This window comes from Quercus suber, unplaced genomic scaffold (assembly GCF_002906115.3).
Source record: "Quercus suber isolate HL8 unplaced genomic scaffold, Cork oak 2.0 scaffold_41, whole genome shotgun sequence".
Taxonomy (NCBI): Eukaryota; Viridiplantae; Streptophyta; class Magnoliopsida; order Fagales; family Fagaceae; genus Quercus; species Quercus suber.
In genome coordinates, this window is record NW_027069506.1 from 2,053,613 (window position 1) to 2,125,701 (window position 72,089).

The 72,089-nt window shown below is 35.0% G+C and overlaps 4 protein-coding genes across 4 annotated transcripts; 2 read left to right on the plus strand and 2 right to left on the minus strand.

The window, feature by feature from the left end:
• Window positions 1-550: 550 nt before the first annotated feature.
• On the minus strand, window positions 551-1,882 carry LOC136066629 (uncharacterized). Its single transcript, XM_065771280.1, has 3 exons — window positions 1,543-1,882; window positions 1,031-1,455; window positions 551-961 (listed from the first exon to the last, which is right to left on the minus strand). The coding sequence occupies exons 1-3, from the start codon at window positions 1,880-1,882 to the stop codon at window positions 551-553; spliced, it is 1,176 nt and encodes a 391-aa protein (XP_065627352.1).
• Window positions 1,883-3,897: 2,015 nt separating this feature from the next.
• On the minus strand, window positions 3,898-4,467 carry LOC136066630 (uncharacterized). The gene has a single exon (XM_065771281.1). The coding sequence runs from the start codon at window positions 4,465-4,467 to the stop codon at window positions 3,898-3,900; it is 570 nt and encodes a 189-aa protein (XP_065627353.1).
• A 6,106-nt stretch (window positions 4,468-10,573) lies between these two features.
• On the plus strand, window positions 10,574-18,404 carry LOC112025250 (glutamate receptor 2.8). The gene is made up of 5 exons (XM_024057909.1): window positions 10,574-10,832; window positions 14,948-16,266; window positions 16,515-16,827; window positions 16,961-17,370; window positions 17,901-18,404. Exons 1-5 carry the CDS (start codon window positions 10,574-10,576, stop codon window positions 18,402-18,404), a joined length of 2,805 nt encoding a protein of 934 aa, XP_023913677.1.
• A 19,905-nt stretch (window positions 18,405-38,309) lies between these two features.
• LOC112025251 (glutamate receptor 2.5) lies at window positions 38,310-58,752 on the plus strand. Its single transcript, XM_024057910.2, has 5 exons — window positions 38,310-38,565; window positions 49,423-50,732; window positions 51,025-51,337; window positions 51,741-52,150; window positions 58,252-58,752. The coding sequence occupies exons 1-5, from the start codon at window positions 38,310-38,312 to the stop codon at window positions 58,750-58,752; spliced, it is 2,790 nt and encodes a 929-aa protein (XP_023913678.2).
• Window positions 58,753-72,089: the final 13,337 nt, after the last annotated feature.

Genomic DNA, 72,089 nt, shown 5'->3' on the forward strand with positions numbered 1-72,089 from the left:
ATGGCAATTCATCTACCCATTTACCCTTTGCGTCATCTAATCTCTTTTTCAAGCCATTCACAATGACCTTGTTGACAGCTTCGGCCTGGCCATTACCCTGGGGATAAGCTGGGGTGGAGTACCTATTTATGATCCCCAGCTCGCTACAATAGCTCCTAAATGCTTTGCTATCAAATTGCAGACCATTGTCCGAGATGAGAACACATGGGACTCCAAATCGAGTAACTATACTCTTCCACACAAACTTTTGCACGTCTACGTCTCGGATGTTTGCAAGAGGTTCTGCTTCGACCCACTTGGTGAAGTAGTCAGTGCCGACCAGCAGATATTTCTTGTTTCCTGCAGCCTTAGGGAATGGTCCCACGATATCCAAGCCCCATTGGGCGAAAAGCCACGGGCTGGATAGCGAGTTGAGAGTCCCCCCTGGCTGATGAATGTGTGGGGCAAATCGCTGACACTGATCACATTTTTTAACATAATCCAGGGCTTCCTTTTGCATGTTTGGCCACCAATAACCTTGAGTGATGGCTCGGTGAGCCAAGGATCTTCCTCAAGTGTGGCTTCCACAGATTCCTTCATGCAGTTCCTCTAATAACAGCTCAACCTTTTCAGGATGCATGCACAACAAGTGCGGCTCTGAATAGGAACGCTTGTATAGTTTCTGATCTTCAGACAACCAGAACCTGGCTACTTTCCTCCGAATTTTATCGGCTTCTCCTTTCTCTCCAGGCAAGATATCTTCCTTTAGAAACTTAACTAAAGGGTCCATCCAACTGGGTTCAACCCTGACCTGATGTACTTGAATTACTTCTTTTCCTGCTTCGGTAGGTTTATGCAAGTCCTCGACGAGGATAACTCTCGGCAAATCTTGTGCCGAAGAGGTGGCTAAAGTGGCCAAGGAGTCCGCGTGTGAGTTACCATTCCTAGGAATATGCAACAAGCTGAAAGATTCGAACCCTGACTACAGATGTTTAACTCGACTCAAGTATCCCTGCATTCTTTCATCCTTTGCCTCAAACTCCCCCTGTACCTGACCCACAATCAGCCTTGAATCCGAGAATAACTTTACTGCTTTTCCCCCCATCTTCTGGACCATACTCATCCCCATCAATAGGGCTTCGTATTCCGCCTCATTATTTGTTGCTGAGAAGCCCAACCTTAATGCTTTTTCAATAATTATCCCCTCGGGGGATATCAGCACTAGCCCTACTCCAGAGCCTCTCTGGTTTGCAGCACCATCCACGTACGCCTCCCAATGGGAAGGGCCTTGTTGAGAAATCATGCCAACCGATTTTTCATCCATGTCTGATGTCAGCTTTACTTCTTCTAGTCGGGGCTCTGTGAACTCGGCTACCAAATCAGTAAGCACCTGGCCATTGACCGAGATGCGTGGCATATACTTGATATCAAAAGCCCCTAGGATCGTCCCCCATTTTGTAATTCTTCCAGTGTAGTCTGCACTTCAGAGTATAGCCCTGAGCGGAAGCTGGGTGAGAACGACGACTGTATGGGCTTGGAAATAATGTGGGAGCTTTCATGTACCGAGCACCACTGCTAAAATGGCCTTTTCCAAAGGTAAATAACAGACCTCGGCTTCATGCAGCGACTTGCTTACACAATACACGGGTTTCTGCACATCGCCATCTGCTCGGATCAGTACCAAGCTTACAGCATGGGTAGCTACAGCGATATACGCAAACAAGACCTCGTCGGGCTCAGGGCTGGACATGATTGGTGGTCGAGCTAGATAATCTTTCAACTGTTGGAAGGCCACAGCGCACTCTTTTGTCCACTCGAACCCTTTCCACTTGTTAATCAGGGAAAAGAAGGGCCGACACCTATCCGCTGATCGAGAGATAAATCGATTTAGGGCTGCCGTCATCCCTGTCAGTTTCTGAACCTCCTTGGGATTTCGAGGAGCTTACAACTCATTGATGGCCCTTATCTGATCAGGGTTGACCTCAATTCCCCTGTGAGTCACCATATATCCCAGAAACTTGCCTGACCCCACACCAAACGAGCACTTAGCAGCGTTCAAGCGTAGCTTGTACTTCCTGAGAACTTCAAAGGTGCTTTCTAGGTCCTTCACATGCTCGGCCACCACTTTGCCCTTCACCACCATGTCATCTATGTAAATCTCAATATTTCTTCCCAGCTGTGGTTCAAACATCCTCATCATCATCCTTTGGTAAGTAGAACCCGCATTTTTTAAACCGAACGACATCACCTTATAATGGTAGTTACCCGTGGGAGTCACAAAAGCAGTCTTCTCCTGGTCTTCCAAGGCTAAGGGTATCTGATGATAGCCTTGGAACGCGTCCAAAAAGCTCATTCGGGGGTGTCCGACGGTGGCATCTACTAGCCGATCGATTTTAGGTATAGGGAATGGATCCTTAGGGCATGCCTTATTTAAGTCGGTGAAGTCCACACATACTCGCCATTTCCCACTCTTCTTCTTCACCACCACAGTATTTGCCAACCATTCTGGGTAGAAAACCTCTTTAATAGCCCCAGCTTGTTTGAGCTTTGCTACTTCTTCTCTGACTGCTTCAGCGTGTTCCTTAGATGGACGCCAAAGAGGCTGCTTCTTAGGGGTGATCATGGGGTTTACTTTCAAATGGTGGCATATAAATTCCAGATCCACCCCAAGGGCTTCATAAGCGTTCCAAGCGAATACATCGAGGTTTTTCTTAAGAAGTTGCACTAACTCCTCTTTTTCCTGCAACGGCAATTGGGATCCGAGTTAAAAGAATTTTTTGAGGTTATCCCCAATAATGACTTTTGTCAAATCTTCGCACCCTGCACCCTTGTCCGGATCTTCAGTGGGCGGTGACTGGTGCTTTGGTTGCTATAAGCCCCTGGTTGACGACCCGGCTTCTGGCTCATGTTGAATGGTAGCCACTAAGCATTGTCTAGCTATGGATTGATCCTCCCGGATTTTGCAAACCCGGCCTTCGGATGGGTATTTGATTTTCTGATGCAAGGTGGAAGAAACCGCCCCCAGCGCATGAAGCCAAGGTCTGGCTACAATTGCCGTATAGGGTGAAAAGACATCCACAACTATGAAATCCACCTCCACCACCTCTGAGCCAGTCTGCACAGGTAGTCGTATTTAGCCCTTCGGGGTAACAACTCTTCCTTCGAAACTGATCAGCGAAGAAGTATATGGTATCAAGTCACTAAGTTTGAGGTTCAGCCCCTGTAGAGATCAGGGTACATTATTTCTGCAGCGCTACCTTGGTCAACCATCACCCGTTTCACATCATACCCCCCAATTCTGAGGGTGACGACCAACGCATCATCATGAGGCTGGACAGTGCCCACCTTGTCTGTGTCTGAGAAACCTAAAACTAGTTGATCATCCAATTTGCACCTCTTCGGACCCTGGCCAAATTCCCCCGCAGGTAACCGATCCACCGACATGACCTTGGATGGCCAGGATCCTGTTCTTCCTGGGGCTGCAAAGATAACGTTGATAGTTCCCAGAGGGGGTTTCAGAGGATCGTCCCTCCGGGACTCCGCACTCATCAGACCTCCTCGGCCACTGGTGTAATGTAGGAGATGTCGCAGTTTCCCTTCGCAGACCAGTTGTTCCAAATGAACCCACAAGTTCCTGCAGTCCTCAGTCGTGTGCCCATGATCCTGGTGGTATTGGCAGTAGAGATTGTGATTACGTCTGTCAGGATTCCCTGCCATCTTGTTCGACCACTTGAAGAACGGCTTGTTCTTGACTTTTTCTAAAACTTGATGGATTGGGTCTCTGAATACGGTGTTGACAGTCTGGGGATTGGCTGCTCCTGACTGCGCAGGAAAATCTCTCCTCGGTTTGCTATTGGTGTATCGATCCGACCTGAAATCCCTCCTCTCCTGGGGGATAACCTTCTCCTTGCCTTTTCCTTATTGTTGGTCTTCTTCAACTCTCTTATACTTCTCAATGCGGTCCATTAGCTGACGCATGCAAGTAACGGGTTTACCAGACAAGGATGTCCTTAAACCATGGTCAGTAGGGAGGCCGAGCTTAAACGTTTCTAAGGCCATTGCATCAAAATTGCCCTCCATGTCATTAAACATCTCCCAATATCTGTCCGAATACACCTTCAGTGTCTCTCCTTCCTGCATGCTCAAAGATAATAGAGAAGACAAAGGTCGGGGCACTCTTCGACAGGTGACAAATCGTGAACCAAAAGCTTGGGTGAGCTCTTTGAAAGAGCTGATGGAATTTGGGTTCAGCCCATCGAACCACCTCATGGCAACTGGCCCAAGACTGGAAGGGAAGACCTTACACATCAGCGCTTCGTCTCTGGAGTAGACAGCCATCCTCTGGTTAAAATGACTCACATGTTCCACAGGGTCTGTTTTACCGTTGTAGATGGTGAACGTTGGTTGATTAAAACGCCGAGGGAGTCTCGCCTCTTCAATCCTGTGCGTGAAGGGTGACCTAGAAATTTGGTTTAGAGCCCTGCTCATGGCGTCGTTTCTCACGACTCCATGTGGTGGACTTCTACGTTGCCCCTTGCAATGAGATTTATGTTGATAAGTGACGTCTGGCTCGTCATCAGGGTCCTCATCAGAGTACGAGGGAGCCCGTTTCCTCTTTGCATGGCGTAACTCCCTTTTTAGCTTTTCAATCTCCCGCTGCAAATCTCAGTTCTTCTCTGCATGGGACATGTGACTCCTCCCATGTGATTGGCTCTGACCAGGGGGCACGGTGTGCACGCTACCCTCACGGTCCTGTCTTCGCTCCAGGTTAAGAAAAGGGTCCACATGTTGAGATGCCCTAGACTCCGCTTCTTATTGACTGTGTCTAACCATCACCTACTGTTGTCTCCACCCCTGCACAAGCTCTTCCCATAGACGGCGCCAATTGTAGGGTCAATTTTTGCAGCCCAAGCCCAAAAGATATGGGTTGAAGGTCCAACGAACCCGGGACAATAAATTTGTAGAGAGTTGGCGAAAGAGCTAGGCTGGTTATGAAGTAAACAATGGTTGGCTAGGTTAATTGCAGTGATGATAACATGAAATGATGCCTGAACAACTCCATGAATGAATGTCCGAAGAGATGTTTTATCAAGTGAACAGTGATTACAACATCCAGAGCTACAGTAAAACTTTTCTTTCTCTTTTTCTCTCTCTCCTCCGTCCTCTATTATCAGGGACCCTTCTTCTTTATATAGCATCCTCTCCTATCATCTCCATCGTCCACCTGTTCTTCTTCTGCGTATCTACTCAAGTGCATGTCACGTAATGTGTCTACTTTAGTTCTTTGTGAGTGGCGGTAGCCGAGGTTACACTGTTCAAGGATCTTCTCCACATAAATGCGGCCAGAAAAGCTGTTGCAGTGCATTAAATGCGGTGGTAGTAGCTTTTCCTTTAGATATTTTTTAGTTTTGATCATCTCCGGATCCGCCCAAGACTTATCATTATCGTTGGATTGTTAGGAAGATTATTCGGACCTTCCACACGTTTGTTTGATCAAGGCTATTTGTGGCCGAGGAGTAAGACGTCTTCGGACCAGCGATGACCTCTTCGGACGGTACTCCCCCTTTACTTCTGGGCTTCCTGCTTCAGATGGGCCGCCCCAATCACCTATTGCTCCTCGGAAATACAATAATCCTTAACAGGGTATCCCGAACCCATTAAGTAGCTCTGGGCCTTTTTCCCCCACAAAATGTATTTGGTCGTTTGACTTCATCATTTGAAATTGTATTTTTGATGGCAAATCAAGTATTTATGATGACTTTTAGTCATAAAAAAAAATACATTATCGATGGTCTTAGTTTGTCGCAAAATATATTTGGTTGTCCGACTTTCTCGTACAAAGTTGTATTTTTGACAACAAAACAAGTATTTATGATGACTTTTAGTCATCGAAAAAATACAAAGTATTTTCGACAAAAAAAATAAATTGCTTACGAACGGCTTTTTACGGTCGAAAATGAGTGTTAGCGATGACCTTGTTGGTATTATAGTATTACCGACAAGGCTTTTGCCGATGGATGTCGGCGGCCTTTTGCTGTTGGCACTACGAATCTGCGATGGCTTTTTGTGTTGTTGCGGTGAACTCTAGCTGTCACTAATAGCAAATTTTTTTTTGTGTGTGTGTGTGTGTGTGTGTGTGTGTGTGTGTAGTGGCTTATTAAAAGAGAGTCTCAGGATTTTCTTTATTCCAAACCAACAACTTTGTTTTGTGTTGTCTTTATTATCTTATCTGTTTGAATAGAAATGAGTGTATCGACTTTAATGGATGATATCCATTTCAGATGTGAGGTGCTTCGAACCATAGAATAACACTTTGAAATGAGTCCATACTCCATACTCCATAATGGTACTACAGCCCGAAACAAGTGAATCTCAACATATGCAGGTTTTGACGTTAGAGTTGAGCAGGTTTTGTGATATGGATCACTTTCTTGTTATCCTTGCCAATGTTTCTGATATATTTTTTTTTTGGATTCGCCAATGTTTCTGATATTCAATAAAAGGGTAATCTCTTTTCCTTGGTTTATTGTGATTCATTGATGTCATAGTTTCATAAACATTAATCATCCTATTAGCTATATATGTACTCTATATTCCACTACATAAGTGCATCCAATTTTTAATGTATTTCAGTTATAATGGTTCGTGATCTCTTCATCTTTTCTCCACAGCTAGCCCGGTCAAACATATCTATTTCATATTCTTGAAAGCGAAGGATCAGTGCACAAACACGTGTTTGTTTCTCCACCTACAATTCCATTGATTAAGTTGACCGGTTGACAATAACATTTCACCAAACAATTTTGAAAGGTTAAGAGCCTTATAATTTAGTGGTATTATTTGATTTCTTTTGTAATGAGTTTAAATTTCTCATTTATTGTAACAATTAAATAATATTAAAAGTATATAAGTTTGAACCAAAAAAAAAAAAGGGGGGGGGGGGGGGGTGGTGGGGGCAGCCCTACAGCTAGCCCAAGCGGTTCAAATGAACCCCCTAGCCTAGCCCCCCCCAATATATATATATATATAATTTTATTTTTTTATTATTATTTTTCGTTTTGATCCCTAAAATAAAATTCTAAACACTCTGACCCTAAATTTTGTTTAAACCCAATTGAAAGGAACTTGAAATATGATTATCTTAGTGTTATTTTCACAATATTTATGCAATAAAAGTTAAGTGACAAATTGTAATTGGCTTTTTATTTAAACTCATAAGTGACATCACTTTTTTACGTACCTTTAATAACTTGTCATCTAGATTTTATTGTGTAAATGTTGTGTCAGTAGTACTACTCATAAAATTGCTCATTTGTTAAAAAATAAATAAATAAACATTCTTTCTGGACTTTGGCTTACTTTACCATTGATGGTAAAATGAAACAGTTTTTTCTTGCACTTTCTTCTTCATCAGCAAAAAATTTACACTACTTGTACAATCAACTGATCTGTATTTACATCTATGATTCTTTTCTCATTCTCACTTCTATGTTTTCTTTCTGTCTAATCAAGTAGTTTGATAAGTGTTCTACTATTTTTTGAGTCCAAAAAGTCTTAGTGCTTGCTCTAATTCCAAGAGAATGACCACGTGTGTGGTTAATCTTATATAAGTTACTATTTTTATTTCCTTAGTACCACATTTACTCCCAGACCTACTCTTAGGTGTGTTGCTATTCTTCTTTATCATATATTTTTATTTAATTGATAATACATATGATTATAATAAATTATAATTAATTTGACAAATATTAGTTATTTATTTTTATTTATTTATGCATTCAATTGTTGTTTTCTTGCCGATCTTTAAACTATTAATAATTTTTTAAGACTATTGTATAGTATAGTTGTATTGTATACTATTTAAAATACTATGTTAGATTATTGTATGCAATATGACAATTGTATATAAAAAAAAAAAAAAATTAACCATTTTATTTTTTTAATCCTTCATCCTTACAACAAAATTCTAGCTTAAGACACTATTGACTCCCCCCAGAAAAAAATCCTAGAGCCACCACTATAAGAAAGAAAGGAAGAAACCTAACTTCCATTTGGAATATAATGATATTATATACTATTTGTTCCAATATATAGTTCTACTACGTACTATGGCAAATGGCAATGTAATATCAATAATGTAAGTGGGTTCTAGTTAGCTTAACTAGTAAAGTTTTTAATAGTTGAATAAGAGATCTGGGGTTCAATCCTAATAAAGAACTATCACCAGGGGCAAACGTCATAGATTGAAATTCTCTCAAAACAAAAAATTAGTAATATACATGATTATATGTTATTGAATGCTTAATTTTTTGGGATAACTAATAATTTATTAAGATATCCTAATTAAATCCATGTGAAATGATAGAAATAACAAATAAGTCAAAAAGAATTGGAAAGTGAAGCAATGGGAGGTAGTTTTTTAGTCATTAGTGGACTAGCTGGGGTCATAACTTATAAAGTGAAAGGAATTTTATATATTTACATTATATTTGCACTAAAATGTTGGTTGTTGGCTCGTAAAAAAAAAATGTTGCTTGACTCTTGGTAAGGACTTTGGCCAACATACCTCATAATATGGGTTTAAGTTTCTCTACTAGCCGCGTATTGTGGTCCAAGTGGAGAATATTGGGGTCAAGAGGAAGGAAAACCACACTATCACATACAAAATGTAAAAGAATAATTTCCCAAAGTGGAAGGAAAATCTAACTTAATTGAGAAAAAAAAAAAAAAAAAGAATGAATGTCTACATGGCGTTAAAATAATGAATAAGTCCTGTAGCACAACAAATGTCACAACTCACCACATTGGTGAGTTGTGGTTGGTGGAGAGGTGGTGGTGGGTTCATGTGGGGACACCCTTCCATCAACCACAATAATAATGCTTACATTCCTATCTTGAGGCTGGCCATTATTGCAAGAAAGAATGGTCAGCTTATTTTAGTAATTAACGGCTTCTTTTTTTATTTTTTTTCCTGTCCCCTTCCCCTGATTCGTTAGAAAGGAATAGTTGACAAGATTATTCAAGCATCTCACTTAGCAAGACTATTCTTATTGGCCTATATAAATGTTAACGTTATCACAACAAGTTATATTAGCAATTATAAAACATATTATGTCCTTATAATATTATTTATTTATTTATTGATATTGTGTCTTTATATTTCTCTTATAATTAAACATGTTTAGTGATACAACAGAATTTTGCTATGACAAAATGGTGTGGTCAAGAAAGAATTATTTCCACAAATGTTGATAACACATACTTAGACCGTCAAAGTTCATAAAACGTGTACCATAATCCACTCAGGTAAAAAGGTTACAATGTTGCCGAAAGATAAGCTATGAGATGAATTTAGATAGTGATGGCAAACATGCTTGTCCCACATGATTTGTCTGTCTCATTTTGTGTAGAGTATTCACATTAGTTGTGCTAAAATAGCATAAACTCTCAAATTTGTCTAATAAACTCTAAAATACACCCACATTAGTTTTATGTATTCAATATGCAAAAAAAAAAAAAAAAAATAGTCTTTTTTAAAATTTACAAGACACTATAACTCATGCAAATGATTTTTAATTTTATTTGTCTCTTTTTGTTGGTTTTTGTGCAAATGATTTGAGGAAATAATAATAATAATAAAATAAGAAAAAATATTTCAATAAAATAAGATAATATAGAATAGATAATCAAATATGAGTGCTTTAAAAAGTGGTTAGCTTAAATAGAAAATCTAGGTTCTTGTTATATAATAGAAAGAAAATTTTAAATAAACTGATGTCAAATGTTTATAGATTTTTTCTACCATTACAGGAGATATTGTATTCGTCATCATAACCTTGTCTTATTTCGTCATTTTCTGAGTATCTTGTTATTCGCCACCACCCATTGCATTTTTCTCGTGTTCATATCTCACTGTGTCGAGACCAACTTATTAAATATGACAAAATATCTCCACCCAGTCTTGCCCCAGCTGCGCTGTCTTGTCTTTTTGGTGGTTTTCCTACCCGACATTTTTATCATCCTTAGACTTGGAGCACTTATATTCTTAGTTAAAATGTAAAATATAGTGAAGTGAAGTTATGTCTCATCCCAGTCAGATGTAAAGTCTTAAATAAATAAAAATATATAATATTTAAAAAAAAATTTCTAGAATTCATTGAAAAATTAAAAATATATATTAACTTTATTAAATTTCATTTTACATAGGTTTATAAAATTTGACAAATTTTTTTTTATATAAAAATATTTTCAGATCCTAACAATTCCAAAAGTTAAATAACAATATTTATTATAAAAAAAAAAAAAAGTAACCATTGAGTCTACAAATAGGGATGAGCCAAAACAAGATCCCATACATGCTTTCTCCAACCCTTTCATTCCTTCTCTACTTGACTTGTCCCACTTCTTCTACCAGTTATATTCACCACTCTTGAACTTTGATAACTCATCATCTATCACTCAAGCTATTACAACAAACAATTCCACACACATTTACCAATTCTATTACCCAAAACCTACATTTGGCAAAGTAATCTAATTGCTACTTAGGTCTAAGTCATTATTGCATGGCCCTTCAAACCAATTAAGAATGACAATGGCAAACCTGAATCATCTTTTATTTTTAATCCTCTTTCTCTTGCTCAGCCTCTTGGGTAAACAGTCAATGCAGGCAGATGATGCAGTAGCACGAGTGGGTATTGTTCTTGATTTGAACTCCACAAAGGGAGAAATGGCAAAGAGCTATATATTGATGGCGGTCTCTGATTTCTACGCTGTGAATTCTAATTATCGAACTAGACTCCATCTATTTATCAGGGACTCTAAGGGTGATGTTATTGGTGCTGCATGTGCAGGTAATTAACACTGCCACTCACATCATTTTATTTTTATTTTTTGGTACGTAGAAGTAATAAAACTGGCATATCTTTTCTGTCAGAAAAGGCATGGAAAACACACATGCATACATGCACAAATAGGAGAATATCTTCTTTTTTTTGGCCCCCTAATATGGGATATCATACATTAAATTATGGTCTATCATAAAAGCTTTATATTTTGAATCCTCCCACTTGCAATAATTCATTTTGCATTTAAGGTGGGTCTCAAATGTTGCTCTTGACATTGCTGGATCAAGTATTCAATTTATTAATTAATCTCTGTTGAGAGGTTTGAGAGAACATCCAAAGTCTTCTCCTAGTTTCAGAAATAATACTCCACTTCCTGAGTTTTTTTTTTTCTTTTTTTTTTCTTCTAAATTCACATAAGACATGCATACATCATTGATCATTAACATGTCTTTATCTACATGAACAGAATATTTTGATTATTCAAAATATATTGCTATAAACTAGCCAAATGAGTGAATAAATTAAGTAGTCCCTATTCAAATAAAATTATTTGTTGTGGAAAATTGACCCTAGCTCTCAAGGGATAGAGTACTAATTTTTGAAACTATAAGGGTTAAGTCTGAGATAATTCCTTGATAGCTTGTTTGGATGGGAGAGTAGAGAAGAGTAGAGTAGAGGGAATGTGAATAAGTTAAATTATCTTGTTTTAATGTTTTTTAAGGGATGAGAAGGAGGGATTTGAAGGGGTTCTAACTACTTTTAACCCCTCATTTTTAATTCCCCCAAATTTGAAAGATTTCCCCCAAATTTGAAAGATTTGGAAGGAGAGTAGAGTATAGAAATACTTGATCAAATGAATTATCAAATTTACTCTTACCATATTAACATAATTATAAACTATGAAAAAATTAATTATTCTCCTTCCCCTTACTTAATTTTAAAAACATTCAAACAAGGTGGAGGATAACCATTCTCCTCTACTCTCCTCTCCTCTACCCCTCTCTATTCTCCTATCCATCCGAACTTCCAAACATAGCATAAAACTATACAATAATATGTAAACCAGAAGATAATTAATACTGCTGAGCCAGTTTCTTTCTTTTTCAAAACAAAAACAAAAATTCCAAAAGTAATTTTGAGTTCATCTTCACTATTCCTAGCTATTTGCTACCCTAGCTTCCCTTTTAAAACAAGCCGCTTCATCAAGTAGTTTTCATATTATACATAAATTTAAGTTTTTTGTTTTTTTTTTTTGGGTAGGACATAAATTTAAGCTTTGTTATGGATCATTTGCCCCACTATTTAGCTCACTTGTGAGTTGTGACTAGGTCCGGCAGAAATTATTAACAATCTGTCGAGCCTTGACTAATGACTAGTGGTTTAGTAAAAAGAGGATTCACATATATAACTAATGATTGGGCAAAATTGTTTATGTACATGGTGAGTGAAAGAGAGAGAGAGAGATATCCAGATCTTCAAAAGAATTTTTTTTTTTTTTTTAATCCAAACTGAAGAGCACTTTATTCACAAATCACCAAAAAATAAAACTGTTTTGGAAAATCATGTACAAATTTTTGGGGCTTAAAACGTTTATGGAGATCATAACTGTGTTTTCCAGGTCAACTGAAAATATGTATTATCTTTCTTATCAAGATTTTACAACACTAGTAAGTACAAAAAACATTATCTGAAAAATATTTTACAACAAAACAACAGTGGCTTTTACTTTAAATTTGGCTAAAGTTTGTAGAGTTGGATGTGAATGCTCTACTTATGCTTGCTTGGCCTTCGGCCAGATCTTTTCAGTACTTAAAAACCTCAATCCATAAATTTAACTGTTGGAACATGTCTTAAATACTTTTTTTTTTCATGAGGAAGCTAGGAAAGTATATATATTCCAATTTGATATTTCTTGGCCACATAAGAAAAATATTCCTTGTCAACCAATGAATATATATTGAGGTATTATATATATAGAGGCAAACGTTGCAAAATGTTTGACAACTTTGACTTGATCAAGAAATGGGAGAAAGGAGAAGACTTTTAAGAGAATATGGAGTTTGCTTTCTTAAAAAAAAATAGGTTGGTAGTTCTTTTGAAATTAACGGATACATGTGCATTGTGTTTTAGGAGGTTGTCTATTGTTTAAGTGAGAGAGCACCAATAGGTGTATTGGGATTTTGAATTGTGATCATGTAATTTATGAGCGTCTAGTTTTTGAGTTGGTATTGAGAGTTTGTCTTAGGAATAATCAAATTTAGTAAAGTTTGTATATGCAAAAGTGAGAGGTTGAGTTTCTTTGTTTTTTGTGAGGTTTGTTTGAGCGTATGTAAGTTTTTATTCATCTATATATAATATATTAATATCTAAAAGTTAAAACTTAGTATTTATTGTTGCTACACTCCTATTGAGACACATCAGGGTAGCATTTTGGTCCATTCAATCCTATTCGGTCCACTATGGTCCATTCATTCAATTTCAGTCCAATTTGGTCCATTTTTGTCTGATTCAGTCTACTTTGGTCTATTTGTTCCATTTCAGTCCTTTTTTTGTCTATTTGATCCATGTCAGTCCACTTCGATTCATTCAATCCACTTCGATGATGCATTGTGAGGAAATGTTTATGTAGAAAGAAGAGTTGTTTGATAGACAATTATGTCACATTCTCAGTGTAATGTTGGAAGATTTTTTATTTGATCCATTTGATCAACTTCAATTTATTTAGTCCACTTTGGTGATGTATTGTGAGGAGAGGTTTGTGTAGAAAGATGAGTTACTTCATTAAAAATTATGTCACATTCTCAATGTAATGTTGGTAAATTCTTGATAAAATTAAAATTTTCTTATGTTATTAATCTATTGTACTTTTTTCAAATACAAATGATGGATTTACTATATCAACTTTCTATTTAGGTCATTCAAGATGTATAAATAGAGAATGAACTATTTGTAAGGAGTATCATAACCAAATTACAACCACATATATTATTTATAAAATATCTCACTGTATATAATAATTGAATGTAAAATGCATTATGTTTCCTTTAGGAAAAAAAAAAACTTACAAAATGTACACTTTCAAATAACAAATATAAATAACTTAATTTAGAAAATCTAATATATTGTATCAACTATATTTTGTTAGAAAGTAATCAAATTATTTTTAAAAAAAAATTGGGACTAACAATAATAAGTCTCATCTACTATTTTCATTCTTCACTTAACAAAAAAATCAAATCGTCAAATTTTGGTATGCGACTAGTATCACTGATAGTAGATTTTGATTGGCGTCGCTCATAAATATAAGCATCATATTGGCCAAATCACGTTAAATATTGTTGCATATATTAACAATAGATTTCTTGTTTATGTGAATGGACCTTCACAAAGTCCTAAATTTTAACAGTAAGACATCTCAAAATATGCTTCTACATAGGCAAACATATCGTTATATAGAAAAATAATTCAACCACTAGTTTAATTTATATTGCAGAATCGCACATCTTCCTGTCTATTTACAAGCCTTTAGGCATTCCATTCCTCCAATGATCTTTCTTGTCGTTTGTTTATTTGGATACATTTAATACCTGACAATGTTATTTCCATAAGCGTTGTGCAAATTCACGCTGAGAATGTGCTATGCTAAAGAGGGACAATACAAAACCAACAATGGGCCACCCAACAGTGCTAATTTGTAAACACAAGTTTATCTTAATTTACGCTGAGAATGTGTCATAATTGTTTGCATCCCATTGTTTATATATTATTGATTCTTCAAATTTCACATTTTTGGAAAATTTTCTTGCATTTCTAAGAAAAACCTAAATTGGTAAGTGTATCAAGTAGTTTCACACAAGTATACAATTAAACAAACGTCTAGTTCAGCAGGGTTCTCTTCATTTCACTTAAAATAGATAAAGTATATTTCATGGTTAAAACTTCATTTCATAGACTTGAAAGTGTATAGACTAGAAAGTACTACGTCATTTAAAACTTTTTATAACTTGATACTAGATATACCTTTAGATTTGTAATATTTAATTTAAAACATAAAATGAGTCCATTTCAAACGAAAATATCTACTGGACATGGATTTCCTGACTCATTCGTGTGAAATGCAGCTCTAGATTTGATGAAGAACGAAAATGTGCATGCCATCATCGGACCTCAAAGGTCAACACAAGCTAAGTTTGTCGCAAAACTTGGTGAAAAGGCTCATGTTCCTATACTTTCTTTCTCAGCCACAAGTCCCTTTCTTTCCCCAAACCATAACCCATTTTTCATCCAGACAACCCAAGATGATTCAGCTCAAGTGAAAGCCTTAGCCACCTTAATTCAAGCTTATGGTTGGCGAGAAGTCATTAGACTCATTACTATCAATGAAGACACAGATTATGGCAATGACTTAATTCTATGTTTGATAGATGCTTTCCAAGAGGTTGATGTCCGATTGCCATACAGAAGTGTCATTTCTCCATCTCCAAAAGATAGTGATATTTTAAAGGAGCTTAACAAATTAAAGGCAATGCAAACAAGAATATTCCTTGTACACATGTGTGCTTCTCTTGCCTCAAAGTTTTTTGTACTTGTAAAGAATTCCGGAATGATGAGTGAAGGGTATGCGTGGATAATGACACAAGGGCTATCAAGTTCGTTAGATACTATTGACTCAAAGGTCTTGGATTCAATGCAAGGTGTTTTAGGAATTAGGCCTTATACACAAATTTCAAAAGGTCTAGAAGATTTTGAAAGAAGATGGAAAACAAATCTCACCTCAGGAAAAACAAACTATAAGACTTTTGGGTTAAACCTCTTTGGATTACAAGCATATGATTCAATTTGGGCATTAGCTATGGCAGTGGAGAAGGCCAATATAGAGAATTCTAGCTTTTTAAAGCAAAATGCTAGTGAAAGTAAAGTAGACCTTGCAGCCATAGGAGTTTCTGAAATTGGACTAAGGCTTCTCAACACAATTGCAAGCACTAGATTTCAAGGCCTAAGTGGGGACTTTTATTTGGTTAAAGGACAGTTGAAAGCTTCAACCTTTGAAATCTTCAATGTGATAGGACAAACCCAGAGGATTATTGGGTATTGGAACACCAAGAAAGGGCTTTCAAAAGAAGTAGATGACATTTGTACTATAGCATACTCAATACCAAAGGACAATCTTAAGCAACCAGTCTGGCCTGGAGACACAACAAACCAACCAAAAAAGTTAAGGATTGGGGTTCCAGCAAGAGATGGTTTTAATGAGTTTATAAAGGTTAAATGGTGTCCTCGTACCAATAAACCAAATATATCCGGGTTTTCAATTGATGTGTTCCTTGCTGTGTTGGATATGTTACCCTTCCCCCTTCCACATGAATTTGTGCCCTATGTGACTAAGAATGGACAGAGTGCAGGAACTTATGATGAACTTCTTTACCAAATCAAACTTAAGGTAAATTTTTAGTTTACAATACTTGGTTATTATATGAACATGACACAATTTTTTCACAACTGTTGAGGTAGTAATTTGTGATTGCTATACAATAAAAGTAATTTTAACAATGGTTCCATACAAAAGTGATGTTGTATTAATTACAATCCATTATCTCAACAAGTTGTTAAATTTATTGCATTTGCCAAATTGTCGATCATATGTGACTTCGTAATATGATATTCCTCACATCTTTCTCTCAAATGCAGAAGCTTGATGCTGTGGTTGGAGACACAACAATTGTGGCTAATCGCTCCTTGTATGTTGATTTTACATTACCTTACTCTGAATCAGGTGTGTCAATGGTGGTTTTGATGAAAGATAATGAAAAGAAAAACATATGGATTTTTTTAAAGCCGCTAAGCTGGGAACTTTGGTTAGCAATCGGTGCAGCCTCCATTTTTACAGGTTTGGTAACATGGGTTCTTGAACACCATGTAAATACTAACTTTAGAGGGCCCCCTGATCAACAGATTGGCACAATTTTCTTGTTCTCCTTTGCAACGCTCACCTCTAGTTATAGTAAATTCTCTTTACCCTGACAAATGAAATTTTATTTCATTTCTTTTTTTCCTAGGCACTTCCTTTATTTATAAGGAAACAATTCAAACATGTGTAACACTTTGTATATGCTCAAATATTGATGATGTTTTAGGGGAGAAGGTAGTCAACAATTTGTCAAGATTTGTGCTGATAATATGGGCCTTCATGGTACTCATCCTAACACAGAGTTACACGGCCAGCTTAGCTTCAATGTTGACGGTACAACAATTGAAACCTGAATTTGTTGATGTAAAAGAGATCAAAAGGAATGGTTACTTTGTAGGATATCATAATGATTCCTTCGTTAGAGAGCTTCTCATAAAACAGTTCAATATCGATGAGTCCAAGTTGAAGCCTTATAGAACCCCTGAGGAGTATGATGAAGCTCTGTCGAATGGAACTCATAATGGCGGTGTAGCTGCTATTTTTGATGAGATCCCTTACATTAAGCTTTTCCTCTCAAAGTATGGCTCTAGGTATGCAATGGTTGGACCAATCTACAAAACTGATGGATTTGGCTTTGTGAGTATCTATCTCTCAACCTATCCTATCAACATAATATGGGAAAAAAGAATGCAGATATATTTTTGTTTAGATATTTCTTATACATATGTTGCATTCACTTTGTAGAACATTCTATTGATCCAGATACTTTTATGGTCAATGTTTCTGTAGGTCATAAGTGAGCAAGGTAAATGCAACAATTTTATGGTATCCATGTCTTAGACCAGTCATCCATGTCTTATACACACACACACACACACACCACTCACAATGATAGAGAAATTGGAGAGGGAAGAGGAGCAGAAGCACTTTTTTCCCCTTTTTGTTATCTCTCTTCTGCCAAGTTTGGTTACAAATGAATTCATACATGGCTTTATATGGTCATCAAGCACTATCCTAGTCTTGTTCATATTACATTACATGACTTCATTTAAGTATGCTTTTCTTAGTTAATAAAAAACAAGTTTATCCATTAAAAAAAAAATCATATTTATATTTTAATAAAGATTTATCAATATAATTAAATATTTTTTGCTTTCTTTCTTCAGGCCTTCCCACGTGGATCCCCTCTAGTCTCTTACATTTCAAGAGCAGTCTTGAATGTCACTGAAGATACAGATAAGATGGCAGGAATTATGAGGAAATATTTTGAAACTCAAACTACATGTGTAGATGGAAGTGCTAAAATCTCTACAGATTCTCCTAGTCTTGGTGTGTATAGCTTTGGGGGCCTTTTCATCATAGCTGGAGTGGCTTCCATGTTTTCCCTATTGATATATGCGGTGAAGTTCCTTCACTTTCATTGGCCAACCTCAAACATTGTCCCTCCCGAAGGATCCTTTTGGTTGAAACTCATTGAGTTGGTAAAGCATTTCGACCAAAAAGATCTATGTTCATATCCGTTTAGGAAAAATGAATCTCCACTATATCCTAAAATAAGTCCTGATGGCTTTGGAGCTTCACCTAGCATAGATGATAAGCAAAAACATTCAAGGACAAGCAGTGAAGGAGCAGACAATGTTGCTACAGATGATGATGACGAAATTTTGTGATGCATCTGTGGATGTGGCTAGCTTATTACAGATTTATCTTTTCCTTTTTCTTGCTAATTAGAGAGAGAGAAGTAGATGAAGGTTTTATAAGGGTGAATCCAAGTACTCTAAAAATATTCCAATTCCTAAGGTTGCGTGGGCACGTGATCCAACTCGCCCATTTGACAATGTTTATCATAGACATAAAATCACTGTTATGTTTAAGTAGTTTAAATAGACCATGGCTTCATCATTACATTGACCATTTGGGCTATCTCTGACCCTAAATGGGACAATGTAGTGCTATTTTCATTTTCAACAATTTCCTATTAGCATTAAAACACTACTTAGTCTGAAAAGATTGTGGGAAACATTATTATGACTTCTCCTTCTTATAAATTATTAGTTTAGTGGACTTCTAGCAAGTCATTGATCCAACGAACCACTCACATTGCTGTGATCCAAACACTTAACCAAACTATTCAATCGATAAGAGCGATGGGCGGTGTCTACAAAGGGCATGGATGTAGTCAAGTGCGAGCTAATGACTCATGCAGTGTGCTTAGAATTCCTCATTAATTGACCATAAACGATATTGGAACTTTGATTTCAAGCTCTCAGTAAGTGATTTGGCTTTAAGAAGTTCAAACTACTAGTTGAGGACATAAAGAGGAATACAAACCTGCATTACAAGTCAAGCAAAACAAGTTGAGACGGTTATGGTACTATATACAAGTACTTCTGTTTAATTACAGTTCCAATAACATGTTCCTTTCCGCACTAAACTGAAAAGGCACTTCCTCTAGTGTTCCTTTCAACACTACAATCAAATTGAAAAGAAATTATGCTTAGAATAATAAATTGTCCATTCGCTTTGGGACAAGTTAACAAGCAGAGACAACCATCAAAATAAATATAATCAATTCTAGTAGGGAAATATCAAATATCTGGCCTTAAACTTGGATCGCTCGAGCAAGGAGTGATGAACCAACCTTGGGAGCAGCTGTAACCAGAGTAGATCAGCTGTAATAACAGATGGATTAGTAGCAATCATGTATTAGTAAGACATAATATATAACCATAAAAGAGTTTCTAACCATCGGGAGAAAAAATGTTATATTTCATCAAGATATAATTACATTATGACTCTGATGCTTTATATATATCAGAGCAGAGCACGAAGTGGAAGAGAAAGATTAGGCGGGAAAACAGAAAATCAGTTACAACAAACTTCCCAAACTATTCTCTACCTATAAACAATTGACACGTGGAATTCCACTAACATAAGCTCACTTAAACACTTAGGACGCTATATTGTCGTTTAGTAAAAGTATATAAGCTACAGTCGTATAGCAGTAGAATCAATTCTTTCTTCTTTTGCTTCTTGCTGTGCTTGTATGCTTTCATTGAGCAGGTTTCGTGATATGGATCACTTTCTTGTTGTCCCTGCCAATGTGTTTGATATTCAAAAAGGTAATCTCTTTACCTTTTTGAATATCAAACACATTAAGTGCATCCAATTTTTAATGTATTTTGGTTATAATGGTGATCTCTTCATCTTTTCAACACAGCTAGTCCGGTCAAACATTTCCATTCCATGTTCCTGAAAGCGAAGGATCGATCAGTGCACAACATATGCGCTTGTGTCTTCTGTTTCGTTCTTGGTCAAGCCACTTGCAATTCCATTAATTAGCTTGACCAATTGACAATAACACCTCACCAAACACATTTGAAAGGTTAAGAGCCGGCTAACAAAGAGAAAAGAAAGTTTAAGAGCCTATAATTTACACTAGTTTATTTCGTAGTAAAATATTTACATATAAAACATTTATTTTTAGGTGTTTTGTATGATGTGTAAAATTTTTTAGTACAAATTATCAAAACTAGCGGCTCAGCCACCAGTGTTGGGAGTACTGATGACCTAATCACCTGCACCGGCCATCAGACCGGCCATTTCAGCTGCTAGAGCGCTGACTCCAGCGACAGAGACCTAACCATTGATGTGGAGTGGCAGCTCCATTGACCAAACTGCCAGCACTAGTTGCCCAGACTACCGAACCGGCGACTTAGCTGCCAAATAGTGGATGAAAGGACTACCTTGTGTTTTTGTAAAATGTTTTACCAAATTTTTAAAAGTAAAACATTTTACAACTTTTTACAAAAGATTTAATGGTCAAAAGAAAATATTTTACAAGTTTGACCATATTTTATATACAAACAAGCACTTGAAAATGAAAAAATATTGTATAGAATATATTTTACTTCAAAACAAGAGGAGTGTTTTAGAGGTATTATTTGGTTTCTTTTACAATTAGAATTAAGGTTTAATTTTTTTTTTTTTTTTTTTTTTTACAATCAAACTATATTTAAAAAACATAAGTTTCGAAGAAAGAAAAACATATGAAGTAAATAAATAAATGTAACTTCCATTTGGAATATAATAATATAGCGATACTACTATGGCAATGTTGTTGGGTTATAGATTGACCCTAGTTAATTAATTCAATTACCCAAGTTGATTAATTAAGTCAAATTATATGCAAATCATGGAGGCACACACAAATTACCAAATAAACTAAAGTGGAGCGAAAATTATATTGACACGGTGATTTATTGACTAATGGGGAAAACCTTTTTCAAGACAAAAACCTCCACTTTGTGATTTTCAGGCCACCACTCTCAAGAATCCACTAATCAATAATCAAGAGATTACAAGTATAAGGAATCTTACTACTACCCTGGAATATTCCAAAATACCAACCTACAGTTGAACCTTCACTCCAATACCCAATTTGACTTAATCTTGTAGAGACTTCTTCCTACATACACAGATCCCAGTACGTGTCTGACTTCCTAGCAACTGATGTTTGTTGTTGGATGTAAAGTTTTTCACTTCAAAGAATGTTGAAGATCTAAAAGCACTTGATTACAAAACCTTAAGATGTAAGCTTCTCTAAAAGAATATGAGTTCTCTAATCTGAGTCTCTGTGTCTTTGATGACTTTAAGATAAAGCTTTTACACCCTCTAGGAGTTTAGTGAACGAAACCCTAGTAATCTAAGTTATCATGGGCTGAAAATCTGATCGGAGAATTCTGGATTTGCATAGTTCGATAGATCGAAAGGTGTTTTTTAAGCAATAATGTTTATTTTCCCTCTCTTATTTTTTTTCCTTGATTAGTGAGAAAGGAGGTACTTGAGTGGACAATTTATCATAAAGTGAAAAATCTATCTTGAAAAACTATAAATAATCACTAAAAGAATGCTTTTGTTCCTATCTTAAAGCTGCCGTGTAGAAAAAGAACGGTCATTAGGAAAAAGGTTTTGTCCCACCTTTTTAATTTTTTTTTAATATATTCATAAGCATGGACAAAGGACATGGGTGGTGGGAGTTCATTAACCTCTCTCTCTCATCATTTTAGACTCTCTCACTTTATTACTCTCATCTCAATTTTTTATTAGTTTCTCTTTTTCTATTTATCTTTGTTAGTAGAAGAAAATTGTAAGACTTTATGTATTTGTGTGTGTGTGTGTGTTTTTTTTTTTTGTGACATTGATATAATCAAGTTAAATCTTTATTAGATTTATATCAATTATGTTTTCTAATGACCATTCTAGAAAAAATTATCCTAGATCCCTCACCAATTCTTTGTCACCTTGTTTGTTTCGTTCTATTCTAGTGTGTGTATATATATTATTTTTTTAAACATATTTTATTATCATTCTTTCAAAATACCATTATCTTTTTGTTTCTCTCATTATTCACTCCACCTATGACCTTTTTTCTCTCATGTTTTGTCTCACAATGTCCAAACCATCTCATTGGAATATAGGTTATATCTTATAAAACGTTACATGTTATGTTCATATATAACATAACTCCACCTACCAAAAAAATTAAATATTTGGGATAACTAAAAAAGTATCATACTATCATAAATAAATCCATGTGAAATGATAGAAATAACAAATAAGTCAAAAAGAATTGGAAAGTGCAGTGGTAGGTGGTAGTTAAGTGAACTATATATGCATCATAATGTGGAAAATCTAACTTATTTGAGAAAAACTATAAATAATCACTAAAAGAAATGCTTACATTCTTATCTACAAATTGGCATGTATTTCGAGAAAGATTGGCCCCTTGTCTTCTTTAAGGATAAAGGTTTTCTCCCCACCCCCACTTTTTTTTCTTTTTCTTTCTTTTTTGAGAAACCCCACTTTTTTTCTTGATTCATAAGAAATGAGGCACTTGAGTGGACCATACATGGGTCACAAAGTGGAAATTTTAATTTTATTAAGAAAAACTAAAAAATCATTAAAAGAATACTTTTATGTTCCTATCTTCAAGCTGACATATGACGCGGAATAATGGTCACTTGTCTTTTCTTAAGATATGGTCTTTTTTTACTTTTTTTTTTTTAAAAAAAATTTGTGTAAGAAATGAGGTGCTTGAGTGGACTACATATGGGTCATAACGTGGAAAATCTAACTTAATGGAGGAAAACTAGAAATAATAACTAAAAGAATGCTAATGCTCCTATCTTCTAGAAGCTGTCATACGACGAAAAAGAATGGCCATTTGTCTTCTCATAGGAATAAGGTTTTTTCTCCTCTGTTTTTTCTCCTTCTTCTTTTTTGATTTATTTATTTTTTATGCAAGTTGTTTTTTGTTGAGTTTTTTTTATATTGATTTGTAAGCTTATACTAGGGGAGGTGCGAGATAAATTTTACTCCTATAGGAGAAGTTTTCCCTCCCCTCACGGCAGGAATGAACCTACCTTAAAAGAGGGGTGAGGGGAGATATTTTTTACCCCTACTAGAGGAGTCCTTCTCCCAAAAGCCATGGCCTCCTAATAACTCCTTTATAATAGGAGTTCATATTAGTTTGGCCCCCTCTACCTGGAATTTTAGATTAGATTTTCCCCTATTCCAAGAGATAAGAATAACTTCAAATTTCTAAGTCACCTATTCAAGTTTTGGTTTTTTGATTCCTAAAGATCCATAAAAATTGAGTCACGTCACTCAAGAAATTTGATTTTCCCCCATTACAATATTTTTTAGCTCAAAAAATATTCACCTTTCTCACTATACACTTCAACTCAAAATAGCTGATCCCATAATATAATTATAATTATAATTATAATTATAATTATATATATATATATATAATACTACACTAAATCCTTAATGCTTCTTCCCTTGACTAATCTTTGTTAGGACATATGTGTTTCACATGGTAGGAACATATGTCACTAGTTTATGTAATTGATTAATCTTTTGACAAAACGCACTTTACTTGTATTTAGGTAGATCTAGGATGTGTTTGATACTTTAAGAAACCTTGTTTCAAGTTCAAGTGTTAAAGTCATGCAAATCTGTCCAAGATTTAAGTGCAAAAAGTGCTCTTCATTAAAGCTCAACAGCTAACTATCTATCGCGACTTGAAGAGCTGTTCTAGCCCGTGGCTCAACAGTAGCTCGACAGATAGGGTATCTATCGAGGTTTATGAAAAATAGAGTTTCAGTTCTGTTTTGACACCTATCCGTGATTGTATGTTTGGACTTTCTTTTCTCAATACCTTAGACATATAAAATGATTATTTTAAAAGCCATCAAAGGAGACACAAGTTGCACAAGTGTTGAGCAAAGTTTTATTCAAGCAAATTGTGACTGGAGATAGAATTTTCCCTAGTTCATTTTTTTTGTGAAGAAGCTGCTGTGTTTGTACACCATAGGGTTTTGTGAACAAGGAGCTTCTCGATCTTCATCGTGTGATGAACTGAAGAACTTTGCAGTCGACAACCTTCTCTAGTTGGTGATTGAAGTTGCGTACTGAGATCTGCACAATTGGTTAGTCACGTACTAGGAGCCGTGCATTACAAGGAGAGAGTGTCACTATAGAACAAGTCTAATTGGGTATTGGGGTAAGGGTTCAACTATAAGTTAGTATAAGGTAATGGGATTCCTTTACTTATAACCGCTTGTTGTAATAATAGTGGATTTTTAGGAATAATGACCTTAAAATCACTCGGTGGGGTTTTTGCCGTGTAGGTTTTCCCTATTCGTAAACAAATCACCGTGTCAATTTATTTTCCACTGCACATTTTAGTTATTGGTGACTTGTTTGTGCTACCACGTGTTTGCATGTTAATTTGATTAATTAATAAACTTGGCTAATTAATTAATTAATTCATCACAAGGGGTCAATACGTTTTTGACCTATCAAGTGGTATCAAACCATGCACACTCTGATTAGGATTAATCTTTACTGTATGATCCATTAACCCCTGTTTGTCATGGATAGATGATAGTCCCTTATTATACCTCCTTTATTTGATGGCATTAACTATGCATACTGGAAAGTACGCATGAGAGTTTTTTTGCAGTCTCTAAATGAGAAGGTATGACAAGCTATAGAAATTGGCTAGACCAAGCCAAAGGAAGCACCGGTCGACTGGGATGATGCTAAGATTAAGGCGACAAACTTCAATAGCAGAGCATTGAATACTCTATTCAGTGCAGTTACAAATGAGGAATTCAAGAAGGTATCCTCCACTAAAACTACGAAGGAAGCATGGACCATTCTCCAGACAATCTATGAAGGAACAAAGACTGTCGAGGACTCGAAATTTCAAAGGCTCACTACTAGCTTCGAAGAGATTAAGATGGAGGAGGATGAGTCATTTGATGAGTTCTATGCCAAGTTCAAGGACATAGTGAACTCAACTTTTAATCTTGGGGAAACCATTCCTGAACCCAAGATTGTGAGAAAGGTGCTCAGATCTCTACCCAAGAGATTCCATGCCAAGATCACCACAATCGAGGAATCAAAGGACATTGACAAGATTCCTTTGACAGAGCTGGTTGGTAATCTGCAGACCTATGAGTTAGGTTTAACAAGAATTAGTAAGTCGAGTAAGGGCAAGAGCATGGCATTGAAAGCCAAAAGCAGTGATATTAATGAGTCTTCAGATGATGAAGATTCTAAGATGAAGTCCTACATCACAAGGCAATTCAAGAAGTTCATGAAGAATGCCAATGGGAAGGGCTTTGACAAGGATCGTAGGTAATCTAGTTCCTCTTAGTTCAAGAGCCAAGACAAGGGGAAGAAGGATGCTAGGGATGGCGGTCAGTACACTGTTCCCTCAAGACCAAAGTGCTTTGGATGTCAAGGTTTCAGTCACATGAAACAAGAGTGCCCCACATATCTCAAGACCATTGGGAAGAGTAAGGCACTTGCTGCTACATTGAGCGACACTAAACCTGAAGATGATTCTGACAATGAGGATGACGGAATCTTGAATGCCTTCACTGCCATTGTCAATCCTACTGAGGGGATTGTTGAAGATGTGGATGAAGAAGAGGAATTGATGGAGTCCAAGTTTGAGAAGATGGATGAACAAGATGACATCAACATAGCCTATGCAAAGTTATACAAGGTCTTAGAAAAGCATGAGAAGTTGTATAGGTTGACCACCAAGAAGCTTAGTGATGTGGAGCTTGAACGTGAAGAGTTTTCCACAAAGTTTGATGAAGCCAATTAGACTATTGGAGCATTGAGGTTTGAAAATAACTTCTTGGCTAAGAAGTTCAAGAAGCATGAGGCAGAATTACTCCAAGTTAGAGCTTAACTGGAAAGGACCTCAAGTGCTAAGCTCGATGAAATGCTCAGTCTTCAGAAATCTGCTTCCGATCGAATCGGTTTAGGATATGATTTCTCTTCTCCTAATATTGCTTCTATTAGTACTAATATTTTTGTTCCTCCTGCTAATAATGTTGAAACTGAGAACAATGAAGTTAAAAATGAATTAACTAGTAAGAACATAGATAAGGGTAAGTCTATATTAGGAGCACCCCCTAAAATTGCTAAGAATGAAACTAAAAATCCTAGGGCTAAGAAGGCTAACTCTCAAAAGCCAAAATAGAAAAAGCAGCATTTCTGTCATCATTGTGGAGCAACTGGATATACTCGACCAAATTGCTACAAGTGGTTAGCCACTTAAAAGAGCAATAGCATGATCACGTCGGGAGTTCAAAATCAGCTTCCATTCTCTTTTACTCCTCTTGGAGATTTTCTCAAAGCCCTCATGTTCCTTTCGAACTTGAACGGTTTTAATTATTCCCCCTCACCGTCGAATCAAGGATTTACTAGATGGAAATGTTCTTCCAAGGTGTGAAAGGAAAATGGCTCCAAGTGATTCTGTCACTTCTTCTCTCTCTCCCTTTCTTGTTTTTGTTTTGCATTACTTGTGTATTTTGCTTTATTGTTTTGAGTCAGTCTAGTTTTATGTTTTGCTTTGTTTTGTTTAACATGTTTTTGTTTGATTTTGTTTTTAGTTTTTGCTTTGTTTTGTTTTTCATATAAAAATTTTTTAAAAAAATTGAAAAATTGAAAAATACAAAAATAATGTGTGTTTGTGTACATTGGTACTTGTGTACCTTAAATGACCATTGAAACAAAGTTTTCTAAACTTTGTATCTCTTATAACTTAGATGAGCATCTCTATGCACAACTAAGTAAGTAAGCTTTATGGCTCGTGTTTGTGATGAGTAAGATTAAGTAATTTCTTGTACTTAACACTCGTATCAATCTTTTTGACGGGAAGGACTAGAAAACCTTAAGAGAAAGGCATAAATAACCATCCCACCACTGTTATCCGCCAATCATGAAAATGACATCTGTATGCTTCGGCATAGCAAAAATGTAATGTCAATGACATTTGTGTGTTTCGGCATAGCAAAATTGGAATGTCAAATGCTTAACATTATTGGGTATTTCTTTTCTTTCTCTTATATGCTCATGCATGATTTGCTTAAAAAATATATATATATATATATATGAAAAGAAAAATAAAAAGAAAAAAGATCAAAATGTTTTATATATGATTACAAGGGTGTATTCTAGGAGATGTGGGAGTTATAGGATGTACCTCGAAGGTGATAGTCTCTATCAAACAGTTATGATTATGTGTGAGTTAAAGTGATTTTCTCATATCTCAAATTGTCATAACATGTATACATTTATGCAATTTTGCGATATTTTTCACAAACAACATGCAATATTCTTTGCTACTTTTGAAACATATGCAGGTACAATGTGATTTGGCCATCACAAGGTTTACATGTGTTAATGTATGCTCACAAACTGTCTTGACTTGTTTTTTATATATAAAATTGGTTAGACTTGTTTTGTGTGTGTGTGTGTGTGTGTGTGTGTGTGTGTGTTTTGGGATCTATGTGTGTGTTTTGGGATCTAAATGCTTATTAATTTTATTGATGAGAGATGATTTTGAGAGCCTAAAATGTTGATTGGATCCTTAGTTGAGTTTCATGTATGATTGCATTCATATCTGTGTTTTTCTATTCTTGAAAAACTGTTTTTAAGCAATCTCGACACCTTTTTGACACCTCTCGATACCTGGCTCATCTATTGAACTCTTCAGTTGCTTTTTATCGCAATCTTGACACCTCTTGATAGCTAGGTGGATCAATCGAAAAAGTTTCTGTCCCTTCGATAGCTCCTTGATTCATCAAGTTTATTTTGCTGTGGACACCTCTAGACACCTTCTCGATAGCTGTATCTGTCGAAACTTTTAAACCTCGACACCTCTCGACACCTGCTATCTGTTGAGAATTACTGAACCTCTATATATATAAGGTCAGCATGATCCATTCTTCATTTTCCTTGATCTCTCTCGATCTGTCTATGTCTTTTCACCTCCCAAACTTCTCTCTCACACCAAACTTCATCCTAAGTTGATTTTCGGCCTAGATCAAATGTTTATTCACTGGTAAGGTTCCTAAATCCTTCATTATTCATGTCATTCATGCATTAGACCTAGGTTTTTGGGTTTTGAAAATTTTTTGGGGTTTTTTCAAAGTTGATGAAGTTATTGTGAAATTTTTGGGTTGGTTTTTGTGAAAATGTTTTGAAATCTTCATGCATTGCATCCCATGTGCATTATAACTATATTTTCATGTATTTAGATGTGTGTTATATATGTTAATCTGATTGTGTGCTGGTAGGATTGGATTGGGTTAAGCCCATGATGCAATTACCTTTGCACGTTACATGTTCATGCATTTTCATGAATACGTTTCTTACATTCACTATATTCTTTTATTCTAAACTATTTTGGGACTTTTCTAATTGTTTCTTTCTTCCCCCTTCTCTCTCTAGCTTACATTAGTGTGTCATGGCACCAAAACGTAAGTCTGCTCTGTCCTGGAACCCTCTTCATTCCGGGGCATCCACTTCCTCTGATCCTACTATTTCTTCTATTCGGTTCCGTGATGAGCAATCCCGAAAGGACTTCTTGGAGAACGTTTCTCGACGAGGTGTTCATTTGGAACACCAAGTCATTTTGTTGGACTTCTCCAACACTAACCTACCCACTATCATCTATAGTAGGGGTTTGAAGTCACTATGTGACATCCCGGCCACATGTCCATCCGTGCTGATCTAGAAGTTTTACTAAAACATGCATGGCTTCAATTATTCAGTACCTCTTTTTGTTACTCGCGTTTGAGGTATACGCATTGTTTTCACACCAGATATTGTATCCGATGTGCTTCATGTCCCGAGGTCAGAGCATCCTGACTACCCCGATTATGACCGTCTGAGGATTGTGTCCAAAGACGAGCTTATGTCCGCTTTTTGTGAGCGGCCCCCTGATTGGGGCAAACGTCAATTTACTCCATGTTCGACCTTTGCTAAAGGTCCTAGATTCACGAACATGGTGATGACTTTTGTTTTACACCCTTTTTCTCACTATAACTCTATCACAGAGCCCTGTGCTCGATTTTTGCTATCTCTTTTAGAGCATTTCACTATTGATTTTCTCTCTCATTTCATTATTTTCATTATAGATGTGTATAGGAAACAGCGACCCGTGATAAACTCATCTTCCCTTTTGCTATCACGTGGATTTTACGCCATTTTTCTGTTTCCTTTCCTGCTTTTGACTACTTCGTCGTTATGAGTGCCATAGATGCCGATACTGTTAAATGGAGCGAGGTGCAACTGCGTTCAAGGCGGTCCGGTACGGCAGCTCCTCCCACTCCTTCAGCTCCATCCACCTCTGCACCCTCTTCTTTTGCGGGTGATGTGACTCTGGATGCGATCATGGCGCAACTTCAGTGCATGAATGCTCATCTTGACACTTTCACGGATGAGTTGTATCAAGTGAACACCTATATCAGCCGTATTGCTAGAAGGCAGGCTTGCCTTGGTGGCTTTGTAAAGTCTCCCTCTCCTCCTCTCGAGGCATCCGAGGACGATGATGACTTCGGCAATGATGATGATAATGAGGATGGTGATGCTAGCTCTTCCAACACTGATGAGATGTCTACTTCACACTCTTACCCTTTGTCACTTGTGACAAAAATGGGGAGTAGTTTTGGTTATGAGAGTAGTCATACTTAGGGGGAGGGTTAGTATAGGAGGCATTTTTGTTAGAGAGAGTGTGTACATTAAAGGATGTAGTGAGGACTTGATGTATTTTTTTTCTTTTCTTTCTATGTTAGATACATCATATCTTGTATATTGGTCTTGTGACCGTTTTGACATAAATTGTACTTATATTCCTTTTATATTGATGTATGTTTTCTTCACCCACCCTTGTATTTGTTGTTTCTTTTCTTTCTTTATACACATGATTCTTATATCTTATATGCAATCTATTATTTCTGTTTCACACAAAGATGTCTTGATGAGTTTTGTTTAAAGTGTTTCAAAAATACAAGTTGTCAAAGTCTTCTTGCCATGAACTCTCTTCTTGCAAAATTTTTCAAGAGTTTGTGTTAGGATAGATTTTATTGTATGTAACAAGTGAATATGAGTTGAATGATTTATGACTTCTTTCATATGTTCATTTGTTTGTTGTGGTTTTTTCACAAATTGCCAAAATGGAAAATTGTTAGGACATATGTGTTTCACATGTTAGGAACATATGTTACTATTTTATGTAATTGGCTAATCCTTTGAAAAAATGCACTTTACTTGTATTTGGGTAGATCTAAGATGTGTTTGATACTTCAAGAATCTTTGTTTCAAGTTCAAGTGTTAAAACCATGCAAATTCGTCCAAGATTCAAGTGCAGAAAGTGTTGTTCATTAAAACTCGACAGCTAACTCAACAGCTAGCCATCTATCGAGACTTGAAGAGCTGTTCCAGCCTGTGGCCCAATAGCAACTCAACAGATAGGGTATCTGTCGAGGTTTTTGAAAAACGGAGTTTCAGTTCTGTTTTGACTTCAATACGTGATTGTGTGTTTGGACTTTCTTTTCTTATAACCCTAAACATATAAAATGATTATTTTAAGAGCCGTCAAAGGAGACATAAGTTGCACAATTGTTGAGCAAAGTTTTGTTCAAGCAAATTGTGCCCGGAGATAGAATTTGCCCAAGTTCATATTTCTTGTGAAGAAGCTGCTGTATTTGTACACCGTAGGGTTTTGTGACCAAGGAGCTTCTTGTTCTTCATCGTGTGATGAACTAAAGAATTTTGCAGCCAACAACCTTCTCTAGTTGGTGATTGAAATTGCGTACTAGGATTCGCACAATTGGTTAGTCACATACTGAGAGCCATGCATTACAAGGAGAAATTGTCACTACAAAACAAGTCCAATTGGGTATTAAGGTAAGGGTTCAACTGTAAATTGGTATAAGGTATTGAGATTCCTTTACTTGTAAATGCGTGTTATGATAATAGTGGATTCTAGGGAGTGGTGACCTTAAAATCACCCGATAGGGTTTTTGCCATATAGGTTTTCCCCATTCGTAAACAAATCACTGTGTCAATTTTTTTTCCGCTGCATACTTTAGTTATTGGTGATTTGTTTGTACTACCACGTGTTTTCATGTTAATTTGATTAATTAATAAACTTGACTAATTAATCAATTAATTCATTACAAGGGGTTAATATGTTTTTGGCCTATCAATCTTCTTCTTTTTTTTTTTTTCCCTTTGATCTATACACTTTTGCACAATTTTAAACTCTGGATTTTTGCTATAATCTCAACTTTTAAATACTTAGAAGAACATAAAAAGAAATTTGAATTATATATAACTTTTTTAAAAGCAATCGATTGCAACAACTACTGCTGAAAATGCCTTTTCATCAATGACCATTTTTAGAAATCAATTACCCAATTGAATAGTAGATCAATAGATGATTAAAGATTGCTTGGTTACATAAAATGTGAAAATTTTATTTGAAACTTCTGGTAATGAATAAATCATGAAACAGTTTCAAAATATCTCGAGGCAACTTAGTAAGTTGACATGGGAATGAGAAATAAATTGTTGGGTTTTAATACTTTAGGTTTAAATGTATTAAAACTTCAATTTGTAATGTTGGCAAATCATGATCAAAACGTTTAGTCTTGTTTTAGATTTGCTCAAAGTATGTTTAAAGTATAAAGTTGGAATCGAGTGTATTGCAGAATTTACTGTGAAAATCTGTCTAGCTTGATTGATCAAGAATTAGACTCGATCGATCAAAGCTTGTGTAGATTGTTTTTCTGTAGAATTTTCCAATTCAGCCCAAGCACGTTTGACGTGTAGAGTTTTATGTTTCGCCTTAACTATAAAAGGGAAAACCCTAGCCACGTTTTGAGGTTGCTCTTTATGCTGTTTGTGTGAATCTCTTATGAGATCTAAAGGTGTTTGCCTTCATACACACTTAGGGTTTCCAATCTCAAGATTGATATTAAGAGCTTGGTGATCAATTCAATTGCAGTTTCAAGAGCTTAAAGATACACAAGCGGGACTGCTTGTAGTTGCTGTGAATCCAAGAAAGAAATAGTCCGTGGATTCAGAGCTGTCACATGATCGTGGTAGTAAGTTTTCTACTTAAGGTAGTAATAGGATGTTAGTGGTCTAAGTCACTATTGTGTAAACTTCAATTCTTTCATAGTAGATTTGTTTTACCTTGAGTATAGCTAGGTTAAATCCTCCACAGGTTTTTTACCGGTTTGATTTTCCTGGATTATCATAACGTTGTGTTATTTATTTTCTGCACTTTACAATGATATGATATATTTGTGTTAACTTAGATTTGATAATTTGACTAAGTAATCACTTGGCTAATTAACTAGGTTAATCTGGTTGTGTTTTAAGGGGTCTAAAAACGTACATAAATTATATTTTACATTTATATTGCATTTTGTAAGATGATCATAATTATATAATTGCATATTTATTTATATTGATTTTTATTAATATCCTTTGAATTAATTTTGGTTTATGATAAGGATAATATTTTTACCTCTTAAATGAATTTCCTACTACACTACAATAAACTTGCCAACATGTCCACCAAGTCAGCCTTCCATCATCACCATCCAAAGTGAGTTGTCCAAACACATGAACGACCACGGCACCTTTTATCTGAAAAAGGAAACTCTCTTAAATGACCTTGTCCAACAAATGCTATCCCTTCCAGAGGAGAGACTCTTTCAAATGAGGCTCTTTCAAAGGAGACTAAGGCTCTACTTGGGAGTTCATAAGAGAATGAAATTGAATGATTATAAGGGAATGGAAAAGAATGGAATGGAATGAAATGGAATGTATTTAAGTAAGGGAAAAGAATGGAAAAGAATGAAATGGAATGAAATTAAGTAACCTTGATTGGATGTTTTAAAATAAAGGAATGGAAAGAAATGAAAATGAATGGAATGTAAGTAATCTTGTTTGGGAGCAACATGGAGGGAATGAAATGGAATCATTTTATGACAATATTACTATTAGACCCCTATTTTAAAATAAAAAGTTGCATATATAGGGGTATTTTGGGAGTTTTAGTAAAAAAAAAAATCATTAAATCTAATTTCATTCCCTCACATTCCTTCCAATTTCTGGAGAAATGAAAATTTGAGATTTTAAAGGAATAGAGAAGAATGAGTGTTTCCTCCTACCCATTCCATTCCCTCATACTTAAACACCCAAACAAGGGAATGAAAAAATATTCTAAAATGATTCTTTTCATTCCTTTCCATTTCATTCCGTTCCCTCCTCCCAAGCAAGGCCTAATAGGGATGACATCTCTACTTAACGACTAAGACTCTTCCAATGAGCGACCTCCTCATCCTACATAAATAAGAGTAGTTCAACAAGTGCCCTAAGCCACCCAACATAGGTGATCCACCACCTGGGTCATCCAACTCTGATGAAAGCACCTCATGAAAACCTATTCGACACACTGGCGATAAATGTACACACATCCAACATACAATATTAGTCGTCTAACACTTATCACACTTTGTAGCTGATGTGAAATAAAATAAAAATCTCACCCAAATTGTCATCCAACGTGTGTTTGTCCGTCCATATGGAGAACGTCACCTACTTGCATAGAAGACCATAATAGTCTTCCATGTTATAAGGCTCATCCACATCATAGTCATCCATAGTGATGGCCATTCTACACAGACTAATTCAATCACATTAGGTATCATGAGCAGAATTTACTCCATAAGTCCACTACTTTAAAACATAAGAGCAATCTCCTAATAATTCGCTCCCACGAACCCCATTTAGCCAACACACCTCCCATGAGAAGAGTGACACAAAATAAGGAGAGCCACTCAAGATCCCTTATATAAAGGCCAGACCTCATTCAATTCGAGGTACATGAGACCATAAACTACTACCTTTGAGTTTTATTGGGTTCATATGAGTCTCTAACTTAAGCATCAGAGAAGCTTAGGTCAACACCCCATTGGTGCCCTCCAGTAACATTCTTCCTTCTTACAAGTCTTCCAGCACCTCTAGATGGATGAGTGGCTCACTGTTTTTTCATGCATCATCGCTTTAAATCCTAATTCTTCCACTATTCATAAGAAACGAATAACTGTCAAGATTATTGTAGTATTTCTCTTTTGTGAGTGTACTGTGATTGCTACGTAATAACTTAATAAGTGATATCATTGTTACATCAAAGTCAAAGTGATTTTATTTCAATCAACAGTTATAAATATATTGTGTTCTTAGATTATGAACGAAATTATATTTTATCCCCCTAAACTTTACCTACTTTTACATTTACCTTCTTAAATTATGAGAATATACACTTACCCTCCAAACTATTATTACCCGTGTAAACACTGTTCACTCTATCGCATGGGTAATTATTTAGGAAAATAAGTATACATTCTCATAATTTAGAGAATTAAGTGTAAAATATGGTATAGTTTAGGAAGGGTAAGTTTGCATTCTCATAGTTTCTGAGGAATAAGTGGAATTTCCTTTAGATTATGCTTATCAACGAGTCTAGGAATATAACTTTTGTCATAACTCGTTAAAGTTGTCAACTATAAATGAAGGATAATCATTTTTTCAATGATGGACCTTTTTTTCCACCACTCACAATTTACCTATTTATAACAAAAATTGTGTGCTTGTATTCTTATTGATATCTGTTAGGTTCTAAATGTTTAGAACAATTGGTAAATCGTGAACATAAACTTGTCTAGATATAGATCTTAGAGTCTATAGGTATTATTAGACAATGCTCAAAGTGATTCAAGTCAAGATTCAAGAACATACAAGCTATAGGAAGAAGATTTCATAATCGGCCTGGTTCGATCAATCAAAGAATAGGCTCGATCGATTAAGATTCGTATCTACAGAATTTTAATTAAGCCCAAACAGCAGTTCAAGCCCATTAATGATTAGAGTTTCAGATCTACTTCTCCTAGTATATAAAGGAAACCCTAAACACATTTTTATAAGGTTTTAGAGAGAGAAGAGTGTGTCTCTTTTGTAGATCTAGGGTTTTGTACCCAAAAGCTCTTTGAGGTCTTTGTTGCTCTTTATGTTGTGTGTGTGAATTTTTTGTGAGATCTAAAGGTATTTGCCTTCACACATACTTAGAGTTATCAAGAATCAAGAATATGTCAAGAACTTGGTGATCGTTTCAGTTGCAGATTCAAGAGCTTAAAGATATACAAGTGGGAGTGCTTGTGCTTGTTGGAAATCCAAGAAAGAAGTAATTCGTGGACTCGAAGCTGTCACGTGGTCATTGTAGTAAATTTCCTACTCGAGGTAGCAATAAGATGTTAGTGGTCTAAGTCACTATTGTGTAAACTTCAATTCTTTTATAGTAAATTCGTCTTACCTTGAGGATAGTTAGGTTAAATCCTCCTCAGATTTTTTACCGGTTTGGTTTTCCTGGGTCATCATATCTTTGTATTCTTTATTTTTCGCACTTTACATTGATATAATATATTTGTGTTAATCTAGATCTGTTTAATTTGACTAAGTAATTACTTGGCTAATTAATTAGGTCAATCTGGTTGTGTTTTAAGAGATCTAAAAAATTACAATAACGTCCAAAGAAGTAACTGTCTAAAACACTACATTTTTCCACATGTGTTGAGAACGCGTAGCTGAGTCGCTACTTTTTTTTTTTTTTTTTTTTTTTTTTTTAAATTATACAAGAAGAACGCGTAGCTGAGTCGCTATTTTTTTTTTTTTTTTTTTTTTTTTTTAAATTATACAAGATAGAATATTGTATTGATATGAAAACAGAGTATAATAAAGAGTTCCTGGACCCGACCAAGCCAACGCAGTAGCTATGAAATTACAACAGCATGCACCCAACAAAAAGAAAGGCATAATTTCAGTTGCTATCGTGTATCGTGACGTTAAAGTTCATAAAAGGTGTACCTAATCCACTCAGATTAACGAATATGTGAAAATAAAAAATCCATGAGAGACTTGGGAGTGACTTTAAAAGTATATAGTGTCAAAAATGCTTGACCCGCCCGATTTGTCATTGTCATTCTGTTTATTATAGATTTTTTATACCTTGAGGAGAAAATTTATTCTTCCTCACCTTGTATTGCTTCGTCCTGTCCTAGTATATATGTATTTTATTTTTTAAAAACATATTTTATTATCATTCTTTCTTAAAACAATTTTTTTTTTTTTAAGAATTTCAACCTATTATGTTCGCTTCTAATGATGACTCTTTATCATCAGATCAAGACACTAATCAATATTTGGTATAGGCAGAAATTAAACTCCAGATTTCTTATACAATTTACAAAGACTTTACTAGATCTCTCATTATTCACCCCACTCATGACCTTTTTCCTCTCACAATGTCGAAACCATCTCATTAAAGATAACAAAATGCTTCCACCCAGTTTTGTCTTGACTTGCCTACCATGCTCTATGCAAGTCTTTTCTACCCTATTTCGTTGTCATTCCTAGACTTAGAACACTTTTTCGTAGATAAGATGAAAAACATAGTGCAGTTCTGTTTCATCCTTGTCAGATGTAAATTCTTAAATAATTAAAAATATAAAAGTTATATACAAATTAGTTTTATAATTCATTAAAAAAGAAAATATTAATTAAAATAAAATTTGTATCGCTATGTTCATTTTACATCAGGGCCAGCCAATAACAAAAACTTTTTACCCTAGTATGAAAGGCCTTGTCCTCCACTGTAAAAGGCCTAAAATTTTATTATAATAAATATTTTTAAATGATTGTGATTTTTTTTTTCATAAGTGATGCTTGGAATAACAAATTTAATTCTTACAAACTAACATGTCATCAATCACCCAAAAAAAAAAAAAGTCATTCAAATATTCATTAATTAGGTTGTTGAAATTCATCAATTATGATCATATATCATATTGTGAACATTTTATAGTACCTTTAACATTTTCCTTTTTCATTATAACAAGGCCTCCAAAATACAAGATCAATAGAAACCTAACCCAAATTGAGACCCTAAACTAATTAAAAAAAAAATGTTACAAATATGTTAGATCATCAGTGATGATTAATCTCCCATAATAGTTTAAGACTTTTATTTTTGCAAAGTAGTCTCCTACAAAACCACGTACCTCTTAAAAACAAGATATAAAATTAAAAATTAGATTTACTTTTTTCTCACAAAGACAATTACAATATATTGTTAACCTCACAGCTCAAACCCTTTACCTCTCCTAGACCCTCAGTTAGCTCAATTGGTAAAGTCTATAATAGTTTAATTAAAAATCTAGGGTTCAATTCCTGCCTACATCAAAAACTGATTAGTGTCTTTATTTGATGATAAAGAGCACATTATTAGAAGCAGACATCATAGGTTGAAACTCTATAAAAATTTAAGATATATTTTAGAAAATATTTTATTCAAAAATTAGCTTTACTTAACTATTCATCATCTTATATCGAATAAAGTAAGCTTATTTTTTTATTTCTTTTTTCTTCTTTATAAAATTTATGCTTCAACTATGTTATTCAATTCTTTATATTAAATTAACCTTAGTTTAGTTAGTATTATTTCACCTAACTAAACTTAGTATGAAATTGACCCTTTTTTTTGGGAACAATTAACCTTGAGTATTAAATAACTTTATTTAATAAATATTTACATATGTGAGTTTCAGTTAGTTTAACTGGTAAAATCTCTGATGGTTGTATAAGAATCTAGGGTTCATTCCCCGCCTACACCAAAAACTGATTGGTGTCTTAGTCTGATAATAAAGAGTTATTATCAAGAGCGAACATCATAAGTTGAAACTCTCTCCAAAAAAAATATTTACATATAAAAGACTTTACATAAAATTTATTGCCTTAGGACCCAAATTGTGTTGGGCCAGCCCTGTTTCAAAATAACTTTGACATAACTCTTTTAATATAAAATTATTTTTGGATTCCAAAAATTCCGAAAGCTAACCAAATATTAAATCTTGTACATGAGTTAGTTGTTGGGAAACAGAAGAATGAGTCTACAAATAGGGTGAGCCAAATCAAGAACCCAGACATGCTTTCTCCAACCCTAAGCATATCAATTATTGCTTCTCTATTTGTCCTACTTCTTCTTCCAATTATATTTACTCTTGGACTTAATTTCCTATTCTATTACCCCTAAACCTACATTTGGCAACGTGAATGCTTTTATGTCAATGGCAAACCTGAAGCACCTCTTCTCTTTCATCATTCTCCTCTTACTCAGCCTTGAGGGTAATAAACAGTCAATGGCAGATGATGTGATAAGAGTGGGCGTAGTTCTTGATTTGAACTCCACAGTGGCAAAAGTGGCAGAGAGTTACATATTGATGGCGGTCTCTGATTTCTATGCTGTGAATGCTAATTATCGAACTAGACTCAGTCTTTTTACCAGGGATTCTAAGGATGATGTTGTCGGTGCAGCATGTGCAGGTAACTAACATTCTCACACATCCTAGAAGTGCAGATTTTTAATATTTCGGTAGAACTAAAAGTCTAAAACTGATATCTCTCTTGCAATGGGAAAGGAATCAAAAACACACATGCATGCGTGCACAAAGAAGACTAGCGTTCCAATGAGAAGAGTTTTTTTGTTAATTCAAATTAAGTGAACAAAAGAATGTAAAGGAATATAAAAAATTAAATTAGTAGAAACAATAAAAAATGACATAGCAACTAAAGAAGTAACAGAAAATGACATCAATCTATCAATTATCAAACAATATATCAATATATATATATATATATCTAAAAGTTGAAGTGTAGTAATTAATTCTGCTAATTTCTTAACTTATTGTTGTACTTTCTCTAACATTTTCCCCTCTCTATTACCTTTTCAACTCCTCACTACTCTCTACATTAATGTCACTCTTCCTCTATCTTTTTATTTTTGTTATTCTTATTCTCATTCTCTTATAATAAATTTGTCACTCTCTCATTTTATGCATAGTTTTCATTTTTTGGTGGATTTTTCTTTTCTTACAACTCTACTTTAGGTTGATGAACTATTGTGTTCTTTAGAAGTATACTTTGGGTTGATGCGATTTAATTTTGTGTTTTTAAGTTGTTGTCTTTTTTCTTTTCTTTAATAGTTAGATGTTATCATATTATGTTATTCTCTCTTATTTAATACATATTTTTCCCACACAAAAATGTTATTTATATATATATATAAATATATCTTAATTTTTCATTTTTTTGGTGGATTTGTTTTCTTGTATATCTACTTTAGGTTGATAAACTATTGTGTTCTTTAGACGTCTACTTTGGGTTGATACGATTTAGTTGTGTTTTCAAGTTGTTGTCTTTTTTTTTCTTTTCTTTAATTGTTAGATGATATCATATTCCATCATAAAAATAGTATATAAAAATTAATGTTATTCTATTTACATAGCATAACATGGATAATTTGATGCTTATTACCATAGTTTTCAGACTCGGACCATTCATTGAACCGTAAAAATGAGAGATTCAAGGTTTTTAAGGTAATCGTGATGACGTCATAATTAATTTAATAATAATTTAAATATAAATAAATATATTAAATTAGTATAAATAGAAAAATTAAATTAAATGACCCAATTAAATATAGAAATCTATCTTTCAAATGTATTTTTCATATCATAACTTTCACAGGACACATAAGAAATATCATATCCTAAGCATACATAGATATAATATTTCTTTATTTATTTATATGTTGATTAGTTAACCTCGTGATAGTAATATTGTAATTATATAGGAATTAGAAGGACACTTAATAATTTTAAATTAAAATAATTATTTAATAATTATTATATACTTAATTGTATTTGTTGACTCATTATTTTTCCTCTACCATTCAAACTTTGCTACATCATAATTGTGACAAAAAAAAAATGTGATATATTTTGTAACACTAGATTTTCTCATTTTAAAAAATTGTAAATATTAATTAAAAGTACTTAAAATATTTTATTTGTTACATATCAATTTATCAATAGTCACATCACGGGCTCAAAGCTACAAAAATTTAATGGCTGAAACATTTTGCCATCTTTAATTCAAAAATCAAAAGTTTTCTTTTTTCCCAATGCAAGTCACGTGAAGGGGCTTTGGAAACATAAAAAAGAATTCAAAACAAACACAAACAAAGAGAAGGTGAGAAACCACAGCAGTGGAGACAGAAAGAAGAAAGAGAAGAAGGAGAAAAAGAAGAAAGAAGAAGAAATATAAGCAGAAGACGAAGATGAAGACCGTGACTGGCGATCTGAGCTGGGTTGCTAGCTTGCTGCTTCAACTTCTCATGCCCCTACTTTGTCATCTTCTTCTTCTCAACTTGTTTTTTTTTTTTTTTTCCCCCTCACAAATCTTTTGGTTCTAGATCTGAAAAAAGTCCAAAATGCATGCCGGTCAAATCTTTAATTTTAGTCGGTATTTGCTATAAAAAAAAAAAAGAAAAAAAAAAAAGGAACCATGAGAACCGCGAGAACCGTTCACGGTTTTAAGAACCATGCGGTTCAACCGTGGTTCGCACGGATCCATGCTTTTCTTGCATAGAGAGGTTTTTAAGGTTAAAAGAACCGCAAAGAAGAGGAGTTCACGGTTAACCGATTGGACCGTACGGTCTAGTCCGGATTTCAAAACCATGCTTATTATTATATAGTTATTTAATTTTACTCTTTTTATTTACATCTAATTTTATATGAAGTTGTTATATTCTCTCTCGTTCTCTCATGAAAAAAATAATTATTCTCTCTCTCTTATTTTTTATTCTTTCTTGCAACTCTAATTTAAATTGATAAATAATTATCTATTCTCACACATCACATTGGTCTGCAACTAGTATATCTAAAATTTAAAGCATAGCATTTATTATTACTTTGCTTTTATTAAACCACATCAGCGACATGTCATCATTTCTTTAAAAAATATTTATATCAATATTAATGTGTGCAATAATACATTGTGCATTTACTCATTCTCAAAACTAATTATAACTTATCAATCATGATATAACAATCACTTTTCACTACTATGACTTTACACGTTCTTGATAACCATGTCATTTTCCCCAAACAAATGGGCTTTTCTTTTTCCTTTATTTTTCTTTGTGTAGAAGATATTACATGCAAGTGATTTTCCTAATATGCTTGTCATCATTTTCTTTCCATTATTTTCTTTAAAATATTTATATAAATATTAATGTGTGCAATAATATGTTGAGCCCTTATTCATTTTCAAAATTAATTATAGCTTATCAATCATGATATAACAGTCACTTTTCACTACTTTTATTTTACATATTCTTAAGAACCATATGTCATTTTCATCAACTTAAAGAGATAGTGATTATAAAGCGTGATTTTTCCTCTTCTTATTTCCGTTCTTTTTCTTTTTATATAAGATATTACATGCAAATGGTTTTTCTGATATGCATTTTTGTGGTGTACTAACTTTCCCTACATGGTATCAAGTTCAACTTGAATAAAATCTTTAGCAGGCATATAGAATCATAGATGCATGCATAATAATTTAGTTAAAAATATTAATGTGATAACAAACCTGACTAATGTTACTTAGGCCTTGTTTGTTTCGAGTGAAAAACCATTACAGAAAATATTTTACACCCCAACAGGGTTTTTGGGTGGACCGAAAAATACGGTCAAACTGAAATCAATTTCGGTTTGACTGTAAAATTTTGACCATTTAGGGTAAAATCATTTACACTTCTATTTTACCTTCAATCGAATTACTCGCCTATTTTTTGGCCTTTACTTGAGAGAGAGAGAGAGAGAGAGTGTGTGTGTGTGTGTGTGTGTAGCGTATTTTTTGACGTATATACATATTTTTTGTTAATAATTTTACGTGTAAACCAAACATTGAAAACCATTTTCTGATGTATTTTTCAAAACACAACCAAACAATTGAAAATATTTTCCTTTCCAAAAAATATTTTACATCGAGCCAAACACAACCTTAAACTACAAACCATTTCTATCACATTGGAATACATTACTTATCACAAATTATGGTTTTACATCACTTTATAATTATAATTATAATTAATTTTTTTAGTTATGTTTACTAATTATGGTTTTTTATTCAATCCATTTCAGTCCACTTCGGTTCATTTTGTCCATTTCAATCCAATTTGGTCTACTTTGGTTCACTTCAATCCATTTGGTCCATTTCAATTCATTTGGTCAACTTCCGTCAAATTGGTCCACTTGTGTCCATTCAGTTCATTTTAGTCCACTTCGGTCCATTCAGTTTAGGTTAAGAGTACTATCGATTATTTGAATAATATCAATTGTACTTATATGATAAATTTTGATTATCATGAAAGTCTCCTTAAGAGAATGAAAATTTTGATTAATAAATTTGAAATTTAAAAAGTTTTCTAGTACCAAAATAAATTAGAAAAATATAGTGCATAATAACAATAGTTAAAAGAATATGGACCACTTCAAAAAAGAATAATATCAATCAAAAACGCCAAAAATGATAATATTATATATTTGTAAAAATAAAGAGATAGAAATTACTTTTAGAAATTGTTTAATTTTTAGTGACAATAAATTATCTAAAATAAAATGTAGAGATTAAATTATACATTATACCACATCTCAAAATAATTATTTGACTAGTATATACAAAAGTAAAGACCTTATGTGAAAGAGTATGAGGTTCTGCCATGTGGCGCACTCCTTGAAAAGATAAATAAAATTCTCTCAAATGCTACATCAGAGATAAGAACAAATTAAAAAAGAAGAACTCTTTATTTCTTTTGGTTCAATATTTCAAGACTACTCTTTTGATGCAGGACAAATTAGGCTTTCCACCTAGATTAGTCCCACAGTAAACCTTAAGCTTCACCACCTAAGGTTGTTTGGACACCACCAAACACAATGCAAATTATGTATGAATAATCTCTGAATAATATTAATAATTTTCTTAATACAAAATAAATCATCTAGAGCTTTATTTACAACTTCCAAAAACCACAATAGATAAAGATGAGCATTCCTAATATGAATCCTAATCAATCTCAAATACTAATCCAATACTAATCAAATGCTAAAGATAAAGATAACATAAATGATAATCTCCTCAAATGTGATATACTATGGTGTCCGTACCAACTCCCCTAGGGTAGGAGAAACTCAACCTTGTTGAGTCAAGCTCACAATGATCAAGTGACATCAAAGGAACCTCCATCATCTATCCACAAGCTCACAAGGTCAGCATGGCACTTCCATCGACACTTATAGGTGCGGGTGATCATAGGTAGAGATGAAGCAGTAGGAATTGTATTCAAGTGAGCCTCCAAAAGAGTGGGATCAAGTTACTGCAACTCCTCTCTAGTGATCCATGTGCAATCAGACTCAGGTCATTTTCGCCAATGAACCAATAAGTGTTGACCTATTCCATCCTTGGTGAAAAGAGATTGCTCATTCAAAATAACATCAATAATATCTTTATGTGCCTTTTGGGGGGGGGGGGTGGGGAGGAATGGTGTAAGGCCAGGGATAAGGTTAGCCAATGAAGTAGAGAGAGGTTCATCAAAAGGGTCATGGGGAATAACTGTTGGACCTTTAAAAGATATTAAATCAGCTATATTAGAAGTCGAACTAATGCCATAATTTGAGGGTATATCTATGGCATAAACATTAGATCTAAGTTTCTATAATACCTCGAATGGGCCAGCATTGCGGGCCTGTAGTTTCTTAACGGTTCCAAAAAGATCCGTTCAAGCCTAATACAAATCATAACATAATCTTCTACATCAAAATCTAAATGACGTTGATGTATATCAACTTGAGTTTTATATTTACGACCACTAGTATGAAATTGTTTGCTGATCTCTTTGTGCAACTCATGCATATGACTAGTAAACTCTATTTCAAATGTAGAAACCCTAGCATGTAGGGACATTGGGAGAAGGTCTAAAGGTCTCCTAGGCTTATAACCATGAACAAATTCAAAGGGGCTTATGCCTATGGATCTATTGACTGAGTTATTATATGATAACTAGGCTAAAAGGAGTATAGATTCCCATCTCCTACATTCTCACCTTTGAGATACCAAAGGAGATTTCCTAGACTCTTATTCACAACTTTAGTTTGACCATCAATTTGAGTATGGTATTAGAGAATTTCAACTTTGTCCCCATCATGTGCCAAAAATTCTTCCAAAAATAGTCCATGAACTTAACATATCTATCTGGCACAATTGTTTTAGGTAACCCATACAACTTGAAAATCTCATCAAAGAAAAGCTTGGCTACTTTAGATGCGTCAAAAGTTTTAGAACATGGAATGAAATGAGTCATCATATAGAATATGTCTACCACTACAAGAATGGAATCTTACTTTCTAAGGGTATGAGGAAGACCTAGTACGAAGTCCATGCTTACATTAGTCTAAGGACGATGAGGAATTGGTGGAGGAGTATAAAGGCTTGTATTTTGCCTGTCATGTTTAGCCAATTGACATTGGCAGCATTGGCCAATTATCTTGGAAACATCCCTCTTTAGACTTGGCCAATAGAACTACCTCTCTACCTCTTCAATTGTCTTATCATGTTTCAAATGTCCTAAAAGTCCCCTAGCATGCACTTCCCAAATAAAAAATTCTCTAACTGGTGTGCAAGGGATACAAAGCTTATTGGCTTTAAACAAGTAGCCATCTCGGAGGATAAAATCATCCACAACTGTAAACTGCTTATTCCTCCATGTAGTGTACACTTAGCCAAAATCTGGCAAGATTCATATTCCTCTTGCAAGTTTTCAAACCCTATTACTTTTGAGCTCATCACGGAAAGTAATTTGACTCGATTATTCAATGCGTTTGTTACCTTATTTTTAATACTAGATTTACGTCTCAAACATAGGACAATCTTTGCAAATACTCAACCCAAGGAACATGTTGAGCGTTTAATTTCTTTTGGAAATTAATGTGGCAGTGGGCATTGTGATTAGAATAAATGAAAAACTCATGGGTTGTCATGTAATGGTTCCAATATCTCAAAGCTTGTGCCACGGTATACAGTTCTTTGTAATATTTTGAATACTTCTTCTTAGCCTCATTTAATTTCTCACTAAAGTAAGCTATACAATCTTGACTAAGTATTCCTCCTATGCCTATGCCAGATGCATAGCATTCCACTTCAAAAACCCTTTCAAAGTCTAGTAAGTGCATCACTAATGCTTTTTTCATCTTCTTCTTGATTTCCTTAAATTCTTTAATAGCAATATTTGACCATTGGAACTAGTATTTAATAGCAGTATTTGACCATTGGTGCCATGATTGTACTAAATCCACGTATGCAGCAATAATAGATATTGCAAGCCCATGAAAACTGCAAACCTCGTGAATCTTGGGCTCGGGCCAATCCGTTATGGCCTTGACCTTCTGTGGGTCAATAGAAAACCTTCAAATGAGACAACAAAACCTAAGAAAATGACACAATATCATTTCTTGAGGTTGACATGCAAGTTTTCTTTCCTCCAAGTGGAACAAACTTGTTTGAGGTGATCCAAATGTTGCTCCTTTGATTTACTATAAATGAGGATGTCATCAAAGTACACTACCACAATTTTGCCCAAGAAATACCTCAATAGTTATGTCGTCACTCTCATAAAAGTACTAGGCGCATTTGATAAATCAAATAGCATCACAAGTCACTCATGTAATCATCCTCTGTCTTAAAGACAGTCTTCCACTCATCACCTGAACAAATACTAATTTGATGATATCTACTTTTTAAATCAAATCTTTGAAAAGATTGTAGCTTCTGACATCATATCAAACATATCGTCTAACCTAAGGATAGGAAAATGATACTTCATAGTAATCTTATTGGTTGCGTGACTATCCACGCATGTACTCCAAGATCCATCTTTTTTGGGGTCAAAAGTGCAAGATCTACACATGGGCTTAAGCTCTCACTCACAAATATTTTTTGTAAGATCTCATCCACATGTTTAGTCATCTTATCATGTTGAGTAGGACTCATTCTGTAGTGGGGTAAATTTGGAAGTGCTTCTCCAAGTATAAAATCTATGGTGTGTTGAAATATCACACATGGGGGGTAATTGATTTAGGAGCTCCTTAAGGAAAACATCTTGAAACTCTTGAAGCACTGATCTTACTTCTTTTCTTGTTTCTTCAAAGTTGTCTAGTGCAACTTCCTTAACAACCAAAGCAAATATGATAGACTCTTCATTGACAACCCTTTCAAGTATTTTTGGATTCATGAAGTTCATGCTTCGTTTTTTAGGCTCTTATTTAGTCTTGATCTAGTAAACTTAGATTGGATTAGGTTAAGCTTAATCCTCTTCCCATTGTGCCTAAAGAAACAAGAGTTTGAGTGATCATAAAGAGTGACATCTAAATCTTAGAGCCATGTTCATCCCAAAATTATGAGTCCTACATCCATTAAAATCACATCACATGAAATATGAGCCTTGTATGAAAGGATGTGAATAGGAACAAGACACCTTTCCTTGATGGTGATGGTTGAATCATCTACCCAAGTTACCTTGTAAGGTTTAGGATGGGCAACTAACTTCAAACCTAAGTAAGAGACAAGGCTTGAAGAGATTGTATTAATGCAACTTCCACTATCAATTATAACCTTGCAATCTTTGGTCCTACACTTAACAAAAATTTGGATGATAATACCTCTTTTCCAATCGTCACTTTCTTTGGACTATGATATAGTACAACTAACAATACTCACTACAGGAGTATCAAGACTACCCTCGCTGAGTTCATCAAAAAATGGTAGGACTCTAATGCATCCTAAATGGGTGGAATCAACCTCTCCTATTTCCATAATGTCGTCAATATTAGCCCCATAGACTTCTTCTACTTCATCCTCTCCCAATTTTTCAATCAACAAGGTCTGATTAGGACATTAGGCAGCCATATGACCAAAGCCTTGACACTAAATACACTAGATTTTAGAATTGGGCTTGAATGTCTCCCTAACTACACCTTTCCCTTTGTCTTATGTGCACAAGGGCCTATTATTTGGGTTGGGTCTATTTTGAGGACCTTGTTGGTATCTACCTTGAGGATTGTCATCTATGCGTAAGGGCCTATTGTTAGGGTAAGGTCTACTTTGGTTACCTTGGAAGTAGCTACCTTGGGGGGCTTCTAAATTGTTGTGAGGCAACATACGATTCTCAAATCTCCTCTTACCTTGGGGCCTAGTGATCAACTCAAAATTTTGCACTAAGGCATAGACATCATCAAGAGTTGTGATCTCTCAAGCCACCATTTCTCTTTGAAGATCATAATTGAGACATTTCCTAAACGTACTCAAGGTAATTGACTCATCTTCGGTCGCATCACTATGTATCCTGAACTCTTCAAATTGCTCTATGTATACTATAGCTGTATTATTGTCTTGTCTTAAATCTTGCTGTTGATCCAACAAATTTCCTTGATGAGACATTAGGTAGTACTTTTCATTGAGCTTTGCCTTCATTTCTTCCTAGAGTTACGGGTTGTTAGGTTTTTTTTTTTTTTTTTGGGATCCCTATAAGCTAGATTGTTTAACCTAATTAATTAACCAAATGAATACTTAGGTTTATTATTCAGATATAGGTTAAAACAATAAAGTCATATCATGTAAAGTAGCGGAAAATAAAGAATACAATGATATGATCACCCAGGAAAACAAAATCGATAAAAAACCTGGGGATGATTTAACCTAGCTATGATCACGTAGGGAGGAACACAATGATATGATCACGTGGTCGTGTAAAACTTACTGACACGACCACGTGCAAGCTCTGAATCCACGGACTCCTCTATTAAGCCTTTGCAACATAAGCACCCATACTTGTGATTTTGAGACTCCACTCAAAGGTTTAGCAACACAAACTTTCCTATTTGTGACTCCAAGACCACCCTTGAAGGTTTAGATCATCAGCACTTTTGATGACTAGAGAATGCGGCAACTTCTACAACATCGGATCTTGAAATTCTTCAAGGAATAACATCGGTAGAAGATATGAAAGAGTTTTTTGGGTACAAAACCCTAGATACAAAAGAGGCACACTCTTCTCTCTCTAAAAAGCCTTATAAAAACGTGCTTAGGTTTTTCTTTATGTACTAGAAGAAGTAGATCTGAAACCCTAATCCTTTTTGGGATTGAATTGTTATTGGGCCGAACTTAAAATTCTACAGACCTATATTTCTATCGGTTGAGCCTGTTTCTCGATCAGTCGAAACAGGCAGTTTTTGAACTTTTCTTTCTGCAGCTTGTATATTCTTGAATCTTGACTTGTATCACCTTAAGTATTTTCTAATAATATCTATAGACTCTAGGATCTATATCTAGACAAGTTTGTGTTCACGGTTTGTCAATTGTTCTAAACTTTTAGAAGCTAACATGGGTGGTTGGCAAGTCTTAAGGAGGTGGTTTTCGATACTGTCCCAATGAAGTTTTACTCTTTCTACAAGTTTCATTTTGGCAAATATAACCTTCCTATCTTCTGACAATTCATACCATTCAAAAAAATGCTCTAACTTACGTACCCAGTCATTGTAGACTTAAGGACTCTCATCACCATCAAAGATTGGGGCCTCTACTATGATATGCTTAGCTAACTTGTCATCATGGTCTCTATGGTGGTCTTGTCTACAATAAGGACCTTGTCTATAATTATTATTTTTTCCATTATAGGCATTATCCTCTTCATACCTTGCTTCCAAGCGACCTAGATGGGCATTAATTTCTTCCAAGGGTCTGCCTTAAGTCATCTTGGGGAGGAGGGTCCATGTCCAAGCGGGATTAAGGGCTAGACTGGGATTTAGAGTTAGACTGGTCTCCAGAACTAGTTCCTAGAAGACCACTACGCAAATGCATGCAATAGAGATCAAAAAAATAATTCTTGAAAGTACATATTAAAGATAAAACTCAAGTAAAATCATGTGTCAAGAAAAGTCATGAATTCCACAGGTTATTGCATTCAATCTTGTTCCATAGTGCTAGTGACCTTTTTAGGGAGAATAACCATTCTAGACTAGTAATTTTGAATGCTAAACAGAACTTTATATGTGTTAATTGAAGTTTCCCATCATAAGACAAGTAATTCATAGACCAAGAACTAACTTTGAGTCTTTGACAGTGTACAAAGTATCACGTTATTTAAAATTTGAATGATGTAGCATTGGACATACCTTCATAGTCATCATATATATTTACTCTAAAACATTAAATGAATCCATTCAAATGGAGAGAATCCTAACATTAGTGAACACTGATTTGCTGACTTGTTCATTTGGAATGCAGCTCTTGATCTGATGAACAACGAAAAAGTGCATGCCATCATAGGACCTCAAAGTTCAGCACAAGCTAAGTTTGTTGCAAAACTTGGTGAAAAGGCTCATATTCCTATACTTTCTTTCTCAGCCACAAGTCCCTTTCTTTCCACAAATCATAACCCATTTTTTATTCAGACAACCCAAGATGATTCAGCTCAAGTGAAAGCCATAGCCACCTTAATTCAAGCTTATGGTTGGCGAGAAGTCATCCCTATCTATGAAGACACAGAATATGGCACTGACTTAATTCTATACTTGATAGATGCTTTCCAAGAGGTTGATGTCCGATTTCCTTACAGAAGTGTCATTTCTCCATCTTCAAAAGATAGTGATATTTTAGGGGAGCTTAACAAATTAAAGGCAATGCAAACAAGAATATTCCTTGTACACATGACTGCTTCTCTTGGCTCAAAGCTTTTTGTACATGTAAAGAATTTAGGAATGATGAGCGAAGGGTATGCATGGATAACAACACAAGGGCTATCAAGTTTGTTAGATGCTATTAATTTAAAGATCATGGACTCAATGCAAGGTGTTTTGGGAATTAGGCCATATATACGAATTTCAAAAGATCTTGAAGATTTTGAAAGAAGATGGACAAAAAATTACACCTCAACAAAAACAAACTACAAGACTCTTGGGTTAAACCTCTTTGGATTACGAGCATATGATACAATTTGGGCATTGGCTATGGCAGTGGAGAAGGCTAATATAGAGCATTCTAGCTTTTTGAAGCAAAATGCTAGTGAAAGTAAAGTAGACCTTGCAGCCATAGGAGTTTCTGAAATTGGTCCAATACTTCTCAACAAAATTGCAAGCACTAGATTTCAAGGCCTTAGTGGATACTTTGATTTGGATAAGGGACAGATGAAAGCTTCAACCTTTGAAATCTTTAATGTGATAGAACAAAGGGAGAGGATTATTGGATATTGGAACCCCAAGAAAGGACTTTCACAAGAAATAGATGACATTAGTGAAATAGCATATTCAATATCGAAGGACAAACTTAAGCCACCAATCTGGCCTGGAGACACAACAAACCAGCCTAAAAAGTTGAAGATTGGGATTCCAATTGGAGATGGTTTTAATGAGTTTATAAAGGTTCAATGGTATCCTCATGGTGGTAAACCAAAAATATCTGGGTTTTCAATTGACGTGTTCCTTGCTGCACTTGATATATTACCTTTTCCCCTTCCACATGAGTTTGTGCCATATGTGAACGAAAATGGGCAGAGTGCAGGAACTTATGATGAACTTCTTTTCCAGATCAAACTTAAGGTGATTTTTTAGTTTACAATACTTGCGTATTGTATGTACAATAACTCAAATGATACAACCAATTTCACCACTATTGAGATAGCAGGTTATGATTGGTGTATAATAAAAGTAATTTCAATTATTATTCCAAAATGATGTTGCACTAATCATAATCTATTACCTCAACAAGATGTAAAAATAATAATGATAATGAAATTTATTATGCCGTTATTTTTTTACGTAACTTTATAATAAGATATTCCTCACCTCTCTCTCTCTCTCTCTCTCTCTCTCTCTCTCTCTCAAAATGCAGAAGTTTGATGCTGTGGTTGGAGACACAACAATTGTGGCTAGTCGCTCCTCATACGTGGATTTTACATTACCTTATTCTGAATCAGGTGTGTCAATGGTGGTTTTGATGAAAGATGATGAAAAGAAGAACATGTGGATTTTCTTAAAGCCGCTAAGCTGGGATCTTTGGTTAGCAACCGTTGCAACCTCCATTTTTATAGGGTTGGTAACATGGGTTCTTGAACGCCATGTAAATTCTAAGTTTGGAGGGCGCCTTGATCAACAAATTCGCACGATTTTCTTGTTCTCCTTTGCAACACTCACCTCTGGTCATGGTAAATTCTTTTTTCCCATTAAATGAAATTCTATTTATTTTTATTTTTTGGCTTAAATATACTCTTGGTCTCTAAAGTTTGAAACATGAACAATTTTATTTTAAGAAATTTTTAGTCCCTTAGATAGATGATGTGGTCAAACTAAAAACTGACATATCATCACTACATATGGACTAAAATTGGTCACTGAAGGTTTTTTAGAGACTAAAAGTAATCACTTTAAGTTTATTAAGAATTTTAAAAAATCACTTTAAATTTTAGTGGCTAAAATTGCTCGTAAGCTAAAGTTTAGAGACCAGAAGTGTGATTCCACTCCCTTTTATCCTGCTCTACTGTACTTCCTCTTTCAAGGAAATAAATTTAAACATGTTAACACTTTTCTCAAATTTTGATGATGTTTTAGGGGAGAAAGTGGTCAACAGTTTGTCAAGATTTGTGCTGATCTTATGGACCTTTACGTTACTCATCCTATCACAGAGTTACACAGCTAGCTTAACTTCAATGTTGACGGTACAAAAATTGAAACCTGAATTTGTTGATGTGACTGAGATAAAAAGGAATGGTTACTTTGTAGGATATCATAAAGATTCTTTCGTTAGAGAGCTTCTTGTAGAACAATTAAATATCGATGAGTCCAAGCTAAAGGCTTATAAAACTCCTGAGGAATATGATGAAGCACTGTCAAATGGAAGTGATAATGGTGGCGTAGCTGCTATTGTTGATGAGATCCCCTACATTAAGCTCTTCCTCTCGAAATACGGCTCTCGGTATGCAATGGTTGGACCAATCTACAAAACTGATGGATTTGGCTTTGTGAGTATCTCTCTCTCAACCTCCCCCATGAACATAAAAGGGTGATACAAGAATGCAAGATATATTTTAGTTTGAGTAGTGTTTGTTACACACACTATTACATACATTTTTTTAACTGAAATCGTGAGTTGAAAACACAATTTCAGTTTGGAATCATGTTTTCAACTCAAGATTTCAATTCAAAAAATGTGAGTAATAGTGTGCGTGTGTTTGTGTGTGTAATAAGGTATGTGTAACAGTTTTTATTCTTTTTATTCTTTTTTTTGAGATATTCTGAGGAGCTGTTTGGTATGGTAGTTTAAGCAACACTTTTTAGTTTTTAAATAACATTACACGTATTTCTATACATTTTTTCACCTGCACATATTTCTAAAAAATACAAACAATGCTACCAGAACAACGTTACCAAACAACCCCTAAATAACTCTAAAGTCACAAAAATGTTCACAATTGCTAAGGTGGTAGATTATAAATTATAGATGATAAGGTTATGTTAGTAGTAGGCTCAAATGAAAAGAAAAAAGAAAAAAAAAACATGTTATCTCAATAACTCTAAAGTCACAAAAATGTTCACAATTGCTGAGGTGGCAAATTATGAATTATAGATGATAAGGTTATGTTAGTAGTAGGCTCAAATGAAAATAAAAAAGAAAAAATAACATGTTATCTCAATTAATGTGAAAGATTTTATAAAAATTGTTATCTATGGCATTTCTATGAGATATATCTTATGAATCGTTGCATTCACTTTGTAGAAACAAATCCAAATATTATTATGGTCAATGTTTTCATAGGTCACAAGTCAACATGGTAAATGTAGCAATGGCTTCCATATATGTAATTCATAGACCAGTGGATTATGGTTTATGATAGGGCAAAAATGAACCTCTTTGCAAATTAATTAATTACCAAAGTTAATTAATTAGGTTCAATTACATGCAATGACATGATAGCACAAACAAATTACCAAATAACTAAATGTAGCGGAAAATAAATTTAACACAGGTAATTTGTTTATGAATAGGGAAAACCACCAAGGCAAAACCCCACCGAGTGATTTTAAGGTCACCACTTTCAAGAATCCATTATTATCAATTACAAGCGGTTACAAATATAAGGAATCTTACCAAACCCTTTGGCCTATCCTAAACTACTAACTTACAATCATGGTTTTAAAAACCGGTACGGTGAAAGAACCGGAAAAGAGACTGATTACTGGTTTTCTGGTCGAACCGGGGTCCGACCGATGGTCCAACCGGTGACGTCATAAATAATTTAATTAATAATTATAAAATTAATAATTATAAAATTAATAATTATAAAAATAAATAAATAATTTTATAACTAGTCATTTTAACTAAAAAATTAAACAGTAGTAAAACATTAAACTCTAACTTACCAACTTTTAGGCACCGTTGAACACAATTTAACCAAAACAAAAACAAAAAAAACATATACAAGCACCACAAACCCACTATAAAATATTTTAGTTATTTTTTAACTTTCAAATAACTAAAATAAGTGCACCAATGACTAACAATATTATTGCCTACTTGATATTTTTTTCCTCCACACATTCACACGTATATCCCACCTACCACACAATTTGAAATCACATCCACACGTTTTCCTTTTCCCATCTCAGATCTCACTTTTTGCTCTCTCAAAAAAAAAAGATCTCACTTTTTGCTTTTCTGCCTTTTGACTTTTCAATTTTCATATCTCTTTCTTCAATGAGTTCTTTCTCTCTTCTCTCTCGTGAATATGGCCATTTCTTTAGTCTGATCATGGTCATTCTCAGACTGCTACTGAGAATGGGCCTAGTTTGCTGTCATGATGAGACAACAATCACTTCGTGATCTAATCCAGTCAAGACGTGCTCCATTTTTTAGCCTTGATTTTGTTTGAAAACAAAATCCCAGTGGCCAGATCGTTGATTCGGCCTTGCAGAGATTTTTTTTCAGCTCATGAGTCATGATACTGCCCAGTGTGCTACTCTGTTCGTTGAATCCTGAATAGCAAATAGACTCACTTCATTAGAACCAGATCCCACATTTGTGCTCCAAATTCCCTGATATGAAAAATCTTGTACATTGCTCTAATTCTTTTTTACTCCCCCTCAATCTGTCAAAGAAATTATGTAACAAATTAGAGAACAGATCGCGTGAGATGAGATTTGAGAGAGTTGAGATTTGAGAGCTTGAGTGAGTGAGGAAGTGAGGCTGAGGCGGTGAGGCCGAGAGGCGTGAGTGAGATGTAAGAGTCTGAGGGTGAGGGGTGAGGAGTTTAGGCTTAGGGTTTGTTTTTAGGAAACCAAAAAGTCCAAAACGACATAGTTTTGCCGGAAAAAGCCAAAAAACTCCAACCGGGCATTAACCGGTTCGACCTCCGGTTTTTTCGGTTTTCAGGTTGAACCGGCCGGTTTTTACTGTTTTTCGGTTTTTAAATGATTTTCGGTTTTTTAACATAACCGGACCGGATTTGAGACCGGTTCCCGGTCCGACCGGTCGGACCGGCCGGTCCGTTCCGGTTTTTAAAACTATGCTTACAATTGAACCCTTACCCCAATACTCAATTAAACTTGTATTGTAGTGGCAATCTTTCCATTCAATGCACAAATCTCAGTACATGATTAACTCACCAACTTGAAGAAGATTGTTGGTTGCAAAGTTTTTCAGTTCATCAACAATGAAGATTAGGAAGCTCATTGGTCACAAAACTCTTGGTGTAAAGACACAATAGCTTCTACAAAGAAAATAATGAACTAGGCCACTTTTTGCATTTGATCACACAATGCATGCACGACGGCCTTTAAAATAATCTTTATATATGTCTAGGGTTGTGAGAAAAGAAACCGTACACAAATACATAGGAATATGCGTGTAATTAGATTGAAAAGTCTGATTTTGTAATTCTCGACAGATACAGCTTGTGTCAAGCTTCTGTTGAGCTTCAACATTAAATTTTGATAGAAAGGATTTTGTCGAGACTTCTGTCGAGTTTTAATGAACAACACTTTCTTCACTTGTTTCTTGGTTAGATTTGCATAGCTTCAATACTTAATTTGAATACTTATTTCTTGAAGTACTAAACCCATCATAGATCTACCCAATTACAAGTAAAGTGAATTTTGTCAGAAAATTAGCCAATTACATAAAATATGTTCCTAACAATTTAAATTGTTGAAAATTGTTGCCCACATGCACGCACACTCATACACTACTCACAATGGAATATAAATCAGCTAAGAGCTTTTATAGCTCAACTGGCACCTCATGTTTTCAACAAAGACACCTAAGTAGAATAATAGAAAGCACTTCTTCTTCTTTTTTTGTATTTTTTATCTCTCTTCTTCCACTCTTGGAAACAAATGGATGCATACATGGATTCATGAGTCAACATACCACCCTCCCTCTCGAATATGAGAATCAGCTCGAAGGTTAACTTGTGACTATAAAGGTGCCATTTCTGTCAACCCTCAGCAAATAATTTCAAACTAAATAGGGTGGATTGCTCATCCAACTGGTATTTTCAAATGGACGTCGATGGTGCAACTTCAATGGATAACAGGCACTCTAGCATTGGAGTAGTAATAAGAGACTCCAACAGTATGGTCTCCGTAGCTATCACCAAGAATCTTCCTGCTCAGTACAATGTAGAAGAAGCTGGAGTAATAGCTCTAGAAAATGGGGTTTTACTTGCCCAGGAAATGAATCCCTCACATGTCATCTTTGAATTGGATGCTTTCTTCATTGTCCACCAATCCCTTCAATCAAAGGAAACTAACGGCATATTTGGTCATGTTAAATATTAGTATTGATACACCATGTTGAATATACTAGTATAGATGCGAAAGCGAAAGTATAAAATATAAACATAATAACATACAAGAGTTATGTGGTTCAGCCTAACGGCCTACATCCACGAAGGAAACCCTAAAGGGCTACATCAATAATATATTATAATGTAGTACAAATCCTGTGTTACAATGAATCATAACATGTGTGAACGATTTTAGACCCCTTAAAACACAACCAGATTGGTTAGCCTAGATTAATTAGCCAAGTTGTTACTTAGTCAAATTATGCAATTCTAAGTTAAAGCAATCAAATAATCATATCAAAATAATAAAGTAGCGGAATAATAAAAGACACAATGATATGATCACCCAGGAAACCACACGGTAAAAACCTGGGGAGAATTTGACCCACCGATCCTCAAGGCAAACCTAAATCCACTATGAAAGAATCGAAGTTCATACAAAAGGACTACAAGCTCCCCGCTCGACTTCCTAATGCTACCCACCAGTAGAACTTACGGACACGACCACGTGCAAACTTTGAATCCACGGACTCCTTCTTTCTTGAATTCTTTAATCAGCTACAAGCACCCATGCTTTATATTCTTTAAGCTTCAATGGCAGCAACCTTGTTGATCATCAAGATGTAGATAATCTCTACCTTGAAAACCCTAAGTTTATGTGAAGGAAAGCTCCTCAATGATCTCACAAGAGATTCACATAAACAGCAATATGAGCAACAAAGACTTAGAGAGGTTTGGGTGCAAAACCCTAAAAATAAAAGGAGGCACAAGAGGCACTTTAATTTCTCTCTCTCTAAAAAGTCCCAAAAACGTTCTATGGGTTTTCCTTATATATAGGAGTGTTTTACTTGATCCCCAAGACGTTTAAATAGAGTTTGGGCTGAACTGGAACTCTGCAGAAAAATAACTCTGTACGTGGTTCGATCGATCGAGTCTAATTTTCGATCGATCGAGCCTTACAGATTTAGTCCAATAAATCTGCAATCACTCGATTCCAGTTTTACAAATAAACATACTTTGAGTAAGCCTAAACAAGACTAAACATATTGTTTTGATCATGGTTTGCCAACATTACACATTAGAGTTCTAAATACATAAAATCCTAAATCTTTAGAACCTAACAATGTATATATATAGTAGACTAAATCCTAGACTAATAGACTTCTAGTACAAGTAAGAGACTTGGCTTGCACACAAAGTAGAATTAGACTTGGGCCTATACTAATGGGCTAATATATCTCTAACACCCTCTCTCAAACTCAAGATGGAAGCTTGATGAAATCTTGAGATTTGATAAAGTTGAGAAAATCCCTTGAATAAAGTTTGGCTCTGTGACGATAGTTTGAAGAAGGCAATGGTCTTGCAGTGTTGATGCGACTTCTAACGGTGGCATGACTATACCGGAGAGTTTTGACGGCAGTAGTAGGAAGCCAAAGAAGATGAACGCAGTAAAAAAAAACACCGAGGAAGACAAAGATTGCTCTTAAATATACCGCAAGGACAGAAAACTATGGCCACAAAAAGGTGGCTCTGATACCATGTTAAATATTAGCATTAATATACCATGTTGAATATGCTAGTATAGATGCGAAAGCGAAAGCATAAAGTATAAAACACAATAACACACGAGAGTTACGTGGTTCAGCCTAACGGCCTACATCCACGGAGGAAACCCTAAAGGGCTACATCAATAATATATTATAGTGTAGTACAAATCCTGTGTTACAATGAATCATAACATGTGTATATATAGTAGACTAAACCCTAGACTACTAGACTTCTAGTACAAGTAGGAGACTTGCCTTGCACACAAAGTAGAATTAGACTTGGGCCTATACTAATGGGCTAATATATCTCTAACAGGTCATATTCTCTAACGAATTCTCTCTGCTCTTGATGACTTTAGAAGTTGGAAGATCCCGCACCAGAAATAGGGAGTTCAACAGGGTTGCTCATGAGCTTGCTCATCTATGCCCATAATGTCTTCCTTTCTCTGCTTTGTATTACTCTCTGTTGTACTTCAATTTCAGTTTCTAAATGAATCCATACAGTTTGCTCATAAAAATAAATTTAAAAAATAATAATAAAAAAGCACTCTCCAAAGACTTGCTCATATTAATTGCATAACTTCATTTAAGTTTGTTTTTCTTATTTCATTAACTCCTCCAAACCTCCAATGAATAAGCTTTATTTAATATAAAAATCTTGTTTATATTCTACTAATAAAGATTTATCAATGTGATTAAATCTTTTTTTTCTTTCTTTCTTTCTTTCTTCAGGCCTTCCCATGTGGATCCCCTCTAGTCTCTTACATTTCAAGAGCAACCTTGAATGTCACTGAAGATAAAGATAAGATGACAAATATTATGCGGAAATACTTTTCAAGTCAAACTACATCTACAGGCGAAAATGGAAGTGCTGAAATCTCTACATATTCTCCTAGTCTTGGTGTGTATTGCTTCGGTGGTCTTTTCATCGTAGTTGGAGTGGCTTCTTTGTTTTCCCTCTTGCTATATGTGGTGAAAAAGTTCCCTCACTTTCACTGGACAAACGCAAACATTGTCCCTCTCGAAGGATCTCTTTGGTTGAGATTTATTGAATTGGTAAAGCATTTCGGCCAGAAATGTCTCCGTTCATGGTCTTTTTCGAGAAATGAATCCACACCAAGTCCTGAAGGCTTTGGAGCTTCACCTAGTATAGATGATATGCAAAAACATTCAAGGACAAGCTGTGAAGGAGCAGACGATGTTGCTATAGATGTAGATGACGAAATTTGGTGATGCATGTGTGGACGTGGCTAAGCTTAGTATAGATGAAGGCTTTACAAGGGTGAACTCCGCCATGTACCATAAAATATTCTAATTCCTAGGACTGCATGGGCGGTGGGCACATGATCCAACTCACTCATTGTTAACCGCTAGTAAATTATCTGTGCATTTGTGCGATGCACAAATAATGTTATAATGTTTATGTAAGATGATTTTAGAGAATATTATAAATATGTTAAACATAATTGTTATAGAACTTTGTTAGTAATGAATTTATTATAAAAACAATAATTATAAATTGCACACACATATCCGTTATAATAATTCAGTTAAAGTAATGAGAAATAAAAAATAAACAACTTTAGAGAAATGTTGTAGAATAAAAGTTGATATAAAATGTATTTTCTCTTTCTCCTTAATTCTAAAACAAAATACACTTATTGTTTTCCCATGTCAACACCCCAAACACCCACAGTCAATCACAACCTTTACAAAACTCACAAGTCCAATGTCCAACCTCAACATCAAAATCATAATTGTCATTGTAACTTAATATAAAATACAAACCCCCTTCCCTGGCTGTAGCCAACTTGTACGGGTTAGAATTATAGATGAAACAACAATGCTGGAATTAGGTAGGTGTTGTCGAAAGGCTGAAGGTAAATGACATTGTTTTTACCTTTTTGGTCTAGGTGTATCTAACATGGGATGATATGAAAGGTCATCTGAAGATGTATATAAAGGATATATATATATATATATATATATATATATATCTAATGGGACTATCTCGATTATCTCGAACCTATTAAAACTTAAATGGGACTATATCTAACCCAAAAATGGTACTTTAGTCTTTTTTATTTTTTATTCTTTTATAATTTGATAGTTAGAGAGGAACTTTAAACCCTAAATGTTTTTGTTAAAAAAACACTAAAAAGCATTAGTTAAACGTTAAAGTTTTTGCCAGAACTTAAGGCCTTCGGTATATTATTATTTGAATTGGCTCTCCAAGTAGCCTGCTAGTGCTTAGTGCACGAGACAAACACTATAAGAGAAACATGTAAAATATAATTTTAATATTTCATTTATATCAACTACATAATATTCTCATATGTTATACAAATATTAAAATGTCAAAACCATTATAAGTGAGAGTTCTATAAACATTCGCACAGACGTTATTGGCTATAAATCATACATTTTTAAATTTGTACATTTATAATTCTTAAGAACACGCCCAAATTCATGCTCCGGTAACATTTAGAGTTTCATTCAGAACTTGAAATTTGAAATATTTTTCATATAACAACATTCTATCTTTCATGCATTCATTAACTTCAAATTCACGCTCCAAGCACTCTTTTTCTATGAAATACATAACACAATTTATAGGGTGAATCCATATCTATCTATATAATATCTAAAAGTTGAAACTTAATATTTATTTTTGCTATGCTCCTATTGAACTGTAGCATATCGGTTCATGTGGTCCACTTCAGTCCATTTCAGTCCACTACGGTCCATTTGTTCCATTTCGGTCCACTTTGGTCCATTCGGTCCACCTCAGTCCATTTCAATGCACTTCAGTTTATTCATTCTACTCCGGACCACTTTAGTCCATTTGGTCTAGTTCAGTCTATTTTAATCCCTACGGTCCGCTTCAGTCCATTTTGGTCCACTTTGGTTCATATCGGTTCATTTCGGTCCACTTATGTGATGCATTGTGATGAGAGGTCTGTGTAGACTGTAGAAAGAGAAGTTACTTCATTAACAATTATGTCACATTTTCAGCATAATGTTGGTAGGCACTTGATAAAATTAAAGTCTTGTATTTTTTTTAAATATAAATAATGGATTTACTTATATATGTTTCCTTCTTAGGTCATTCTAGATGTAAGGAAAATCGACCATTTGTAAGAAATATTATATAAAAATTCCAACCACACATTACATTATTTACAATATATCTTGCCTTAGATAATAATTGAATGTAAAATGTATTATATTTCCATTAAAAAGAATACAAATTTTATAAAGCTTAATCTATAAATTTTAATTTATTGTATCTACTATACTTTGTTAAAAAATAATCACAACATTTTAAGGACTTAAAACTAACACTTATGAGTCTCTTTTACTAACAATTGATTTGATACAACAACATACACACTGTTACTGAGGCACAGAAATATAATTTACAATACAAGCCCTCAGGTAATACACCTGTTTGACATGTATCCCAGCTATACCTAATGGAACACAAGGCACTGAACAAGAACANTGCTTTCCTTCACATAAACTTAGGTTTTCAAGTAGAGATTATCTACATCTTGATGATCAACGGTTGCTCCATTGAAACTTAAAGAATATAAACGTGGGTGCTTGTAGCTGATTAAGAATTCAAGAAAGAAGGAGTCCGTGGATTCAAATTGCACGTGGTCGTGTCGTAAGTTCTACTGGTGGGTAGCATTAGGAAGTCGAGCGGGAGCTTGTAGTCCTTTTGTATGAACTTCGATTCTTTCATAGTGGATTAGGTTTGCCTTGAGGATCGGTGGGTCAAATCTCTCCCAGGTTTTACCGTGTGGTTTTTTGGGTGATCATATCATTGTGTCTTTTATTATTCCGCTCTTTATTATTTTGATATGATTATTTGATTGCTTTAACCTAGAATTGCATAATTTGACTAAGTAACAACTTGGCTAATTAATCTAGGCTAACCAATCTGGTTGTGTTTTAAGGGGTCTAAAACGTTCACAAATTATTCAACAAAAAGTTTATTCAAAAATAAAAATATATAATCATTTAAATTTGTAACTCATTCAACCCATTACATAAAAATAATCATCAAGAAAAATATTGTAGTTCTGAGTACTCCTCGGCAAGGCCGGTAGTTATTGATTCTCTATTTGTCCTACTTCTTCTACCAATTATGTTTACTTTTTGGACTTTGATAACTCAAAAATCACTCAAGCTATAATAACAAGCAATTCCACACTTATATTTACCTATTTTATTACCCCTAAACCTACATTTGGCAACGTGAATGCTTTTATGACAATGCCAAAGCTGAAGCACCTCTTCTCTTTCATTATTCTTCTCTTACTCAGCCTTGGGGGTAATAAACAGTCAATGGCAAATGATGTGATACGAGTGGGCGAAATTCTTGATTTGAACTCCACAATGGGAGAAACGGAAGAGAGCTACATATTGATGGCGGTCTCTGATTTCTATGTTGCGAATGCTAATGTTGCTGGTGCGGTATGTGCATGCAAGTAATTATCATCCTCTCACACTTCCTAAAAGGCTAAAAGTGCGAACTTTATCTTTTGGTAGAACTGGTATCTCGTTTCGATTAGGAAAGGCATAGAAAACACACATTCATACATGTACAAAGAAGACTAATGTACCAATGAGAAAGAGTTTGTCGGTTCAAATGAAGTGTACAAAAAAAATATATAAAGGAAATTGTTAAGTTTTAGACCATTGGAAAACACAATTTGTTTAACCTAATATATTAGTTAAGTTGTTACTTAGGTTAATTATTCAGATCAAGGTTAAACATTCATCATATGAAATAACACAGCGGAAAAATAAATAACACAATATGTGATGATCCAGGAAAACCAATGAAACAACTTGTTTCAAGGTAAAAAAAGAAAAAAAAAATGGAGGAACTATCCCAAGAGAAAAATCCACATATTAAGTTGAGATTTAAAATCAAGAATACCAATTCGTAGTAACTCTAACATAGTTACCAACTAAGCTCTAAACCCCCCCCCCCCCACCCCCACCCCCCACAGACTTCCTTGATCTAGATCTATTCTCACATGAACCATTTGTTCATGCTTTGATATTTAGTATGCTTCATATATAGCTGAAGACTTGGCAGCAACTTTACTCCACTAGTACTTGCAATCAAGATTTTATCTCTGTTGGGTTCTTGTAGAGTTAGACGGTACAAAACTTCACAAAACTCACAAGAATAACTCTCAAGACTTGAAAAACATGTATTAGGGTTTTCCTTTTATACCTAGCAGTGTTGGAATCAAACCCTAAAATGTTTCACAAACTATTGGGCCTTATTTGAAATTATGTAGATCGCAGTTCGATCAGTCGAAGGTCTCTCTCAATCGGTCAAGCTTGACAAATTTTCAATTCTTCTTTCTGCAACTTGTACGTTTTTTAATCTTAACTTGTATCAACTTGAGCAATGTCTATGATAGGCCACAAACTAAATGACCCATTGTGATAGAAATTAATTAATTAATTAGTCAAGTTATTAATTAATCAATTTATCATGCAAACGCGTGGTAACACAAACAAATCACTAAATAGCTAAATATGCAATGGAAATTAAATGACACGGTGATTTGTTTACGAATGGGGAAAAACCTAATGGCAAAAACCCCACCGCGTGATTTTTAGGTCACCACTCCTGAAACTCCATTATTATCACAACAAGCAGTTACAAGTAAGAGAATCCCAAGTACCTTACCAATCTACAGTTGAACTCTTACCCCAATACCCAATTGGACTTGTTCTGTAGTGACAGTTCCCACCTTTGATGCACAGCTCCCAAGTACGTGACTAACCAATGCAAAGATCCCAGTATGCGACTTCAACACCAACTTTGAAGGAGAGGTTGGCTGCAAAGTTCTTCAATTCATTTTACACGATGAAGATCAAGAAGATGTTTGGTCACAAAATCATTTGGTGTAAATACACAGCAACTTCTTTAGAAGAGATAAACTAGGTCAAGAACTTAGTCTTTGATCACAAATTGCTTGAACAAAATTTGCTCAATGCTTGTGCAACTTGTGTACAATTTGACGGCTGTTAAAATAATCATTTTATATGTCTATGGTTAGGAGAAAAGAAGACCCAAAGACACATTCACGGATCCCAAGAAATCAGATCAGGAAATCTGATTTTATAAATCTCGACGGATAGCAAAGTGTTGAGGAGCTATCAAGCAGATGTCGAGTTTTAATGAATTTGCACTTCAACTTGTTTTTCTTGGACAAACTTGATGACTTCAACACTTGATCTTAAAACCTTATTTCTTGAAGTATTAAAAACACCTAGAACTATCCAATTACAAGTAGAGTGTGTTTTGTTAAACGATTAGCCAATTTACATAAACAAATGACATATGTTCTTAACAAGTGAAAACACATATGTCCTAAAAATCTCCTCCTTTGGCAATCCGTAACAAAACCACAACAAACAAATGAATATATGAGAGAAGTCATAAATCACTCAATTCATATTCACTTGTTGAATACAATAAAATCTATCATATCACAAACCCTTGAAAAACTTTGTAAGAAAAGAGTTTATGGCAAGTAGACTTAGACAACCTGTATTTCTGAAACACTTTAAACAAAACTCATCAAGGCATCTTGTGTGAGACAGAAATAATAGATTGCATACAAGTATAAGAAACATATGTATAAAGATAGAGAAGAAACACCACATGAAGAGACAGGTGAAAGAAACATACATCCCCATATAGAAAAAATAAGTACAATGTATGTAAAAACTGGTCACAAGACCTCATATACAAGAACAATGTATCTAAAAAGTAGAAAAGAAAAAGATACATCAAATCCTCACTACATCCCTTAAGTATCAACACTCCCCCTAACAAAACTATCATATACTAACTCTCCCCCTAAGATGACTATTCTCATATCCAAAACTACTCCCCCTTTTTGTCACGAGTGACAAAGGGTAAGTGTGTCAAGTGGACATCTTATTAGTAGAGCTAGCATCTCCATCATCATCCGAAGCGTCATCGTCATCACCATCATCATCATCATTAGAATCAGAAGCCGCTGGAGGAGGTGATGGAGTAGCCTCAGAAGCAAACCCACCCATGGTCGCCTGCCGTCATGCAATATGACCAACACGAACATTCACCTAATACAACTCAGTAGAGAGTGTATCTAGGTGAGCATCCATGCACTGCAGCTGCGCCATGATGTCTCCAAGAGATACATCACCCATAGAGGAAGAAGGAGCAAATGTAGACGGAGCAGTACGTGATGGAGCGAAACGGGAGGAAGGAGTGGAATCCGGCTATCATGACCTAAACTACGCTGCACTACATTTTACGGTAGTAACGTCTATGGCACAAATGTGAGTGAAGTGGTCGGACACAGGAAAAGGGATAGAAAAATGGCGTAAGATCCTAGTGATAGTGGAAGGAAAGATGAGCTTATCACGGGACGCCGAATGTAAATGAACATCTATGATAGAAAGAATGAAATAAGAAGGAAAATCTATAGTAAGATGATTAAGAAGAGATAACAAAAATCGAGCACGAGGCTCTGTGATAAAGTTGTAGTGAGAGAGAGGATGGAGTACAAAAGTCATCACCATGTTTAAGAATCTAGGACCTTTAGCAAAAGGTCTACATGATGTATACTGATGTTCACCCCAATCAGCAGGGCGCCACAAAAAGCAGAAATGAGCTCATCTTTGGACACAGTCCTCAGACGCTCATAAGAAAGATAGTCAGGAAACTCTATCCTAGGAACCCGAAGCACATCTGCAACGAGCTGCAATGTGATAGGGATGCGCGTACCTGGAACGCAAGTGAAAAAGAGAGGTACTGAACGATCAATCCCGTGCATGTTGGAGTAAAACTCCTGAATAAGCACGAGAGGACAAGTGACCGGGACGTCACACAGTGACTCTCATCCCCTACTGTGAATGACAAAAGGAAGGTCAGTGTCGGCGAAGTCCGCCAAAATGACTTGGCGTTCCGAATGAACACCTCATATAGAAAAGTTCTCCGAGAATGCCTTGTGGGCATTATCATCACGGAATTGAAGATTAAGAGGAACAGAATCAGAAGAGGAGGAAGCTCTAGAATGAAGAGGGTTCCGAGCAGGAGTCGATTTACGCTTAGGTGTCATAGACACTACTAACGTAAACAGAATGAGTCAAAGAGAGAGAAAAAGACAATCAGAAAAGTCCCAAAACAATTCAAATATATCAAATATATTGAATAAAGAGTACGTATGCATGAGGAATGCATGAACGTATGACATGCAAAGTAAAAAGCATCATGGGCTCAACCCAATCCAATCCTACCAGCACACAAGCATAGAACACACATCTAAATGCATGGAAATACCATTCTAATGCACATGTGATGCAATGCATGAGATTTTGAACACATCTAAATGAAAACCCATCCTAAAATTTCAAGAAAAACTCATCAATTTTCAAAAACCCCAAAAATTTTCAAAAACCCCAAAACCTAAGATTCAAAACATGAAATGCATGAAGAATGAAGGAAAAAGAGATCATACCAAGTGATTTGAAGCAAGGAAGGGCCGGAAATCACGTGGGTTGAAGGTTTTGAGTGAGAAAAAGGAGTTTGGGAGATGAACAGCCACGGACAGATCGAGAGAGATCGAGAAAATGAGAACCGGATCGCGACAGAAGCTTATATAGGAGCATCAGTAATTCTCGACATATGAGGTGTCGAGAGGTGTTGAGACATCTGTTGAGGTAGGTGTCAAGCTGTAATGAATTTGCACTTCAGATTGTTTTTCTTGGACAGACTTGATGACTTCAACACTTGATCTTGAAACCTTATTTCTTGAAGTATTAAAAACACCTAGAACTACCCAATTACAAGTAGAGTGTGTTTTGTCAAAAGATTAGCCAATTTACATAAACAGATGACATATGTTCTTAACAAGTGAAAACATATATGTCCTAACAGTCTAAAACAGTTCAAAGACCCTAAGATCTAATCCTAGAAGATTTTGTTCTCAGTTTGCCAACATACAACATATTTAGAACCTAACAGAAATTAAGCAATACCAAAAATAAGAATAGTAAAAGTAGTAAAAAATAACATGTCAACCACACACACACACACACACACACAATTTATTACCACCATCATCTCTCATAACATTTGTCGTTTTGTCTCCCTTGTCATTCACCATCACCCATCATCTTTTTCTCTCGTTCATATCTCATCAATGTTGAAACCACCTCATTAAAGATGATAGAATTTCTCCACTTTGTGTGTTTTTCCAACCCTTATAACCTCATTTGCATCCTTAGACATAGAGCACTTATTAACAAAATAAGGAGAATTCATATTCAAAAACACATCTATGTAGATTAGGTTCTTGATTCAAATTCAAATATATAATTGTATTGAATTTAATTGTTTTTGGAAATTATGACATTGTTTGTGTATTGTTAATCAAACCAATCACGTGTTTAAATTTAATTAATAAATGTAATGTACTAGTGTTCTACCTATATTCTACCCCTCAAGATTATGGGTGACACACTTGCACAAGTAAAACCTTATATGTTATGTTCATATATAACACTAGCCTCATCGCACGTGCTTTTTTTTTTTGTCTAGTGTCATAATTTATCTTTTTTTATTTTTATAATTTTGGATAAGTTTGTTTTGAAAACATGAATTAGTAGGAGAGTGTCCTATTTTGTAGGCATTTTAAGTGGAGTTGGAGATATATTTTTACCAAGTTGTCCTCAAATTTTTTCCTGTTAAACGTAAGGTTTAGGGGTATTTTTGAACCACATAAAAGTCTAGTCCAAAAAGGGGAATCCTCTTATATATAATATAGATTAATTAATAAATGTAATGTACTAGTGTTCTACCTATATTCTACCCGTCAAGATTATGGGTTACACACTTGCAAAAGTAAAACCTTATATGTTATCTTCATATATAACACTAGCCTCTTCACACGCGCTATGCGCATGCGATGAGACTTTTTTTTTTTTTTTTTTGGTCCAATGTCATAATTTATCCCTTTTTTTTTTAATATAATTTTGGATAAGTTTGTTTTTAAAAAAATGGAATTTTAAGTGGAATTAGAAATATATTTTTACCAGATTATCCTCAAGTTTTTTTTTCCCTGTTAAACGTAAGATTTAGAGATATTTTTGAACCACATAAAAGTCTAATTCAAAGAGGATAATTTTCTTATAAATAATATAGATAACTCCACCTACCAAACCATTTAAATATTTGGGATAACTAAAAAATTATCATAGTATCCCAAATAAACATGTGAAATGATAGAAATAAATAACAAATTAGTCAAAAAGAATTGGAAAGTGCAGTGGTAGGTGGTAATCAAGTGGACTATGTATGGGCCATAAAGTGGAAAATTTAACTTAATTGAGAAAAACTATAAATAATCACTAAAAATAATATTACGTACGTATTTGCAAGCTAGCATATATTATTCATTACCATCATGTAGTGTAGGGTCAATAAGCCCATACTGAAAATTCCCTTCTTTTATTTAGCAATATATATATATATATATATAAAATTACAAGAAAGATTGGTCACTGATCTTTAACAAGACCAGTTAGAGTAAAGCCTCCACTTTCATAAGAAGAGCGTCAGTAGGATAAAACAGCAATCCCAAGACTAGCTTTCCCGGACAATGTATATTGTGAAATGGTGGCGCTATAACAAATCCAGAGTACCTTAACTTGCAGTTGCCGCACAAAAGCTGGTCACCTTAACCAGTCATACCCATTTATGGAGATTCAGGATCTGAAGCTAAAATGAAAGCCATAAAACAAGTAGCTACTCCTACTGCAATTGGGACTTCTTTTAAGCTAGCCCACCAAAGAATTCCACCTCGACTCCCCTCTACCAGAGAATATATGAATTCCGAGCGCCTGCAGTAGCAGCAGGGATGGGAAAGACAAATAACCAGCCAACTATGTATGCCTTCAAGCCTGCCTTCCTCTCATCTTCCTTATGGAATGGGCTCCTCCTTAGAATTTAACGAGATCTAGAATCTTGGATGAATCTTCTTGAAAGGGGTTGATCAACCCTAGAAGACTCGATAGCTTAACAGTCCAGTGAATAACCTGAGTCAAAGGGATTCCCCGGTCTTTAGACACTTGCCCTACTTCTAAAGATAGATAGAAAAGGTTGGAGAGAGTGACTTTCTGAAATTCTCTCCTTTCTAAAGCTGTGCAATATATATATATATATATATATATATACACATTCCTAAAAGAAGATCAGTGACCAATCTTTCTTGTAATTATATATATATATATATAGCACTTGAGTGGACTATATATGGCTCATAAAATGGAAATTTTAATTTTATCAAGAAAAACTAAAAAAATAACCACTAAAAGAATACTTATGTTCCTATCTTCAAGCTGGCATGTGCCGAGAAAGAATGGTCACTTGTCTTTTCTTAAGAGTAAGGTCTTTTTTCCCTCTTTTTTTTTTCTTTTTTTGTTGTGAAAGAAAGGAGGTACTTGAGTGGACTAGATATGGGTCGTGGAAAATCTGACTTAATGGAGAAAAACTATAAATAATCACTAAAAGAGTGCTTATGCTCTTAACTTGAAGCTCTCATATACGACAAGAAAGAATGGTCATTTGTCTTCCCATTGGAATTAGGTTTTTTTACCCTCTTTTCTTCTTCTTTTTTGAGTTATTTATTTTTTTACTTTATACAACATTTTTTTTTGGTTGAGTTTCTTTATTGATTTGTAAGCTTATATTGGGTGAGGGGCAAGATAAATTTTCTACTCCTATGGGAGAAGTTCTCCCCCCTCTCACGCGACAGGAATGGACCTACCATAAACCGGGGGGTGGGGGGAGAAACTTTTTACTCCTAAATCCTTAATGCTTCATCCTTTCACTAATCCTTTTTTTTTTCCTTTGATCTCTAGACTCTTTCACGGTTTTAAACTTTGGATTTTTGCTATAATCTCAACTTAATACTTAGAAGAACGTAAAAAGAAAGTTGAATTATACATAATTTTTTTAAAAGCAATTGATTGCAACGACTACTGCTGAAAGTGCCTTTTCATTAATGAACATTGTTAGAAATTTATCACCCAATTGAATGGGAGATAAATAGATGGTTAAAGATATATTGCTTGGTTACATACAATGTGAAAAAAAATAAAAAATTCAAAGCTGCTAGTAACGAATATATCTTGAAAAGGCTTCAAAATATGAAAAACAGTCGAGGCAAATTAGTTAGTTAACATAGGTTTGAGAAATAAATTATAGTTTACAATTATATTACAATTTGTAAGATGATAATATAATTGTGTATTTATATATATATATATATATTGATTTCTATTAATATCTTTCAAATTAATTTTGCTTTCAATCCTTTCTTCTAATCTTGCCTGCTTAAACTTAAATTCTAGTTTCACCATGTTAGAACATATGTGATTCACTTGTTAGGAACATGAAAGCTCGAAAAAGTGTTGAAAACAGAAGAGCTATTTAAACCCCCAAATTAAAGTTACGGCTCGATTGATTTTACATTAACTTAAAACTAAGTGCGGAAAAGTGTAAATGCAAGCGGATAAACAAACAAACTACTTTAATCCATAATCATAGCAACACAGCAGTAAAATAGAATGTAAAAGAGTAGGGAAGAAAGATGCAAACACAAGATAGTATGCCGATTTGTTATCGAAGAGGAAACCAAAGAACTCGGCGAAAAACCTCTCTGCCACCTTCCAAGCGGTAATCGATCCACTAGACAATTAGTTGGGATACATGGGTTAGCAAGATACCCTCCAAGCCTAATCTACCCGATGTACCTAAGCCCTCCAAGCTCCTACTCCAACAAGGCTTCTCGGAACCGTGTCTTGTCTAACTCTCCAAATCCCATAACAAGCTCCATGTTGCATCTACCATCCTTGGCTTCTTTCAATACTTTCCAACAGCACCAAAACCTTACTTGACACTCTAAAAGGGTGTGGTAAGTGTTTGGGCTATCAATCTCTTAATGGTATGGAAATTGAGAGGTAAAAGTTGAGAAAATTCCACAAGCAAATGTGTAGAGGATTGTGGGTATAACAATCTCTAACTCTCAAGGTGTTTGGCTAGGGTTTTCTCTCAGAAGCACTCCTCAACATTTGTGGGTAATGTAGGTATATATAGTATGGGTACAGAAAGTGTGTATCAGATAGTACAATCTGGCAAACCAGAATGTCTTGCGGGAAGGCCTTACCCGCGAGCTACTCAGGAAACATAGATGTTGCCATCTGTCCTAACTCTTCGCATTTCAGTCATGTACAAGGCACATGGCTTACTTCGTAGGATGCTTAGTAGCGAGCTACCCGCAAGAACTCCTCAATCTTCAATTGTTTAAGTCTTCACATACTCTCTCTCTATCACACAGCCCTTACAATCAAATCACACAATAAATACATGGTACAAAAGATTGAATAAAATTGTAATCAAATTTGGCATTAAATAAAAGTCAACAAAACACATAGTTGTAAATCACAACTTTACAGAATATATGTCACTATTTTATGTAATTGGCTAATCTTTTGACAAAACGCACTTTACTTGTATTTGGGTAGATTTAAGATATATTTAATACTTCAAGAAACTTTGTTTTAAGATCAAATATTGAAGCCATGCAAGTCTGTCCAAGATTCAAGCTGAAGAAGTGTCTGTCATTAAAACTCGATAGCTAGCCATCTATCGAGCTTAAGAAGCTGTTCCAGCCCCGTAGCTCGACAACAGCTCGACAAATGGGTATCTGTCGAGGTTTATGAAAAATAGAATTTCAGATCTGTTTTGACTCTAATCCGTAATTATGTGTTTGGGCTTTCTTTTCTCACAACCCTAGACATATAAAATGATTATTTTAAGGGCCGTCAAAGAGGACAAAAGTTGCACAAGTGTTGAGCAAAGTTTGTTCAAGCAAATTGTGACCAGAGATAGAGTTTTTCCCTAGTTCATCATTCTTGTAGAAGTTGTTGTGTTTGTGCACCGTAGGGTTTTGTAACCAAGCATCTTCTTGATCTTCATCGTGGATGAACTGAAGAACTTTGCAGCCAACAACCTTCTCTAGTTGGTGATTAAAGTCACGTACTGGGATCCGCATAATTGGTTAGTCACATACTGAGAACCGTGCATCAAAAGGAAAAATTGTCACTACAGAACAAGTCTAATTGGGTATTGGAGTAAAGGTTCAACTATAGGTTGGTATAAGGTACTAGGATTCCTTTAATTGTAACCACTTGTAGTGATAATAGTGGAATTTCGAGAGTGATGACCTTAAAATCACCTGGTGGAATTTTTGCCGTGTAGGTTTTCCCCATTCGTAAACAAATCACCGTGTCAATTTATTTTTTGTTGCATACTTAGTTTAATTGGTGATTTGTTTATGCTATCAGTAATTTACATGTTAATTTGATTAATTAATTAAACTCGACTAATTAATCAATTAATTCATCACAAATGATCAATTCGTTTTTAGCCTATCACACCATTATTTGTAAGAAACTCTTACAAATAGTTGTCATGATTA

Excerpts from the sequence above, each read along its gene's own strand:
- LOC136066630 (XM_065771281.1), bottom strand. The coding sequence starts at position 4,467 with ATGAGCAGGGCTCTAAACCAAATTTCTAGGTCACCCTTCACGCACAGG.
- LOC136066629 (XM_065771280.1), bottom strand. The coding sequence starts at position 1,882 with ATGACGGCAGCCCTAAATCGATTTATCTCTCGATCAGCGGATAGGTGT. Across the intron at positions 1,456-1,542 it reads CATTTTAGCAGTGGTGCTCG|ACTACACTGGAAGAATTACA; the intron begins GTACATGAAAGC and ends TCTGAAGTGCAG. Across the intron at positions 962-1,030 it reads CAAGGCTGATTGTGGGTCAG|TCAGGGTTCGAATCTTTCAG; the intron begins GTACAGGGGGAG and ends AAACATCTGTAG.
- LOC112025250 (XM_024057909.1), top strand. The coding sequence starts at position 10,574 with ATGGCAAACCTGAATCATCTTTTATTTTTAATCCTCTTTCTCTTGCTC. Across the intron at positions 10,833-14,947 it reads TATTGGTGCTGCATGTGCAG|CTCTAGATTTGATGAAGAAC; the intron begins GTAATTAACACT and ends TGTGAAATGCAG. Across the intron at positions 17,371-17,900 it reads AAACTGATGGATTTGGCTTT|GCCTTCCCACGTGGATCCCC; the intron begins GTGAGTATCTAT and ends TTCTTTCTTCAG.
- LOC112025251 (XM_024057910.2), top strand. The coding sequence starts at position 38,310 with ATGGCAAACCTGAAGCACCTCTTCTCTTTCATCATTCTCCTCTTACTC. Across the intron at positions 50,733-51,024 it reads TTTTCCAGATCAAACTTAAG|AAGTTTGATGCTGTGGTTGG; the intron begins GTGATTTTTTAG and ends CTCAAAATGCAG. Across the intron at positions 52,151-58,251 it reads AAACTGATGGATTTGGCTTT|GCCTTCCCATGTGGATCCCC; the intron begins GTGAGTATCTCT and ends TTCTTTCTTCAG.